Source organism: Cryptomeria japonica, chromosome 2 (genome assembly GCF_030272615.1).
Source record: "Cryptomeria japonica chromosome 2, Sugi_1.0, whole genome shotgun sequence".
Taxonomy (NCBI): domain Eukaryota; kingdom Viridiplantae; phylum Streptophyta; class Pinopsida; order Cupressales; family Cupressaceae; genus Cryptomeria; species Cryptomeria japonica.
Window position 1 is genome coordinate 422,416,381 of NC_081406.1, and position 72,089 is coordinate 422,488,469.

Sequence of the window (72,089 nt, forward strand, 5' to 3'; positions counted from 1 at the left end):
GTGACTCGTGGGTTTTTAATCAAATAAATAGAAAATGCTCATTTAATTAAAATGGACAGATTTATGTGACTACATTTGCCCCTTTTTGAGACGGTGCGGTTTATCGCATCGTTTCAAAGAAAGAAAAATAGGTGTGAAGAAATATGCCCCATAAAATGTTAATTTTGTGGGTGGTATGCCCCCTTGAGAGATGGGCCAAAAATTTCAAAAAATCAGGCGATCTCTCGAAAAAGAATGAAAATTGGAGTGGTAGAACAAAAGAATTTATCAATATCGGTGAAAAAATAGAAGAAACCGGAGATAAAATGGAGAAATGGGAGGCTTTGAAAGTTCACGGGGACCACGGCGGTGAGCAGGGAAAATTAGGTTTACGACGGAGGGTATATATGGGGGTGAAGGGGTAAAAACAGGGCATTTGCATTCATCTCCATAGTGATTTCAAATCTCTGAGAGTGACCTTTTTGAAATAGCAAGCAGCAGTCAGGATGTCGGTACCCATAGAAGATCATCGGCTAGAGCGAGTTTGTCGATTCCAGCGGCAAGATGACTATGGACCAGTGGTATGTGAATTTGAAATTTTATTTTTCATACATTTTTTATACATTTTTAACTTGTCCAAGTTGAGTCAAAACAATAGCGCTAAAATTGTGTTTTGGAGTTGTTGTCAATTTAATTAGCGCTATTGTGCTGCTATAGCGCTTATGCATAGTGGTTTTAGTGCTTTTGAAAAGTGTAGCGCTATTGCATAGTTGATTTACCGCTTTTGCAGGTTTAGCACTATTGAGTCCTTCTTGTAGCGTTGTTGTTTTTAAATGGCACTTTTGCATAGTGTTTGTAGCGCTATTGTGTAGTTGGTTTAGCGCGATTGTCAAAATATTAGCGCTATTATTTGTAGAGTAGCGCTATTGTTAGGAAAATAGATGCCCCAGTATTTTGAAAAAGAATCTCTTGATGCCAATGATAGATGGATGGAGAGGTGAGTTGTTTTGAACCATAGCAGCCCTGTTGAGACTTAGGCCATTAGGATAAATGTCTTTTGTAGTCTAGGTGTGCCATGATTTCTTACTTGTTGAGACCCGAAGATATTGGATCAAAGTATCTGTTGATAGTCTAGGTTTAAACTAAAGAAAGTTGAAACAAAACAACTGATGATGATGGTTGATGCACGTGTGTAGGAGGAGTTTTGCGTCTTACAAATGCGGGAGAGGCATCCAGCCACATGGGTGTTGCATGATCGATTGATAGAGGTTGAGGTTGATTGCATTGCAGCAACAGACTTGTATGATGTTATGTATATGCCCATGATTCGGATGAATCACGGTTTGATTATAGCATTGGCAAAGAGGTGGCACAGTGAGACGTGTACGTTTCACTTAGCACAGGGGGAGATGATGATTACACTGGAGGATGTATGGCGCATCCTACACATTCCTATTCAAGGAGAGTTGGTGACGTATGATCGATCTTGGGGGACAACAGCAGTGCAGATATTTGTGTTCATTGACGATGGCTTAGTAGCATGGGAGGATAAAGCTGCCTTGTATGAGCCACTACCGGTTGTGTTATCAGGGATTGTTGGGGGATTTTTATGCCCAGATCAACGATCGCATGGACTGGCCATTGGTTGGGGCCAGGTTGTAGAGCAGATGATGACTGAGGGGACCCACTTTGCATGGGGACCATGTGTTCTGTCGCACTTATATCGGGAGCTGCATGAGGTAGTATACCGAGAGGTGAGCTCACTAGGAGTGGGGATCACTCTTCTTCATATTTGGGCATGGGAGCACCTACCTGTGACTCGACTAGTGAGTCTGAGATTTAGGGTAGTAGACTAGCCCTATGTATATATGTATGGCGGTATGATGAGTCAACCCCACCTGGGGAAGTTAGAGTGGTGGCGGCGGGCACTTGACGATTTAGATACAGTGATCTAAAGGCCATATATTGAGTCCGAGCCTTGGGAGGATGATGCAGAGGCCTTTTCGTATGTGTTTATGACATGATACCTCATTGGTAGGATAGCCTACAATGTGGAGAGACAGGTACCTAGGAGAGTGCTGAGACAGTTTGGACGGAGGCAGGGACTGCCGAGTGGTTCTGGAGAGTATGCACGGGTGGTCCGAGAGAGGTTCCAGTGGGGCCATTATTACCCTATGATCAGGCTTTTGCAGAGTTTTGGACTCTACAGGAGAGACCATGGCAGATGAGGTCAGGGGTTGTAGATGCAGGTGTTACTAATGAGTATACACAGTATATTGCAGCACATCCGATTCCGCAGATATCAGATCCAGTAGAGCCTATTCCATCCTTTGAGGAGGAGAGGAGATAGAGATGGAGGAGGAGAGGAGGTCATGGAGTGGTAGTAGGTGGGCAAGGGAGAGGGGATGGAGGTGGTGGCAATGGAGGAGGAGGAGGTGATGGAGGAGGTGGAGGAGGGGATGGTGGTTTTTGAGGGTGTGGTCAATTCGGAGGTGGAGGTGGGGGTGGTGGACGGTTACAGTAGAGAGGGAGAGGTGGTCAGCCGTTGCGGCTATCACAAGGACCTTTGATGCAGGGAGGCATGATATTAGGTGGCAGGGATGCGGGGGAGGGAGAGGCACCTATGGATATGGGAGAGGGAGCCACTGGAGGAGGAGCTACATGTGGAGGAGATCTGCGGGATCATATGATATTATTTTTGCAGACGTGGCTAGAGGATATGGAGGTGGTGGTTGCAGCTAGAGATGTGCAGTTGTTTGCACGAGAGTCAGAGTTGATTGTAGTGTTGCGAGAGAGAGATGATGTGGTGGAGAGATTGACGGAGCTGCAGGAGAGAGTATGTGTGGGGGTAGGAGCATAGGGTCTTACTGGGGAGGTGATGAGGGAGATTTGGCGAGCACAGGCGGAGATAGATTATTGGTGGGGTTTATATGAGCAAGTGGTGCCAACCAGTCAGCGAGTACTGAGGTATTCACAGATGCATTGGGTGAGATCAGAGTGGTCTTAGAGGATGCATAGTAGTGGTGGTGTGATGGGTCCTCCACAGCAAGATAGTGCAGGCGGTGCAAGGGGTAGTGGGGGAGCAGGTGGCGATGGTGGTGCCGGTGGTGATGGTGGTGTAGCATCTAGTCAGAGTGGCATTTGAGATAGCATTTATGTATTTTATTACATTGTCATTTTTGGACTATCTTGGATGGCTCTTGGTAGCCAATATTTTGGACTTCATTATACTCTGATACATGTATGTTTTTGCGATATGATATGATATATGAGGAGATCCAATATTTTGTGATGATATGCATGGTGAGGATATGTATGGATTTTATGCAGGATGATGATCTATGATTTATACTTAGATGGATATTTGTACTTGATATATGTAGGTGTTGATGAGATGATTCCTATTCCTATATGCATGTTATGTTTGATTTATATGATGTCTATATGCATGTTTTATGAATGTGATGCTAACATGTGGATGCAGGTTTATATGTATGCATGATGTGTTGGTGTTATGCTTGATGTATGTAATGCCTATGATGATGATGTATGCATAATGAAATGATACTAACGATGATATAGTTAGTATGTTTGCTTCATGTCAATGAGATGATGAGATGAAGATATGTCGTGATGTTTGATGCAATGTATGAATGATTTATGTAAATGTATTTAGATGGTTAAAATGAATGCAATATGGATAAATAAATGTAAAGTACAAATGTTTATATGATGATTTCTAAATGAAGGCATATGTAAAATGTATAAACCAATGCTGAGACAAATGGTTTTGTTTTTTATGATCTAATTTGAAAAAATATGATTTGAGTGAAATGTTAATGTAAAGATAATGCAACTCATGGGTAATGAATAACTGCACCTTAATGCAATTTAAAAAGGATAACGAATGCATTCTAATGAATCCTAAATGAAATTTGTTGTAAGATGAAATGAATGCACTTAACTCGTGGATAGATAAATAAATGCATGCAACTATGGAAATCTAAACAAATGTATGGTAAACAAGTTTAAATGATGATAAATGATGAGTGTAAATGATACTAAATGAATGCACAATAATGGCTAATAATGGTAATAAATGCAATGATGAGAATTTTTCATATAAATGTATCTAAATGTCATGAGTTTGCAATGATGAAATGATGTAATGATACTAATGCAAGTACATGATAATGAACTATATGTATTTAAATGAGACTAAATGATATGAAATGCACTCTAATGAATGGCTAAAAATAAAGTGAATAAACCTATATGCAAGCATATGATAATGAACTAGATTTATTTAAATGCAACTAAATGTAATGAAATGATGAGTTCATGATAGATGAATGCAAGGTTGTTTAGACTTTGCATGATGCACAGATGATGTATCAGAGAACTCTGTCGTGATTGTATCCAAGACCAATTCATTTTGCAAATAACTTCTCATATTAATCTTGTTCACACTTGCATACAAAACCATGCATATGAATAATGAATGATTAAATGGATGGGTGATATGAAACGGAATGCAATATAAACAGATGAGATGGAATGATGATCCATAGTGCTTTATTTTCATCATTGAGAATGGTAGTATCAATCTTGGAAGGTAGGAGGAACCAAGGATGGAGCATTGTACCTGCAAACAAATAGCATAAATAAAGAATAAAGAATAAAGAAAATGGACCCTCCATAATGGTTCATTCTCATATGGTCGAGGTATACACTGTAGTCAGCAAGCCATAGTGATCCATGACTATATTTTGCATAAGATCACGTAGCTTAGTGAACTTCCCATGTAGACACCATTAGTACATGCCCCAGAACTTCATTGAAATAATTCATGGAAGACATACAAACAAAAATGATACTTAGGAACCATCCCAGCCACTCTAATCACTTGTGGATATCCCGGAGTAGCATAGGAACCTGATATAAATGAATAAATAACCTACAAACCAACCAAGTACTTGATAGCTTAAATAGAATTTTCTTGTCAAAGAAAAAAATGTCATCTTGTCTTTGTTTTGGTAAGGAAGGATGCATCCTTGTTTAGACAGTCTGTGTGTCGATGTTGATTGTTTGGTTGATGTGATAAGTGGTCATCATTTGAGTATTTCATAATGATTTTTTGGTATCTACTTGGATGCATATGTACAAAGGTGGTTCCATGTTTTTGTTTGATTTTTTTATGTTTTATCATGTTTTTGGATTTTGTGAGTGTTTTTTAATGTTTTTAGTATTTTGTGGGATAGTTTTCCGAATGAAGAACCCAATGAATCACAAGTAATGCAGAATCCACTTCCATCAATAGGTTAAGGGTATTCCCCCAGTTTTAGACATGACTATGAAAAAGCAGGATGCAAGACGCATGAAGTACTATCCTTGATTGCAGATCAATAACAAGCCATGGTTTTGACTAATGGATGTGTGGATGCAATGAATGTGAGTGCAACAAGTCTGAAAGACAATGGAGCCATAGCCTTTACGAGTGGCACCTATTTACCAGGTTTTCAACATCGCACTTACCCAAGGTGCCACCGGAGTGGTTGTTCACCATTTGGATGTATGATTTTTCTTTACTATTTTGATGTGTTTGTACTTTCTTCAGGACATTTATCTAAATTTATTTGGTGTTTTTCCAGTATGTATGGGAGCCTGATGCTCTGTACAACTTATGTATAAAACCGTTTGAGGTGCATGTTGTTGATAGGATCTGCTAGCGGTTCTCCTTCTGAAGTAGCCAACTGATATGCCTCGGACCCAAATACAGCAGTGATAACATATGGACCCAGCCAGTTTGATTCAAACTTTCCTTGTTGTTCTTTGTTTGGTTGGTTACGAGGATTCTCTTGAAGAACAATATCACCTACCTCAAATATACGAGGTCTAACTCGATGATTATAACTTATGCTCATGTGTTGCTGATAGGCTTTGAGGTGATTGTATGCAACTTGTCGTTTCTCATCAAGTAGCTCTAAATCTTGGAGATGTGAGACTCTATATGCATCATCATCTATGATATTATGCAAGGAAACCCATAGAGATCATATCTCGACCTCGATAGGTAAGATAGCTTCTGCTCCATAGAATGGTGAGTAGGTAATTGCACCTGTAGGGGTTCGAATGCTAGTTCAATATGCCCATAGTGCTGGATTTAATTGAACGTGCCAATCACAGTCGGCATCATTGACTATCTTCTTGAGGATTCTCAATATGTTCTTGTTTGATGCTTCAGCCTAACCATTTCCTTGTGGGTAATACGGAGTGGAAAAGTGATGTTGGATGTGAAACTTCTCACAGAGTTCATGGACATCATGATTTTTGAAAGGAAGCCCATTATCTATGATGATGGACATGGGTACACCATACCAGAAGATGATGTAATTAAGGATGACCGAGGCGATCTGCTTGTCGGTGACTTGGGTAAGTGGAACACCTTCGATCCACTTTGTGAAGTATTTAGTAGTGGTAATGATGAACTTATGGTCGTTGGATGAAGATGGATGAATTTTACCCACAAGGTAAAGTCCCCATTGACAAAAGGGCCATGGTATTGTGATTGGTTGCAATTCCTGTGCTGGTGCATGTATTAGGTCTCCATGAACTTGGCATTTCTTGCATTTTCTGACAAAATAATAGGAGTCTTTTTCCATGGACGGCCAATAGTATCCAGTGCATATGATTTTCTTTGCTAGGGACGGGCCGCTTGTGTGAGTTCCACAAATTCCTTCATGTACCTCTTCCAAGGCCTTTGTTATCTCATACTGTTCCAAACATCGAAGGAGAGTACCATCAAGATTGCTTCGGTATAGGGTTTCAGCAATAATGGTATATTGAGCAGTTTGTCGAATGAAGGTTTTACGTTGGTTATTCGATTGGTTAGGAGGAAGTGTGTGATCGCGTATATAGGTGTAGAACTCACCATACCATGGGGATTCAGAACTGACAAGGTGACATATGATCTCAAACTTGGGGATATCATAAGAAGGAAACCAAAGTTGTTCTACCAAGAACTCATAGCGTGCTGAATTTTGTGGAAGATCTAGGAGAGATGCAATGGTAGCCATAGCGTTAGCAACTCGATTCTGACCTCTGGGTATCTTCTCAAAGGTGATAGTAGTAAATGATGCCTTTAAATTGTCCACCATTTGTTTTTACAACATGAGTTTGTCATCCTTGGTCTGATATTCATCTGTTACTTGTCGGATGACCAGTTGGGAGTCGCCATATATCTATAACTCTTTCAATTTCCATTGTATGGCTAGTCTAAGTCCTATGATTAAGGCCTCATATTCTGCTATTTTGTTTGTGCATGGAAAAGTGATCCTATAAGACTTCGGGATGCTATCACCTTAAGGTGTGATAAACAGAATGCCTGCCCCTGAGCCATGCCTAGTGTATGAACCATAAAAGTATAGTTTCCATGGTTACGTTGTTGTGATTATGAATATCTCTTCATCTAGAAAATTGGAAATGAGAGGATGATTCACTATGAGGGGTGCATCAGCCAACTGATCTGCAATAACTTGGCCCTTGATAGCCTTACAGTCCACATACTTGATGTCAAACTCACTTAGAATCATCACCCATTTGGCTAAGTGGCCAATCAATGTTGCTTTGCTGAGAAAGTACTTTAGTGGATCAATATTTGTAATGAGTTGTACTTTATGTGTTAACAGATAGTGCCTCAGTTTAGTGGCTGCCAAGATTACTGCTAGGCAAGCTTCCTCAATAGGGGTGTAATTCAGTTCATAGCCGACTAGTGTACGAGAGATGCAGTAAACAGCACACTCTTTCCCTTCTGCATTGTGTTGTGCCAGAAGTACACCCAATGTTGTACTTGTTGCTGAAATATAGAGCAATAGAGGTCTGCTCAAATTTGGTCGGATCAGCAATGGTGTATTCATGAGATAGTCTTTAAGCATCTAGAATGCTTGTTGGCATTTGGTATCTCATTGAAAGCAGATGTTCTTATGTAATAACTATGTAAAGGGGTGACACTTATCTGCCAGTTGTGCAATGAATCTTCGGATGGATTGTAGCCGTCCTTGTGATGTCCTTAGCTGACTAATGTTTCGTGGAGGTGGCATGTCCATGATTGCTTTGACTTTGTCTGGGTCAACCTCAATGCCTTTGCTTGAGACAATGTATCCTAGAAGTTTCCCTAAGGTTACTCCAAAGACACATTTCTTTGGGTTGAGTCGAACACGATATTATTCCAGTCTATCAAAGATTTTATCTAATATTTCCAGATGACCTTCTCTTGTTAGTGATTTTTTTAGTAAGTCATCAACATAATCTTCCATTATGGTATGCATCATATCATGAAAGATGGTGGTCATTTCTCTTTGATAGGTTGCTCTTGCATTCTTTAGACCGAAAGGCATTACATTCCAGTAGTATGTTCCCCATGGACATGTGAAGGTTGTCTTATGTTGATCCTCTAGTGCGATCTTTATCTAGTTGTACCCTAAAAAGACATCCATGAGAGAAAGCATGGCATGTCCTGTTGTTAGCTCTATGATTATGTCAATGTTTGGTAGGGGGAAGTCATCTTTAGGACATGCCTTGTTCAGATCTCTAAAGTCAGTACAAATACAGATGCCCCCATTTGGTTTGCGGACAGTCACAATGTTGCATATCCAATCTGTATAATCAATTGGTCTAATAAAACCAACGTCCAGGAGTTTCTTAAGTTCTGCTTTGACTAGTACTGCAATTTGGGGATGCATCTTGTGAATCTCCTGCTTGACAGGCTTGGCTCCTTCTGCGACGGTGAGGTGATGCATGACTAAATCCAGATCAAGACCAGGCATGTCTGCATATGACCATGCAAAGTTTATCTGACACTTCTGGAAGAATTATAGAAACTTAGGTTGTTCCTCTAGAGTTAAAAGAGATGCCAGATGTATGTGGTGAGGAGTTTCAGGAGTCCCCACATTATATTTTTTTGTCTCTTCAATAAGGATTGTTGATCGTTCTTGCTGTGTACTAGAAGGGAGGATGTCAAACCTTTCATCCTCTAGTACCCCAGAGAGGTTTTCACCATTGGATACACTCTTGTTTTTAAGTTTTCTGGGATCAAACAGTGCCACAGTGTGGTTTTCACTAGAAGATCCATGTTTTATTGTTATATTTTTGCAGCTGAAAGGTTTGGCATCCGCCCGAAAGTATATTGCCCTATTAAGTTCAATGGTGAATCCAACTTTGTGATCCCCACTTGGTATGTTATCCCGTAGGTCCAAAAATTCAATAATCGCCTCATCATTTTGGAAGTGGTCAAGGAATGTGGGATTATATTGGTTCCATTCGATGAGTTCGGGATGGATAATGGGCATTACCTCATCGATCAGGTTAAGTTCATAAGAGGTGTCTATGAGGGTTAAGACGTTGTGGTGAAATTCATTGATGGTACTCTCCCTGTCAGAATCAGGCGTAGGATGTGACGTAGGGTCTATGGAAGATGTTTCCAATTCAGGAACCCAAGAAGTCTTTATTTGTGCTTCTCCGTAAACAAGGATGTCTTTGCGAGGTGGAGGTAGTGATGTGTCTTCCTCATCTATAGTATTAAGTTGGACGGAATCAAATTCCCACTCATGTGAGTCAGTCTTTGAGTCGCTTTCCAGTATCTGATTACTATACCATACTGGGATGCCCTTTGAGTTAAACACTGCAGGTGTGATCGGTTGATGTACCCTTGTAGATGAAATGATTGGTGTTGCAGGAAGGATTATGGGGATTAGTGAATCTGATACAGGTAGCATCGGTGTTGTTGAATCTATTGCTTCTACTGGAATTGTCGGTGTTGTCAATACTGTTGGGGGTTCTGATACTGCTACTAGTGTCATTGATGCGGTTGATGTTGTTCATGGAGTTGTTATTGTGATTGGTGGGATGATTAGTGCTATGGATGATATTGTTGGGATCTTTAGCCTTAGTGGGGCAGTTGGTATGGTGCTTGGTGTTGCTGATATAATCAAAGGTGGCCTCTTTAGATTTTCAGGCTGATATAGAGGTTTGTTGGGTTTTCCTTTGAATCGGAGCTTAGGAAGAGTCTCCTTTTGAAAGCCTAATCCAGTGTTATCTTTAGGCTTTAATTTTGGCTGCAACAACTCATGTCATCCTTGTTTACAAGGTCCCAATGCACTCTGACCATCATAACCCATTCTTTGCATAATGAGAAGGCCTTTTCCATATTGATCTATGGGAAGCTTAGCTTGTGGGATGTTTGTGGTGATAGGATCTTTATAGATCAATTCTGCTAAGTCCTCATCTCTGGTCTCTTCTTCTTGACTCTTTCCAAGAATAAAAGGCATCAAAGTGCATGTTCACTTGACTAGTGGCATTTGAAGTAACCTTTGAGGTTTACCATGAGTTCTAGGAGAAGTGGGTAGTTGCCCAACACAAAAGAGTTGGCTGAGATTGTACTGTCCAAGACCTTCCTCTGCCATTTTCATCTTGAGCTTCTCTTGCTTGGGCATAGTGGTGTTTGAAATGGAAAGAGAGGTTGGACTTATATATGATTTGGATGGGATAGCTTCTCTGTTGTTGGGAATGGTAATCTCTTATTGATGGTTGATATTGTTACAATATGCAAATGGATTTGCATCACCCAGGATTATAATTTTTACACCATTATGAGGAAACTTTAGACATTGGTGGTAGGTGAATGGAATGGCTTGCATGGTGTGTATCCAAGGTGTTCCTAAAAACAAATTATATGGCAGAGCAAGGTCTATAACTTGACATATGATATGCTTCACCATTGGGCCCACTTGGTTTGGTAACACAACTGCTCCTTTGGATGAACACTCTGCATCATCATAGGCTTTTATGGTTATCTTTTTGTGGGGATCCACTGATTCAACTGCATACCTCAATGTTGTGACCAATTGTAGTGTACAGATATTTAGGCCTGCTCCATTGTCGATCAAGACTCGCTTGATCCTATGTTGGTTGATAAATCCTTCAATATGGAGTCAGGCATTATGAGGTTGCTGGAAGGATGTATTGTCACTTTCTAAGAAAGTGAAACATGGTGATGACCTTAGATTTCCAACCATAGCTTGGAATTGATCTGTATTTAGATTTGCAGGGACTGGCGCCTCTTGGAGAGCTTGATCCAAGATTGTTTTATGTGATGGGGATAGGAGCAAAATCTCTAAGATGAAGATAGTGTGGGCATCTTATCAAACTATTCCACAAGGTTATACTACTTTGGGATGGAAGGTGTGCCTTATGGAGCTGCTTTAATGGTGATCGTGTTGTGACATGTAACAAAATTGTAGGTAGAGCTTGGATTTTTCATGGTAATGGTTGCAATTTGTTCATTTTAATCATATAGGTGATTTAGATTGTAATTATAGGCAGCTCACGTATAATCAGTGATATCTGTGTTTCACCCTGAAGTGGAAGGACCCCTTTGATCTTGTGATGGAAGTGGATTTTTAAACATAAGATGATCATTGTTTTTTGTTTTTGGGTCATGTCCTTCAATTTCAATCTCACCTTGGTCAATAAGATCCTAAATAAAATCTTTCAATCTGTGAAAATTGCTTTTTTATGCCCTTTCCCTTGATGGAATTCGTAATGTTCATTGTCCCTCCACAATGAAGGTTTAACCTAAGGTTCATAATTGGACGTCTATAGTAAAGTCACTAGATTGGAAGAGACCAACTAACATAACATCATTTTAATAGGTTCCCCTAAGGGAGTGTATGTTTGTTTTTGTTTATAATTTTATTGGTGTTGTCTTGTTTCTTCTTGCAGTAAATTGCATCCTTGATTTGGTGGGGGAGGAATTGTGTTGGTCTTAGGAGGGAGGTTTTGCCCTGCAAATCGGACCACAGGTTGTGCACTTTTGATAGTTCTTGCATCTACAACCCCATCATTGATGATATTTTTTTTTATTCCAAAAGTTAGGTTTATCACTGTTGAATCGTAGGCGAGGTGCATCTTTGGGTTCATCATATATTTTGATAAGTTCCTTTTTGATGAGGGCTCGTTCACATTTTAAACCCTAGGTGATCATTTCATTAAAGGACTCTGTGCCTTTAATGTCCAAATGAAATTCCATTTCTTTGTTCAAGTTGGAAATAAATATTTCCACTAGTTCTCTTTCAGGTAGCTAAAGGGAACATCTACTAGACATTTGCCGCCATTGTTGTAGGAAAGCTAAAAATGGCTCCCTTGGTTTTTGCTTGGTGTTACACAGATCGGCCATGGTGATATCACATTCAATTTTATGTGAGTAATGTGCAATGAATTTCTGGACCAGTTCTTTGAATGTCCTAATGCCGCCTACTAGCCGGTAAAACCATGATGTGGTTGTCCCTCCCAATCTTTGGGGAAAGAGTCGCATTAGGTATGTGTCTTCATATGCCACTTCTAGGCAAGTTGAATGAAATTCTCTAACATGATCACGAGGGTCTCCTTTTCCTCGATACTTTTCGAACTTAGGTGTTTCAAACCCTCATGGAAAATGTGGCATATGTAGATTCCTATCAAAGGGATGGACAAATATCATTAAGTGAAAACTGGTTTGTTTTCGCACCACTATTGAGTTGTTGGGCGAGAGTTTTGACATGTTGCCTCAACATGTCTTCATCATTTGGAGGAGGAGGAGGAGGCGGGGGATTTCCTTGATGAAGGTTGTATCTGATGTGATCTCAACCTCTTTCATCCTCATTACAACTTTGGCATTTCGATGCTTGCCTTAGTTGTGCAATATCAACATTAGAGGGTAGTTTGGCTCCCTCTTGGGCAAGTCTTAAAAAGTGAGCATCAGTGTTGCTCCTGAGTATTTCATCAAAAAGTTGATTAAAGAGAGGGTTGTGTTGTGCCCTTTCTATTGCTGCAGGAGTAGGAGTACTTGGATTTTCATCATTTGCATTTCTTCCAAGGGCTTCTTGGAATTTATTGAGATTTTCCTCCTCTTCCTCTTCAATTTCTAGTTGTCTAGACCTTGATCTGGTTTGAGCCATTTTGTTTCTAAGTTTTTGTTGAAGTTTGGTGAAAATGATGATGAGTTGGTGATGGAATGAGATATATATGTTTGGTGAAGTGTTTTGCATATGGATCTCTAACACTAAAGGTAGATGTTACCAAAGTCCTTTCTTGAATTGCCTGTTGTGTTTTGTTGACAATGTTTGATATGATAAGGTAGATGTTGTTTGTGCATGGAAAAGTGATCCTGTAAGACTTCAAGATGCTATCACCTTAGGGTGTGATAAACAGAATGCCTGCCCCTGAGCCATGCCTAGTGTATGACCCATAAAATTATAGTTTCCATGGTTGTGCTATTGTGATCATGAATATCTCTTCATCTAGAAAATTGGAAATGAGAGGATGATTCCCTATGAGGGGTGCATCGGCCAACTGATCTGCAATAACTTGGCCCTTGATAGCCTTATAGTCCACATACTCGATGTCAAACTCACTTAGAATCATCACCCATTTGGCCAAGCAGTCAGTCAATGCTACTTTGCTAAGTACTTTAGTGGATCAATATTTGCAATGAGTTGTACTTTATGTGTTAATAGATAGTGCCTCAGTTTAGTGGCTGCCAAGATTACTGCTAGGAAAGCTCACTCAATAGGGGTGTAATTCAGTTCATAGCTGACTAGTGTGCGAGAGATGTAGTAAACAGCACACTCTTTCCCTTCTGCATTTTGTTGTGCCAGTAGTACACCCAATGTTGTACTTGTTGCTGAAATATAGAGCAATAGAGGTCTACTCAGATCTGGTGGGATCAACAATGATGTATTCATGAGATAGTCTTTAACCATCTGGAATGCTTGCCGGCATTTGGTATCCCATTGAAAGCGGATGTTCTTGTGTAATAAGTGTGTAAAGAGGTGACACTTATCTACCAGTTGTGCAATGAATCTTCGGATGGATTGTAGTTGTCCTTGTAATGTCCTTAGATGACTAATGTTCCATGGATGTGGCATGTCCATGATTGCTTTGACTTTGGTTGGGTCAACCTCAATGCCTTTGCTTGAGACAATGTATCCTAGAAGCTTCCCTCAGGTTACTCCAAAGACACATTTCTTTGCATTGAGTTGAACATGATATTGTTCTAGTCTATCAAAGATTTTATCTAATATATCTAGATGACCTTCTCTTGTTAGTGATTTTTCCAGTAAGTCATCAACATAATCTTCCATTATGGTATGCATCATATCATGAAAGATGTTGGTCATTTCTCTTTGATAGGTTGCTCTTGCATTCTTTAGACCGAAAGGCATTACATTCAAGTAGTATGTTCCCCATGGACATGTGAAGGTTGTCTTATGTTGATCCTCTGGTGCGATCTTTATCTGGTTGTACCCTGAAAAGCCATCCATGAGAGAAAGCATGGCATGGCCTGCTGTTCGGTCTATGATTATGTCGATGTTTGGTAGGGGGAAGTCATCTTTAGGACATGCCTTGTTCAGATCTCTAAAGTCAGTACAAATACAGATGCCCCCATTTGGTTTTCCGATAGGCACAATGTTGGATATCCAATCTCCATAATCAATTAGTCTAATAAAACCAACATCGAGGAGTTTCTTAAGTTTTGCTTTGACTAGTACTGCAATCTGGGGATGCATCTTTTGAATCTTTTGCTTGACAGGCTTGGCTCCTTCTGCGACAGTGAGGTGATGCATAACTAAATCTGGATCAAAACCAAGCATGTCTGCATATGACCATGCAAAGTTTATCTGACGCTTCTGGAAGAATTCGAGAAACTTAGGTTGTTCCTCTAGAGTTAAAAGAGATGCCAGATGTATGTGGTGAGGAGTTTCAGGAGTCCCCGCATTATATTTTTTTGTTTCTTCAATAAGGATTGTTGATCGTTCTTGCTGTGTACTAGAAGGGAGGATGTCAAACCTTTCATCCTCCAGTGCCCCAGAGAGGTTTTCACCATTGGATACGCTCTTCTTTTTTACTTTTGTGGCATCAAACAGTGCCACAGTGTGGTTTTCACTGGAAGATCCATGTTTTATTGTTATATTTTTACAGCTAAAAGGTTTGGCATCCACCCGAAAGTATGTTGCGCTATTAAGTTCAATGGCAAATCTAGCTTTATGATCCCTGCTTGGTATGTTATCTCATAGGTCCAAAAATTCAATAATCGCCTCATCATTTTGGAAGTGGTCAAGGAATGTGGGATTATATTGGTTCCATTCGATGAGTTCGGGATGGATAATGGGAATTACCTCATCAACCAGGTTAAGTTCATAAGAGGTGTATGTGAGGGTTAAGATGTTGTGGTGAAGGTCGTTGATGGTACTCTCCCTGTCAAAATTAGGCATAGGATGTGACGTAGGGTCTGTGGAAGATGTTTCCAGTTTAGGAACCCAAGAAGTCTTTATCTGTGCTTCTTCATAAACAAGGATGTATTTGCGAGGTGGAGGTAGTAATGTGTCTTCCTCATCTGAAGTATTAAGCTGGATGAAATCAAATTCTCACTCATGTGAGTCATTCTCTGAGTCACTTTCCAATATCTGATTACTATACCATACTGGGATGCCCTTTGAGTTAAACATTGCAGGTGTGATCGGTTGATGTACCCTTGTAGATGAAATGATTGGTGTTGCAGGAAGGATTATGGGGATTAGTGAATCCGATACAGGTAGCATCAATGTTGTTGAATCTACTGCTTTTGCTGGAATTGTCGGTGTTGTCAATACTATTGGGGGTTTCGATGTTGCTACTAGTGTTGTTGATGCGGTTGCTGCTATTGATGGAGTTGTTGTTGTGATTGGTGGGATGATTGGTGCTATGGATGATATTGTTGGGATCCTTAGCCTCAGTGGGGCAGTTGGTATGGTGCTTGGTGTTGCTGATATATCAAAGGCGGCCTCTTTAGAGTTTCAGGCTGCTATAGAGGTTTGTTGGGTTTTCCTTTGAATCGGAGCTTAGGAAGAGTCTCCTTTTGAAAGCTAATCCAATGTTATCTTTAGGCTTTAATTTTGGCTACAACAGCTCATTTCATCCTTGCTTGCAAGGTCCCAATGCACTCTGACCATCATAACCCATTATTTTCATAATGAGAAGGCCTTTTCCATATTGATCTATGGGAAGCTTAGCTTGTGTGATGTTTGTGGTGATAGGATCTTTATAGATCCATTCTGTTAAGTCCTCATCTCTGGTCTCTTCTTCTTGACTCTTTCCAAGGATAAAAGGCATCAAAGTGCATGTTGGCTTGACCAGTGGCATTTGAAGTAACCTTTGAGGTTTACCATGAGCTCTAGGAGAAGTGGGTAGTTTCCCAACACAAAAGAGTTGGTTGAGATTGTACTCTCCAAGACCTTCCTCTACCATTTTCATCTTGAGCTTCTCTTGCTTGGGCATAGTGGTTTTTGAACTGGAAAGAGAGGTTGGACTTACATATGATGTGGATGGGATAGCTTCTCTGTTGTTAGGAATGGTAATCTCTGGTTGATGGTTGATATTGTTACAATATGCAAATGGATTTGCATCACCCAAGATTATAATTTATACACCATTATGAGGAAACTTTAGACATTGGTGGTAGGTGGATGGAAGGGCTTGCATGGCATGTATCCAAGGTCTTCCTAACAACAAATTATCTGGCAGAGGAAGGTCTAGAACTTGACATATGATATGCTTCACCACTGGGCCTACTCGGATTGGTAACACAACTACTCCTTTGGATGAATGCTCTGCATCATCATAGGCTTTTATGGTTATCTTTTTGTGGGGATCCAGTGATTCAACTGTATACCCCAATGTTGTGACCAATTGTATTGTACAGATATTTAGGCTTGCTCCATTTTCGATCAAGACTTGCTTGATCCTATGTTGGTTGATAAATCCTTCAATATAGAGTGAGGCATTATGAGGTTGTTGGAAGGATGTATTGTCACTTTCTGATAAAGTGAGATATGGTGATGACCTTAGATTTCCAACCATAGCTTGGAATTGATTTGTATTTAGATTTGTAGGGACTAGCGCCTCTTGGAGAGCTTGATCCAAGATTGTTTTATGAGATGGGGATAGGAGAAAAATCTCTAAGATGGACATAAGTGCGAGCATCTTATCTAACTGTTCCACAAGGTTATACTGCTTTGGGATGGAAGGTGTGCCTTGTGGAGCTTCTTTAATGGTGATCTTGTTGTGATGCGTAACAACATTGCAGGTAGAGCCTTGATTTTTCATGGTAATGGTTGCAATTTGTTCATTGGCATCATATAGGTGATTCACAGTGTAATTATAGGTGGCTCACGTATAATCAGTGGTATCTATGTTTTGCCCTGAAGTGGAAGGACCCCTTTGATCTTGTGATGGAAGTGGAATTTTAAACATAAGATGATCATTGTTTTGTTTTTTTGGGTCGTATCCTTCAATTTCAATCTCGCCTTGGTCAATAAGATCCTGAATAAAATCTTTCAATCTGTGACAATTGCTTTTTTTATGCCCTTTCCCTTGATGGAATTCGCAATGTTCATTGTCCCTCCACCATGAAGGTTTAACCTGAGGTTCGTAATTGGATGTCTATGGTAAAGTCACCAAATTGGAAGAGACTAACTAACGTAACACCATTTTAATAGGTTCCCCTAAGGGAGTGTACGTTTGTTTTTGTCTATAATTTTATTGGTGTTGTTTTTGTTCTTCTTGTGGTAAATTGTGTCCTTGATTTGGTGGGGGAGGAACCGTGTTGGTCTTAGGAGGGGGGTTTTGCCCTGCAAATGAGACCACAGGTTGTGCACTTTTGATAGTTCTTGCATCTACAACCCCATCATTGACGATGTTTTTTTTTTAATTCCAAAAGTTAGGTTTATCACTGTTGAATCATGGGCGAGGCGCATCTTTGGGTTCATTGTATATTTTGATAAGTCCCTTTTTGATGAGGGCTCGTTCACATTTTAAACCCTAGGTGATCATTTCATTAAAGGACTATGTGCCTTTCATGTCCAAATGAAATTCCATTTCTTCATTCAAGTTGGAAATAAATATTTCCACTAGTTCTCTTTCAGGTAGCTGAAGGGAACATCTGCTAGACATTTGTCACCATCGTTGTAGGAAAGCTGAAAATAGCTCCCTTGGTTTTTGCTTGGTGTTACACAGATCGGCCATGTTGATATCACGTTCAATGTTATGTGAGTAATATCCAATGAATTTTTGGACTAGTTCTTCGAATGTCCTAATGCCGCCTACTAGTCGGTAAAACCATGATGTGGTTGTCCCTCCCAAACTTTGGGGAAAGAGTCACATTAGGTATGTGTCTTCATATGCCACTTCTAGGCAAGCTGAATGAAATTTTCTAACATGATCATGAGGTTCTCCTTTTCCTTGATACTTTTCAAACTTAGGTGTTTCAAACCCTCATGGAAAAGGTGGCATATGTAGATTCCTATCAAAGGGATAGGGACAAATATCATTAAGTGAAAACTGGTTTGTTTTCGCACCACTATGGAGTTGTTGGGTGAGATTCTTGACATGTTGCCTCAACATGTCTATGTCATTTGGAGGAGGAGGAGGTGGGGGATTTCCTTGATGAAGGTTGTATCTGATGTGATCTCGACCTTTTTCATCCTCATTATGACTTTGGCATTTTGATGCTTGCCTTAGTTGTGCAATATCAAAATCAAAGGGTAGTTTGGCTCCCTCTTGGGCAAGTCTTAAAAAGTGAGCATCAGCGTTGCTCCTGAGTATTTCGTCAAAAAGTTGATTAAAGAGAGGGTTGTGTTGTGCCCTTTCTATTGCTGCAGGAGTAGGAGTACTTGGATTTTCATCATTTGCATTTCCTCCAAGGGCTTCTTGGAATTCATTGAGATTTTCCTCCTCTTCCTCTTCAATTTCTAGTTGTCTAGACCTTGATCTAGTTTGAGCCATTTTGTTTATAAGTTTTTGTTGAAGTTTGGTGAAAATGATGATGAGTTTGTGATGGAATGAGAGATATATGTTTGGTCAAGTGTTTTGCATATGGATCTCTAACACTAAAGGTAGATGTTACCAAAGTCCTTTCTTGAATTGCTTGTTGTGTTTTGTTGACAATGTTTGATATGATAAGGTTTAGAGAGATCTGAGATGTGTTACAGACCCAACTACCTAGTAATGAAAGGATTCACTCATAGACTAGTTTTAACCTGCATAGAAATGTCTCTTAGGATGAGTTTATCCTGGATTTAGAGACACTCTAAAAAGTGATGTATTTGTGTTTGTGTTTGATTCAAGCAATATCTAAGAAGAACTTAGGACAGGATCTCTTTATGTTTTGAGAGTTGGAATGGATTGATGATGTGTGAATGTGAGAATGGATGAAATGTTAACTTCAATAGAAACTCTATGTCACAAAAGGAACAAACTCTTCCTCTTCTCTTTTAGGGGTTGGTGGTTCTTCCCTAGCTAAGTTATATGTGATACAAATGTCTGGAAAGAAGGCAAGATTGATTTTGCCTCCCTTGTTTTTATGATAACTCAAAGCTCTATATTGATTAAAATCTCTGCGGTTTAAAGACTCTTGATCAAACTCGTTGGATTTTCCTTGAAGATATAGATGCATGTGACGTAAGAAGGTTCTATGTGAGACAAATATTTGTCTATTCAGATAGAAGAATTTCCTTCTTTTGATTAAAGCCTTTGAGCTCAATGGTCTTTTCTTCAAGTTGATATGTTGATGAAGATTCTTCTTTCTCAAAATGTGAAGAATGGTCATATAGTATACTTTGTTTTTTATCTTTGTTGGTATTTGAAAATGTTTGTGTTGGATGAATACTTGTTTTGGAATTGATTTTTTATTTTTCTTTGACAAGAAAATAAAGAAAGCACACAAACACAAGAATGTAGCCTCAAAAGGCACAAATAAGTGTGGGTCTAGATCAACCCAATCTTTGGACTTTTTATGACCCTTTATTTCCAAATGTTTTTGAGTATGTTTTTCCAAAAAAAAAAAATCCTGAAGTCGGCTCAGTTTATCACTGGTCTTGACACAAAACAAAGACACTTCAAACACACTTTATCCCTAAGGTCAAATGGCCAGTTGCGATAATTTCAGCCCACATCTTGATATTTCTTCAACTTTGGTACTACATACCTTATGAATCTTGTCGTGGCAGGTAATGATGTGATATACTAAGTCTTGCACGAGTATAACAAATAGATGATCCCTATGATGGGGGAGTCACCACTTTTATCAGGCGACAAGTAACCTTTCAAAAATCTATGTTTCTACTCAAGGAAATATGTATGGTGAGTATCTTGGGAGCAAAACCTTCTATGCTCTTGCACTGAACTTATCACAAATATCCTCAATCAATAGAATGGGTGGGCTACTACATAAAGGTGTTTAGTAATTTTTTATGTCTTTGGACATAAGTTCATTCTGCAGTGACTCACTTAAGAGCCTTGTAACTTATGGTGGGGCCCACTTGTCCTTTCAGGAAGTTACACTGTAGGAATAACTATACCCAAGACTACTGCTTTCGCTCACACCTGATTTCTATAGTGGCTCGAAGGATTTACCGTGCAAGCTCATTCCCAAGAGTGATGTGTCTCTTGGCAGGCCTCTCTTAAAAAGATAAAATTTGAGTGTTACTAACACTTTTCTCTTGCACCTAGGACCACGAAAGCCAAGGGAGAGGATAGTGTATGTTAGAAGTAGGACCACTCGACAACTTTTGCACAAGAATGCCAAACACAAAAGACACTTGTTCTTTTTAACTTATCATTGCAATGTGATCTAACTATTTGGAGATGTTGCTCCAACAGTCATGGTGTCTTTTTATCCTTCAAAGGCAATATGTTGAGTAAACTAGGAATTTGAAATCCTGGTCAACTAAATGAAAAGCATGTTTACTTTGAAGTAAATCGCTTCAAGCTTTGAAGGAAAAGTGGCTTGTTCTTTTTATTTTGCCAAAAACAAAGTGTGGATTGTGAATTTTAGTTTGAGATGATGCAAGAAAATCAAAATTTGTCTTGTTTAGTTTTAAACACCAAAATGAAGTTTTTGAGTTGCCTAACTTGCAAGAAAATCAAAGTTTGTTTTGTTGAGTTTTAAAGCACCAAAATGAAGTTTTTGAAGTTCCCTAACTTGCAAGAAAATCAAAGTTTGTTTTGTTGAGTTTTAAACACCAAAATAAAGTTTGAGGTTGATTTTTAACTTGCAATAAAAGACGTGAAGTTCTAAAATCCTAAGAAAAATGGGGTTAGTTCATACCTGCACAAAAAGAAAAAAGTTAGCGAAATCCGCATACATGGTGGGCCTTTACAACCCTAAAAAAATTTGATTTGTCGGTTACAAGGTATTTTTTACAACTCTCTATTACAATAGTGCTACTCTGTGTGAGAACAAAAGCGCTATTTAACACGAAAGTGCAAGAGTAAGTACAACAGCACTAAAATAAATGTTGTCGAACAGAGTTACCTCTGTTAGACAGAAAACCAAAAGCTCTAATTCTAGAACAATAGCGCTACTTAAGGGTCAATAGCGCTAGACTATCAACAAAAGTGCTAATTTGGGGACAATAGCGCTATTGGGGGAACAATAGCATTAAAATACCAAATTGCAATAGCGCTAAAGCGTGAACAAAAGTGCAAGAGCGCGACCTGTGTGTCAATTAAAACAGTCAAAAATTAGTGATTTAAAAATAGTTGCTCTTCGATTCAGGTTCGGTTCACCAAATGATGCTCTGCAAAATGGGAGATGTTAGACAAAACCTGTGGTGATATAACACATATGAGAAACAACCAAAAATAAAGAGTTGTTAGTGTTAATAAACCAAAGACTATTCTAAGTAGGCATACCAAGAGAGACACTAAAAACATAATAAAGCATTTGACAATGAAAGCAAATACAATAAGGCATCTCCAAATGCCTTTCACCATGCTTGTAGCTCCTCCTCCCTTGTTCCTCTCCTCTCCAAGTTCCAAATTAGTGTAGCTCTCAGCAGATTTTTGCACTATGGATGCCTTATGGAGGTTCAAGATTGAAAAATGATTAATCTAATGCTATGCAAGTGTGAACAAAAGCTAAAATAAGAGATTATCTAATTAGCTAGTGTTGATTTTAAACCAAAAGAGTGAATATGATTATTTATACTAAATTCTCTCTAAAAATGACTATAATGTAAATGCATACAAGTTTTCAGGATCTGGATTATGAAGAAATGGGCTTTATTTATAGGAAAAATGGAGCAATGGATGAAGGGTCAGGATTGAATGGTTTATGATCTATGTGAGGACTTTCAACCCAATCCCAGGATGACAAGTGTCAACATGAGATGGGTTGAGAGGAGAGGGAATAAGCATTAAATGCTTGACATGACCTGAGGGTTAACTTGGGAGGTAAGGTTAAGGTTGAGTTGAATAGATAAATTCATTATTCAAAGAATAATGCTTTTATCCAATGGATAAACTCTTGTGCAAGAGTTAGTGAGGATAACCATGGTCAAAGCAATAAATGCTTGAGGAGACACAGGGGTTACATGAAGGTTGAGTTAAGGGTCAAAGTCCCTAACCATGGGTGCAAGTGGATTTAACCATAAATGGTCATGTAAGAGCCATTAGTGGTTTGGAAGACTTTAGAGGTTAAATTGTTGAGCACATCAAGCCTTAAATGTTTTTCAAGGACTTTGAGGGCTTTGAGAAGTGACTCCAAGTTGCTTAGGAATGTGACAATAATTAGGGGATAGATTAGGCTAATTAGGAAGGGGTTAGAAGAATCTATAAGGGGTTTAGGATTGCAAGTGGGTTTGGTGGGTGAGGGAAAATAGGATTTTTATTAAAATAAAATTCATTTATTTCAACAAATAGGTGCAAGTTGCATTTTTAGGAGAATGCAAGTGGGGGGGTTTAATGATTAAAATAAATGTTTTATTTAATTTATTTAAAAGAGGAAAGGGGTTTACATTGAATAAATAGGATTTATTCATTTAATTGATTGTGAATTTGGTTTAATGAATTAATTAAAATAAATTCAATAATTTATTTAATTAATAGGAGAATGATTTGAAGATGAATTAATTAAATGTTAATTTAATTAACTGGTGGCTAGTGGGTTTTTAATCAAATAAATAGAAAATATTCATTTAATTAAAATGGACAGATTTATGTGACTACAAATACTATTGAAAGGTGTTCCTACATGCCAATATTCAAATAAAATAGATTACACAAATCGAAGTGAACCAAAAATCAAATATCAACATTTAGTTGGGAAAAATCCACGTGAAAATGTTTTCATATACGAGCCTATACTAGATCTCAAGTTGCATAAGTGTCCAAAATGGAAAATGGTTTATTTCCAATTTCTAAATAATTTTATAATTACTATTTTTTTATATAATAACCAATAAAATATAAAATATTTTCGACTAAATATTTTATTGATCGATTTATAAATATGTAATGTTTATTATATATGTAATATTTCTACTTATTTCAATATATTACTCAATAATTTCTCACACAAATCATATATCTATATTGATTACTTTAATATAAATAGGCTTATTATTGACACAATAGGTGCTAAAGTTGTTGGATAATTTGGATTACAGGGGTTCTATTATTAATTTTGCCAGATTTATGACAATGTGATGATTTTTTTCATTGCTATTAGCTAATGAAGTGAGGTCTCATGTTTATCATATTGACTAAATAATTAAATTGTGTTCCAATTCAAAACCCTATCACTTCTTATTATGAAGTGTTGGCATATAAAATTAGTTGCAAAGAAAAATAAACCCTAATATTATATTTGATTGCTTTATTTCATTTTCATTTCATAAGATTTGAAATACTAACATATGTTTCTTATAATTACTATTTGTAGTAGGATTTAATGAAAATTAAGAGAGGAGCTCAAACAACCAAATATCATGAGGTCTAGATTCAGTTTGGAGAACTCAAAGTATAAATAAAGACCCTCTATAAGAGTTACTTTAGTTGCTTAAGAGAATGCTAGAAGCAAGATGGATTGACACTTCTCACGTGTTCATGCATTTTGTGAGTAGGATGTGAGGCCCAAATAATATTTATTAATTTTTTATTTTCATTCTTCTTAAGATGTGAATAAAGATAATGTTAAAAATAATTATTGAGATACACATGTATGTAGATACAAAATTATAGAATACATGTGTTTATATTTAAAATATGTAGGATAAACTTATATACGCATGCATATATGTTATGAATTTGAACCTCCCAATACATTTGTCATATTGTTCAACTAATTATAATATACTCCAATTCAATAGATTATATATAATATACCACACTTTCATATGAAAAATATGTACTAAGATGAATTCAATGGTTGTCCAATATGATACATGTAGGTTTAGAATGTTGGTGAATTTAAATAATCTTAATAGTAGGAATGTACTTTGTAGCATGATTTGACACATTGTACAGAGTTTTTAATTATTTATTATTTTAATAGTTACATTTTTCCACCAAGAACACTTGTCTCTTCAATGCTTGGAAATATAATACTTATTGTACATTAAATAGTTTTCAATTATTGATGTCTAAGGACAAGCCATTACACTTTCTACTACTTCAAACATGTTTTATGACACTGTTTACTATTTATACATGGAAAATACAAAATGGAGAATAACATAATAGCCACTCAATTTTTTGGATATGTAACGATTGTACATGAGCAAGAATCAAAGGTTGGGGTATTCTTAGAGTAAACAAGATAACACAATCATTCACTTTTCAAGAGGTTAAGGAAGGTATTAAGAAGTTGGGTGTAGGAAATGACTTGACATGGTTGATCTTTGAGATGCATGATTAAAATAAAGGATTCAAATTATTCCTATCATATTATGAAAATTTTCAATAGCATTCAACATGGACATCCAAGATATAAGATTAAAAACTTAGCAATATTCTTGTTTAAGAGAGGGGATGTTAATAATCCTTCAAACTATCAAACCATCATGATCTATCCTTTTTCTTGAAAAGTTATTTAGAGACATGGTTGAACACAAAATCATCAAGTAGGTAGAAGCAAAAGAAAAGAGAGAAAAAAGGAAAGCAGGTTTCATACCAAAAAATCAATACTAAGAAAGAGGAAGCTTATTGTTATTTTGTTAATATTAAGAAGGCTTTTGACATAATTACTAGGAATAAGTTAAGATATATAATGAATGATCTTTGTATCCCAATGAAATTTAGAGTGACTATCCATAGAATTTACCTAGAGGTTTGCATAAAATTCAAAAATCAAGCAAGTTCTTCAAAAGAATTTAAGATTGAAATTGGAATTTACCAAGTTTTCCATTATCTCCTACAATTTTTGTCTTGCATATCAACAAACTTAAAGTATGGTTGAATTTGAAAGGTGGGGATCCAGTGTTCTTCTAGTTTAATATGTAATTGAGCTTCCTTTATATGCTTATGGTATTATTTTTAATTGGTAGGTTCATTGAAGGATTACAAGAGCACATAAAGATATGAGTATGCAATTTAACACTAACAAGACTAAGATCATATACAATATAAAAAGAGAATAATTTATTCTTTTATTTTGAGGGAAATATATTAGAGAAAGAAAAATATAAATACCTTGGATTGAATTCAACAATAAAATTATTTTGTGATGTTGGAGAAGGAAGAGAACTTTGAGAGGAACGAGAATGTTTTTTTCCCTTCAAAATAGATGTAGAGGGGTGGAGTCATGGGATTATAAAATTATCTAGATTATTTTGGGCTATTAGTAACTTTGTTGGTGCTTTATGGGTGCGATATAGGCTAACAATGGTCTAGAAACTTAATGTATGCAAATAGAGAGAATCCAAAAATTAAGATCAAAAGAAATCTGAAATTAAATATTTTAGTCCCCTATGATATCCTTCTTGCTAGAATAGGTAAATATCTTATTGAAGCCATTGTCATCACACATATTTCAATATATCTAAAAAATTGAGTAGATGGAGGAAAACCAATGACCAAGGATGAAGCCAAATTGTAGGTGGATGAGTAAATCACACATTCATTTAAATGATTGCACTAAATATAAAAAACATTAAAGACATTTATTGTAGATAAGTTTCAAAACTCTATATGAAAAAAGGTGTGAGGGAGAAAGAAAAATTATTATGTTGAAGAATTTAACCCCACTTTTGACCATCAACAAAATACCTATTTAGAGGCCAATATCCTTAGAGAGAAAGGGTTCTCATATGTTAGCTAAGAACTAACTCGTGTCATATTTAGTGTGAAACATGTACATGAAAAAAGCCAAAAGAGGTATGAAAAGAGAATTGTACGTTTTACACAATTAGGATAATAGAATAGGAAAACCATTTATTTTGAAATATAAAGTTTATAGTGACATTTGGGTCAAGTACATGTTAATATTATTTTGTGATTGTTTGTAGGCAGCTTTTTGGTATAGTGGTAGCACCTTCTTTTGATTTTCGGCCTGCTTTCTTGTTCATCAACACGAGTGCCAAGTGGTGTCTTGGCACTTCTCTGAGTGGCTCGCTTTTCTCACCTAGTATCAAGAGAATGCAGAGCTTCCACATGGCTCAAGTCTTTTCTTTGGTGTGTGCTTTTCGGCCCCACCATCCCCCGTGTATAAGCAGCGACACTTGGTGCCCCCATGTTGCACATTCTAGTCCTCTTTTTGCACTCAACTTCAGGTCTCCCCCAAGTCGCCATGTGTCTTCCATGGTGGTTCATGAACTAGAATGTGGTTTGTATCGCAATTTTCTTGTTTGGCAGGTGCAGGGGTCGCCATGATGCGGTTGAGGTAACAACTTTGAAGGCCATTTTTGTTGGGTAGCGTCTCGCAGAGTGCCACACTAGGAGATTCCTATCAGAAGTGGTTGCTAGGATTTTGTTGATGCTATGTGATGTTTGTTAAGAGCCCGGGGCTCTATATATGCCTTCTTTTTTTGGTTTTGAAGGGGTTAAGACTTTAGAGAGATTTTTTAGACTTTGGCTCATTGAAGAAGCCTTTATGTTAATTAAATTTGGTGAATGATAGACATATCATATTATGCCTATGGCCTTTGTGATTATTTTATTTGAAGCTTAATAGACTGACTTCTGTGTTGTTTTCAAATCTGATAACTTCTACGATATATGTTGTGAGACTCCATGGATTAAACTATGTTATAAGACTTGTTATCTGTTGGATGAATGGTGAATGCCATATTATGTTGAATGAGTTTTGTTAAATTATCCTCTCAAATAGTTCTGGGCATGTAGATACTTGAATGAGCTTTAAAACCGCATGTATCTGGGTTTTATATGTTGTTAATATTTTTCAAAATATTTTGTCGTATCGCCTAAGTAGTGTAGCTTGTTTTTAAGTTTTCTTCTTCCCCTTTTCTCCCCCAATTGTATGAAGAGTCGGCTTCTCAAACCTAGAGCTCATTCGGTGAGTTTCACGCAAAAGGTCCCCCATCACTGAATTTCCGATAAGGCTATTAGCATTTAATGCAAAATTAAGGGTCAACAGTTCTTTTTTTGGCACGTCCGGTGGGATCGTAATTTTGAACAAGCCTAAGAAATTTTATAAGTCATAGACCTATTACTAGGAGCCAAACAACTTTAAATCCCAGTTTGCTTCTCCCATCCCTAGTAAGCATCCATTCGCCCACAGCTACTTCTTCTCAGAATCCACCTATTTTCCCTATGGTCGTTCCCGTAGTAATGTCTCAGATTCCTCATAGAAACTTTGTGACTTGGAATAGCAGTATCCCTCTCATTTCTCTTGTTCCACCTGCAATATGGGGGCCAATTCCTACCTTTGCACTGTCCATAACATTACAAAGCAAAATGTAGCTTTGAGATTTCTTGTGGCTTCATTCAAAGGGAAAGCTTTAGATTGGTACAAATCTCTTGGTCCAAACTCTATAGCTGATTGGGACCAGCTGGGTGACCACTTCTTTTAGAGATTTTCTAAGAAGGCTGATAGATCATCCATAATGCAGCAATTGATCACCATAAAAAGAGTTCCTCAACAAGCGATGACAAAATTCAATATGATATTTCAGAGGACCTAGCAAAGAATATTGTTGTCTGCTTGTCCACCTATGGATATGGCATTTGTTTTTTATCTGAAAGCCTTCAATTCAGATATATTTGTGATGATCCAATCTCTCAGAGGAAATACTCTCTCGGATGTGTATGATTTGGTAGTCTGAGCATAAAATAATTTAATTGATGTTGGAAAACTTGTGCAACGACCGCTCATGTCGATCTTTCCTGAGTTATCAAATCAAGTTCATGAGTCGATCATGCCTAGCACATCTGCACCCCAATCTATGTATGTGTATCCTGGATCCCAACAAGCAAGTATACCTTCCCCCTTGTCTCTGGTTGCGGAAGTCAATGATATGAAAAAATTGTTGAGATCTTTCTCAAATGAAATTGTTAATTTGAAAAGGTCTCAAATTCCACCTGCTAGACCTCCCTTCCAACAAAATTTCCAAGGGAATAGATCCGCATAGAAAAACCAATATTCAAATAACCGAGCTTCCTCAAGTCAATCGAATGGACAGATAGTTCCAGTGCCCAATCCTTTGCAAACTATCTATCCCAGCACCAGTAAAGAGTTGACCGTAGGACAGAATAATCTAGCTGATGATACCAATTCTTGGTGTTTTCCATGTAACAACGACCACTCCCCAAGAAACTACCCGAAAGGAAATTTGCAACAAAAAATTATAGATAAATAGAGCCAAGGTGTTTCTTTAGATGATTTGATTTATGCATCCCCTAACATGGACAATGTGGCTCTCATCAAACAGATGCAATGTATGTCAATAGAGATGGAAACGGAGATAGCTCCGGACCATGCATTATTCTCTTGGATTGAGAATGAGGATGTCATGCTCATAAATGGTGTGACCGCATCAGGCTCAGGGGCTTGTCAATTGCAGTCAAATTACAACCTCATGTCAAAAAGACATTTCACGTGAGAGAATGTAGGCGCACAAGGGAGGTTCACCTTGGATAAAGTTCTTGAACAACCTGTGGTTGCTACTACATATCCGAGAAAGGAGTTTATCCCCTATAAGCCGAGAGAGGCAAAAACATCAGTGCCATCAGTGTTGGACCTAGTGGAGAAGCTAAAGAAAGCCCCAGCTAATGTCTCCTTATGGGATCTCCTTAGCATCCAAGAGCAGAAGAATCGGTTGAAAGAAGCTTTGTTAGAGGTGGAGAAACATGTTGGCAGGAATGTTGCTAGTTCTTCGTGAGCTAGCGAAGAAATATTTCAACACCTCGCAGAACAATCACACCCACCGACGGTGTTGCCAAATGAGGTCGTACCTCCTAGATCCCAAGTGGAAGGTAAGCCTAAACCAAACCCTTTCTATTTGACCCTCATAGTAGGAGACAAGATTTTACACAGTTCTATGATAGATTTTGGTGCTAGCACCACCGTCATGCCTAAGCAAATTGCTGAGGTTTTGAACATTAAATATGGTCCTTTAAGTAGGGGTGTTATGCAACTAGATGGACATAAAGCCCAGACTATGGGTCTTATTAAAAGCCTTTCGCTGATATTGTTTGTGTGTCCTAGTGTCATCGTGTCTCAAGAAGTAGTAGTTATTAACATACCACCTATTTTCGGCCTCTACCTCAATCGATATTTCATTGCCAAAATAGGAGGTTACCTATCTTTAGATTAGTCCCACCTCATCCCCCAGACCCAGCATGGTGCTAAGCTCAAAATTCTTTCAGAGCCCCTACACACTGAGCATATAGATGATTAGTATATGCTCAACTTCGAGCCTACTCATACCTCCATCTCTAATGAGGAGAGAAAAATGGTAGAACTTCTAGAGGATAAAGAAGTGATCGGGGATATTACACCAGAGCAAGAAGTTTTTCTCAACGAATTCATAAATTTTGATCCATATTCCAATTACCACACCACAGGTACCTACTATATTTTTTATGTGGATCAAGTTATCTCAAAACTAACTAAGGGTCCCCTAACCAAGGAAGAGTTGTCTTTTGTGCTCTGGACCTTGCACTTTGATGGTGCAAGATGCAAGGTAGGTTCAGGCGCTGGAATTTGCCTTACTTCACCTTCGGGTGAACAAATCCTAAGATCTTTCCACTTGCAGTTTGTTTGCTCCAACAATGAAGTAGAATATGTGTTGGCATATGCACACTCCAATGAGACATTGTATGTGATTGAAGGTTTTGTCATTGATGGCAACCTTGCAATCCTATGATACCAGCAAAGGCATTATACCGGCATCAAGCAGATCACACTCTACACTGGCACTTAGGACACCGGCATCGGCACAAAGAAAAGAAGTATACCGGCACAAAGGCCAACAAGATTATGTTATATTATATTTTGTTTATTATTGTAAAAACTTTGTAAGCCGACTTGGCAAATTGTAAAATGACTCTTATATATAAAAGAGATCATTGTAGACATTTTGAAATGAGTAAGGAGTGAGGAAAAATATTAGGTAGACCTATTATGCGAAATATAGGCTAAGGGTTTATGTAAGAAGAAGAGCAGCAACCGGTACTGGATCAGACATTACAGATGCTATTGTAAAGCAGTACAAGATATTGGATTTGTATAATCCTCATTGTAAGTCAGTGAGACTTCCCATTCAGCAATGAGCTCTAGGCAGTTGGCCTTCCTGCATGTGCAGGCTCCTATTGTAAGTAATATTCTCTTACTGGCCAGTGAGTGAATATTGTGGGTCACAAATCCCACCGAGGTTTTTCCCACACCGGGTTTCCTCATGAAAACCTTGTGTTATGGTGTGCTTTTCATGTGGATGTTCTTAATTTTGTTTATTGCATTATTTCTTGCATACCGGTACACTATTATAATATGTTTTGCATGTTTTAATTTAAGAAATATTAAATACTGGTTAGATACTGATTCACCCCCCCTCTCAGTATCTGTGGGATTCCTAACAATATGAAGGGTTGATTCAAGGCCTAAGTTTAGCAAAAAGGATGGGCATAAAGCAGCTAAAAGTTTTGGGTGATTATGAGCGGATTGTGCACCAGGTCCAAGGAATCTCAAATGCCAAGCATGTTCGCATGAGGTCTTACGGTCATAGGACATGGGACCTAATTGAGAGATTTATTGCCTTCGACATACAAAGGATTCCTTGAAAGACAAATGCATTCACTGATCGGATGGCCACTATTGGGTAGCAATTTAACCCTATTGTGGACCTGCTCGCCAACCCCCAAGTGGTTTGTGTGATAGTTCAATCAGCTATTCTAGACAATGACACCCACTGGCAAGTTTTTGAGAGTGATGAGAAAATTTCTTTGTTCATTCAAAACTTCTAAGAGTCTATTGATCAATTGGAGCCTAAATTAAAGGAGGCTTACAGGGATCAAATCATCCAATTTAAATCCAATAAGCTCCCAAATGGATTGATCACCCTAGACAATTTATTTGACCATGATGATGCTAAAAATGATAAGTGAAAACTCATGACCAATAAAGGTGACTACGTTGAGATGTCAGTAGGGAATGGGAGAATACTTAAGGTCGGAAAGGAGGTTCCCCCAGAAGACCAGGAGAGATTGGCTCGATATTGTGATGAATACATGAGCATTCTAGCATGGTCCTATGAGGATTTGAAATGTTACAATTCTAGCATCATTCAGCAGACAATTGAGCTTTTTGATGGGGCCAAGCCAGTTCGACAAAAGCAAAGACCAGTCAATCCAAAGATTGAGTTTCTTATGGCACAAGAATTAAATAAATTGATAGAGTCCAAGATCATCTACCCCATCAAGCATAGTACATGGGTATCAAATTTGGTACCAGTCAGAAAGAAGAATGGTGATATACGGCTTTGTGTAGACTTCTGTGACTTGAATCAAGCCTCTCTAAAAGACCATTACCCTTTGCCACTCATGGAACAGTTGTTAAGCACTGTGGCAGGGTCGGAGATGTTTTCAATGCTGGATGGGTTCTCAAGTTATAACTAAGTGCTGGTAAAGCCAAAAGACCAACATAAGACAACCTTCACAAACAAAAGGGGAACATTTGCTTATCAGAAAATGTCATTTGGGTTGTCAAACGTCGGAGCCACTTTCCAGAGAGCTATGGATCTGGCTTTTAAAGAGCTGATTAATAAAATCATCCTCATCTAATTAGATGACTTGATGGTGTTTTCAAAGCGTAAAGAAGATCATTTTGATCATCTCGAGCTAGTTTTCTAGAAGTGTTTGGAATTTGGCACCTCATTAAACGCAAAGAAATGACTCTTTGGGGTCCTGCAAGGGAAATTATTGGGACACGTAGTGTCAAAAGAAGGAGTCTCCATCGATCTAGATCGAGTGAAGCCAATAAAGGACCTTCCTCTTCCTATCAACAAGAAGGGTGTTTAATCCTTCCTAGGTAAAGTCAATTTTGTTAGTCATTTTATCTCAGACTTTGCTGGAATGGTGAGGTCTATCACTCTAATGCTAAAAAGGGAAATACATTTTAAATGGATACCTAAAGCTAAAGAGGTGTTTGAGAGGATCAAATATGCCATCTCCTTAGCTTGTGTACTCTCCAACCCTAATATGTCCAAGGATTTAATAATTTATGTTTTCTCTAGCAATTATAGCATTGTCGTGGTACTAACCTAGAAAGATGTAGACAAAAGAAGTAAGCATCCAATAGCTTTCTATTCCAAAACTCTAAAAGAGTATGAGGCTAAATATAACTTTGTTGAAAATAAATCATTGGCCATTGTCAAAGGGCTTAAAAAGTTCAAGCATTTTATTGCCTATAATAAGACTACTGTGTATGTCATCCACCCTTCACTCAGGGAATATATAATGGAAGGCAACATTACAGAGAAAAGAGAAAACTGGATTACCAAAATCCTAGAGTATGACATTGATGTCAAGCCCACCAAGGTAATCTGTGGTAAAGACTTGTGCGAGTATAATGCTCGAGTCCGGCCCTCAAGAGGCCAAGACTACTACAGAAGAATTTGTAATGGTTACCTCTAAGCAAACAGAATAATGTTGGATTGAGATTCGAAGACATTTCATGAAGAGTGAAATTTTCCCTACTGACCTCCCGCCTAAAAAGAAGAGATTCTATAAGATGCAGAATAGCGGTTTCTGCTTGGTTGAAGGAGTGCTTTTTAAGAGAAATTTTCATGGAATCCTAGTCCGTTACGTGGACCAAGGCCAAGCTAGTAAGATTTTATATGAATTTCATTTAGACTATTGGGAGGCCACTATTCAGTGCAAACCACCATCATTAAGATTACTCGCGCTAGGTATTTCTAGCCCACGATGTTTTAATATGCACATACTCTGGTAAGAGAATACCAATACTACAATGGTAGGTGCAGAAAGGCAGCAAAGTCACTCAGGTCCATAATGGTGGAAGAACCCTTTGCTCAATGGGGTCTTGATTTCATAGGAATGATTAACCCTCCAAGCTCAGTCGGACATAAGTGCATCCTGACTACTACTGACTACTTCACCAGATGATCTGAGGTTGTCCCCTTGAGGAATTCATCAAAGGCAGAGATACTAGCATTTCTAGAGGACTTAGTGTGTCGGTATGGTCCGTCAAAGACCATAATATCGAACAATGAAGTAGCATTTATGGTCCATCAAAGACCATAATATCGGACAATGCATGAGCATTTATAGGCTCATAAGTCACTCAGTTTGCTCTTAGTCAAGGTATCTACTTGAAGACCTCCTACAAATTATTATACATAGGGAAATGGTCTAGCCGAGTCCACCAACAAGAATCTCATAAGACTCATTAAAAGGATGGGGTCTGAGCATAAGAGGGAATGGCATCACCACTTGAGAAGTGTATTATGTGCAAAATGGATCATGCCCAATCAGATTTTAAAGAACTCCCCATACAAGCTAGTCTATGGCAAGGATGCCTTATTCCCCATGTCTTTGGAGATTCCTGCCTTACAACTACTCAAATCTATCAAGGTGGTCAAAAAATGATCCCATGGAGGTAAGGTTGGCAGAGCTTATGGATCTAGAGGAAGCAAGGGAAGCGGAATTTCCATCCCTTCAAAACCACCAACAAATCGTCAAGAGGTGGTTTGATAATAAGAAGAGTTCTGACCCGGGACTCAAATAGGGTGACCTTATTTTGAAATATAATAAGAGGGCAGCCAAGCCTGGTCAGCATGCTAAATTTGATGGTTTATGGGAGGGACCCTTCCACATCATGAATTGTAAGGGGTTCAATGCTTTTGATCTCGAGAATATGCAGGGAGAATCTCTCAGAATCCCGGTTAATGGGTTTCATCTTAAACCCTTTCACTAAAGTAGCGAATTTCCTAATGTAAATATTGTATTTTTAGTGTGCCTTATTTATTTAATTATGTTTCCTCATGCATTCTAAGAAGCAAAGAGTGAACCATAAGATACGCCCTAAGAAAACAAAAGGAAATCATTATATTATATAAGTATCTTGGTGCAATACATACAGAAGGCCTGTGGCCTACATTCGAAAAATAAAGGGAAAAACTTTTGAAACACGGTGGCAGTATTTTAGGGGTATTCATCATCATCCTCCTCATCCATCCAAAATTTAGAATCATCATCTTCATCTTCATCATCATCTCCTTCTGACCACTCATGGTGAGAGTCGTCATTCAGTTCCTGAGCTATCGACACAAGCACCAAGTTAGGAACAACATGCAGTGTCAGGACCCATGGGAAGATGTAATCTCTAAATCTAGTGTACCAATCTATGCCAGCCAAAACAGGCACTATCAGATGAACCCGAAGGAGGAACTCTGCGGCAAGCTCAGCTCAGAAGCGATGAGATGACAATGACATGGTCTTAAGGCCACCTATAAGTGGATACCAAGTCACCTCCTCTCCAAGGGTGATGAAAAATTATAGATCCAAATCCAAGGGTAAACCTCTAAAAGGAACGTAATATGCCACAATTTCCTCCAAGCCACCTAGATATTCTAGAGGGAAGAGTGGCTAAGCTAGCTCTGAGGTCAGATAACCAGTCATCCCAATATCCAGTAATGAGGCCACAAAATGTGAATAGATATCCGTGTTGACACGATATCTATCCACATCGTCAATAAAGTCTTCCCCAAGAACCCATTTGATGGCAGCAATGATAAGAGGATTTTACATCGCGTCATTCCCTACAACCTCTAGTCTAAGATGTTGCCTAAGAAAGTGACTTGAGCCTTACTACTGGTAAGTTTGATGGGAGTATCCATATTTCAAACAACTCTGTCATTGAGCTAGATATTGTGCAAAAGAATGTCTAAAAAGACATATTTATATCGGATTTCCAACTCCAGGTAATAAATAAAGTGGAAAGCTAGTGCTCTCGATCTTCAATGCAGCTTTCTTTTCTCATAAAATTGTGCAAGTAAATAGAGTTGAGCCTGAAGGTTGAGTGCTTTTCGTCCACAACCTCAAAAAGTGAAGCAGTGTCCTCAAACACCACGTGTATATCCAAGTACATCGTGCCTAAGTCCAATAACCCGCGGGTCTATTATGGCTCGTGTGAACCTCGCTGGCTGCAGATACTCTCCTTAATGAGGAGATTTGTTCGGACAAATAGATCGTCTCAAGTGCTTCGAAGTAACGGTGGGCTGAACAGGCATCTTTTTGGGAAACGCAGATGGTGGCTCTTATCCCTTTTTTAGAATTAAATGCAACTTGGAAAATGAAGTGGCATATATGCGGACATGTGCTTATCATTAAATGCCCTCTTTTGCACAAATCTAAGCATGTGATGCATTTAAGGAAGAAGGCCTCCAAAAGTGCATGTCCTATTGTTCATTTTGCATCCCAAGCGCCAAAACTCTTCAAAGGTGTTAGAAGGAAAGGCTTACTTGTACAAGATGGAGATGAAAGAAGCCTCCTCAGATTCTTTCCAAGTGAAAATGTGAGTGGATGTATTCAGGGAATTTTCATATTCCTCCCATGTCGTGCCCCCAAAGTCATAATATCAAAGAAACAAACCTAAATCGAAGTCGCTCACCGGCAATCCTGCGGTGGTGATCGATTCTTTGGAGAATGTCATTGAACCTGAACTACACAGGTAGCCAAAGAACCTTAGGGAATTTGCTTGTGCAAGAATGGTAAATCATAGGAATGAGCCGCAGTCCAGGACATTAAAGTTCTGGAATAGCGGTGTTCCTTAGTTCGTGGTTCCCATGGTTCTGCATTGTCCAAAATTTGTAGCTGCATGTGCCAACAAGTTCAAGCCAGATTCTTCTTCAATTTAGTGCTCCCTTCTGAGAGTCATTATAACTCCAAAAGATATTCGGGACATGTTATGTTGTCCCATAATTGGCGGCACAGAGGTGTTCGATGAAGCCTCCATCGAGGAATACTGGGACACTAGGAGGGATATTGTCTCATTTTGTCACAGTGCACTCAATCGGAGTCCAACAGTTGGGCCTCCAAGGTTCCCTCTATCCTATAGTGATTTGAAGCATGATGATCTCAAAGATATCTCCTCAACCTTTGCATTGCTATGCGGTCATGATAATGACCGAGAGATCACCGCCCCTATGATGGGTTTCTTGTTCAAATGCTAGAAGCAGAAGGGGCCATTCCATCTCAACTTATCTATCTTGCTAGCTAGATAAATGGTGAAGCAGTTAGCTGAGTTCCAACATTTTTTATGGTTCAGGTTTCCCTCATTCCTAGTTCACCTTTTTGTACACCAAAATGATGCTTTCTTCAGTCAATTCATGTGGTTGGCTACTCATGATGAGCTAGGAAACAAAATGTCTATGTCTACCTGGATGCCCATCCTATTAGCTGCCTATGATGCCTACCAGTTTTCAGATTGTTTCTTGACCCTTGTCCTTTGTGATTTTGGTTTTATCCCTGAAGAGCCTCTTTCTCATTTTTCCCAAATACAAATGAATTGGATGTATAATGAGCTCCCCCCTTGCGAATAGTTTTAGGGTAGTGATTTTTCTTTTGTCCAAGTGCATGGCTTCTCTGAAGAACCCTTCTTCCTACCTACCTATGTCACAAAGAGAACCCTCGCCCTTGAAATTTTCTAGGAGTTGGTAGAGGTTGAGAGAGCTATAGGGGTGGGAAAAAATAATACCTCCATAATAGAAGACCACAAGGCTATTGGCCCCATTACTCTTGTACGGAGGAGCATTGCTAAGAATGTCCTAACCTCCAAGTTGGTGCAACTCAGCTTGGTATCAATTGATGATGTGTGGAGCTATGACCCCAACAAATGCTTGTCTAAAAGAAAAAATGTAGTTAAGCATAAACCGTGGAGTTCGTAGGAAGGACGCACCAACCCACCAGTGAACGACCCAAATATTATTGTGGGTCCCAGTGATTTTCCTGTTTTGAAACATCCCTCATGGTTGAATTTTTACCCTATCCTTCAAAAGTACAATCCAATGAAGCCCATTCCCTAGAGCATGCCGGAAGCCATGAGAGTTGATTTGTGGCCTAAGAAAAAGGGAAGATTTATGGATCTACCATCAGGAAGTAAATCAGCCCAAGGCTAATGTCTGGAATGCTCCTTTCGATGAGAATTTTGAGGTTGAATAGCAATGGAACATCAAATCAAATGAAGAGATAGTCGATGAGTCCCCACATGATGACTCATCCCCCAAGGAGGCTCAACATCAGGAGGTAGAAGTTATAAATGTAGAAGAGCAAGAGACTGAGTCCAGTATTCCTCTTCCTCTCACTAGTTCGAGTCGGAGACCCTGTTCACAAACCATCAAAAGATCGGTTGAAAAGCAGGTGCCTGATTCCCCTTCTAGTAAGAAGAAATATCTAGGTTCTACCAAGAAGGGTTCATCTTCTCGAGTCCTCGTGGTTCCTCCAGCCTCTCAGCGATCGATGACTTCTACAGCTCAGGTACAACCTTCTCTTCTCTTTCTCTCTACTCAATCTGTGTCTTTCGTAGCGTCCCAAGTTGCATCTATGCCTACCCAAGTCCCAACTACCCTCTCATAAGCACCCATTGGAACATTGGTTGAACCCCAAGTTGTGTCATCGTAGGTCTATATTTTGCTCCATGCCCCTGATTTTCTTCCTACAGCATTTTTTCCACGGATGCCTGCTGCAGCCGCTATCTCATGTAGGCTTGGTTTCAAAGAGTCCACTCCTCCCCCAAACGTCGAGGTAGCATCCGCTGATCCAATTTTTTTAGGAGCCTCTACCTTCATCTTGTTGTTGTCCCCAACCACGCTTGTACAACCCATTCAAGCCTCTTTCGGTGGCCCTATTTCCTATTTCCCCTTTGTAATTCCTCCTAGTGCAGCATTTGTAGGCCAAGCTATTGCAAACCCATATGCTTATCAACAACATGTTACCTACTCCAAGACTGCACATATTGGCAAGACCAGTAAGAGAAAGGAGAAAGATGGTGCCAAGCCAGCCCAACCGCATGTGCAAATGCATTTCAACAAGGAAAAGGATAGTATTTTCTTTGAGACCATGTTCCCAAAGGTCAACAAGTCAAAGGCCCAAATGAGACCCAGTGATTACACCCTACATATTGTCATGGTCAATCTCTTGAATGCTACGGTATCTGATAAAGTAGAAATGATGGAAGAAACCTCGAAGGCTGTGTCTTCATATTTCATCAAAAAGAGTCGTCGTCTAGAGAAAATGCAAGCCAAAAATGTGAACCTCAGAGAATCTTTGGACAACATACAAAACAAGACAAAGCTTGAAATATTGAAATCAACCACTTGTAGGGTTTGTTAACCCAAGCCAACTCTGAAAAAGGGAAGTTGCAATCTGCCCTGAACAACGTGAGCTCTCAATTGAAAGGACAAGAAGTGATGAGGAATGTGGCGTTGAATGAATTGCAGGAGAGGGAGCAAGAAATACAACAACTGAAAGTAGCTTCTAGAGATGCCACCCAAATTCATACCCAGTTGCATGAGGAGATCTGCCTGAAAGAAGAATACGCTTGGTAGCTGAGTGAGACACAAGTCACGCTTTCGAAGGAAAGAGAAAGGTTTGAAATAGATGCACATGAGAAACAAAGTAGCTTGGAGCAAGCTGAAAATAAATTCTTGGATGTGGGAAGTTTGCTACAGCAAGAACGAGATTGCATGTCACGACTTCAACAAGCTTTACAAGATGGAGGTACCAAGATCTTCGCTTTGGAGAATCAGGTTTCCCATGAACAAGATAGGTGCAAGGAGCTGCAAAATAAAATAAGAGAAAAGGATGAGGAAGTCATGCAGTTATCGAGCCTTCCCCCCCTCTGGAGGTTCTTCAAGATTTATTTCTGGTTATAGTAGAATTGTATGTTTCTCATTGGGAGAGAATTAAGCAGTATTACCCTTTGTTGCAACCCGTACTGAGATTCCTAGGAGAAACACAATCTCTTTGTGTTGAAGCGGGTGCTCTCATTAACAGCACTATGCTTTTCATTGGTACTAAGCTTACCATACCCCAGAGCTTAATTCAGTTACTGTATGCTACTCCAAATGAAGAATTTAGAGCAAACGTAATTACAAACCGCAAGCAATTAATCAGGAAGACTAACATTTTCATTAACCAGCACAGGGTAATCATGCATGTATCAGCAGCACTTCAGGCTTTGAATATTTTGATTCTAGACATCAAGCAGCGTGTAGAGAGGTTTGTTTTCCTAGATTTGCCTTCTCCTTTTCCTGCAGATGGCTCTGTGCTAGGGATTGAACAAGCGATGATCCAAATAGAATAATTACAGCAAGATCAGACCTTCCTACAATGCTTGAGCAGCTCTATTTCGACGAAGGAAGTCAAACGTCTCTTGCACCCCCTGGCCCAACTCTACGTGCTCTTGAAGCTAGTCCATGATGAACCAACAACCTTGTCATTTGATGAAGTGATCTATTTAGACCAAAACTACCAGAATCTGGAAGCTTAGGTGCTACCCTCAAAGGATGAGTGGTTTTTGTTGTAGCAGGTCTTTGATCTACTTTTCCCCATTTAGGCATGAAGTTTGGTCTCCAAACCAGCAATTTTTTCGGTTCTAGCATTCTGCAGGCAGAATTCCCCATTGAGTCGCCAAGAAATGTTAATATTATTTCATGATTGTTCGTAGGCGACATTTTGGTATAGTGGCAACGCCTTCTTTTTCTTTTTGGCCCACTTTCTTGTTCATCAGCATGAGTGCCAAGTGGTGTCTCGACGTTAGTCTAAGCAGCTCACTTTTCTCACCCAGCATCGAGAGAACACAAAGTTGTTGCGTGGCTCAAGTCTTTTCTTTGGTGTGTGCTTCTCGGCCCCACCATCCCCCATGTAAAGGTAGCAACACTTGGTGCCCCCACGTTACACGTTCCAGTCCTCTTTTCGCACTTGACTTCGAGTCTCCCCTGAGTCACCGTGTGTCTTCCATGGTGGATCATGAACTAGAATGCGGTTTGCATCGCGATTTTCTTGTTTGGCAGGTGCAGGGGTTGCCATGATGCGGTTGAGGTAACAACTTTGAAGGCCATTTTTTCTAGGTGGCATCTCATGGAGTGCCACACTAGACGATTCATGTCAAAAATGGTTGCTAGGATTTTGTTGATGCTACATTTTGTTTGTTAAAAGTCGGGACTCTATATATGCCTTCTTTTTCTGATTTTGAAGGGGTTCAGACTTTAGAGATATTTTTAGACTTTGTCTCATTGAAGAAGCCTTTATATTAATTAAATTTGGTGAATGGTAGACATGTTAGATTGTACCTATGGCCTTTGTGATTGTTTTATTTGAAGCTTAATAGACTAACTTTTGTGTTGTTTTCAAATCTGATAACTTCTACGATATATGTTGTGAGACTCCATGAATTAAACTATGTTTTAAGACTTGTTATTTGTTGGATGAATGGTGAATGTCATATTATGTTGAATGAGTTTTGTTGAGTTATCCTCTCAAATAATTTTGGGCATGTTGATGTTAGCATTCTACACTCTTATGAGAATGATGGTGTTGTCATTGATGGCAACTTGCTAGCATCCATCTAGCAACCTTCTGGCACTCATCTGGTAAAGCCACCGGTAGGCACCGACACTAGCATAGATATCTACATACACTGGCAGACACTTCACAAGCAGCAGCTACAATGCATACCGGCACCCCAGCCGATAGGGAATAAACTTTTGTTTATTGTATTTAATTGTAATTATCTGTTGTAAAGTCGACTAGGCATATTGTAAAAGACACATATATATGTATGAGATCTTATAGGTCATTTGTATAAGGTATGAATAAGAGTTGTGAATTATGTATAAGGTGATATAAGTGAGAGTGAAGGTTTTTGGTTATTGTATGAGCTTAAACCGGTACTGAACCTGGCATAGTTGATGCTAATTTGAAGCAGTACATTGCATTGGATTTCATAATCCACCTTTGTAGTCAGTGTGACTCTTATTGAGCAGTGAGCTCTAGGCAGTTGGCCTTCCTACATGTGCAGGCCCCTCATTGTAAGTAATATTTATTCATTGGCCAGTGAGTGAATATTGTGGGTCACAAATCCCACCGAGGTTTTTCCCACACTGGGTTTCCTCGTTAAACATCTTGTGTTATGGTGTGGTTTCTATGTTGTCTTTATTGTTCTTGTTTATTGCATTAATTCTTATTTACCGATACATTGTTTTGGAATGCAAATTTATTAATAAGATTAAATATTTTTCTAACCGGTTAGATACTGATTCACCCCCCCTCTTAGTATCTTTGGGACTATCATTAATCCTAACAATTGGTATCAGAGTCTGGTCCTCTATTTTCAAAAGCCTAATAGCTTGAGGAAGATTCTAACACCGGTACAGATGGAGAACTTAAGAAAACAATTGGAAGGAGCTCTTGTAGACTATGATTCAAAGAAGTTGAAGAATATCAAACTTGAAGATGATCTAAGGACTGCACATGAATTCATTCAAGGACTTCAGGAGAATCTTACTATAGCTAGAAATAAAAGAAAAGAACTTCGTGAGAAGATGCAGAATGATAATGATGAAAAGGAAACTCTTAATGAACTTGTGAACAAGTTGAGACAAGAAAATAGTACTATGAGGAATGAAATGCAAGATATGACTATGAGGTTTTGTAAAGACATTGAAGATAGAAAGAAGAATGAAGATAACTTGACTAGGAGACTCAGTGGTGCTGGACATGAAAATCTAAGACTCAGTCATGAAAATGATATGTTGAAGACAGATCTGATTCACATGCAACATGATAAAACTGAACTTATGAGACAAATGGGAATTTTGGAAAATGAGTTGGCTACTGCAAATCAACACAAAGAGAAATTCACCAAAAGTTCAAAGGAACTTGATAACATGCTGAAAAATCAAAAACCTAATGGAGATACTAATGGACTTGGATTTGAAGTTGGAGAAAGTTTCGGTACTGTAAACAATCATGATCATAGTAAACCGGTAAGACAACCTAATACTTACAAGTTTAATGGGAAATGCTTTAACTGTAACAAGTATGGTCATAGAGAAAATCAGCGTAGATTCAGAAACAATCAGAACAACAATGCACCCACTGGTCAATGTTCCAAATGTAACAAAGTTGGTCATAATTCAGAAAACTACAAAATGAATGTGAAATGTTATATTTGTGGAAGATTTGGGCACTTACCTAATCAATGCAGAACACAAACCGGCATAGGATATGGAAAGGCTATTCAAAAGAATAATGTGACTTGTTATGCTTGTAACCAAATTGGACATATTGCAAAATTTTGTAGAAGCAAGACTTCACCGGCAAATAATAAAGGACCCAGTTTGAAAGGCAAAGAAAAGGTAGATGAGGTGAAGAAAGAATTTTCAAAACAATGGATTAGGAAGACAGATCAGAATGTTGATGAGACTATTTCTTCACCGATAGAACAGAGTATTACTCCACCGGCAAGAGATTCTTCATCCCAGTGAGAAGTAACCCTTTGGGGGTATTGCGGTTGTTGAAGGAAAAGTCATTATAAATCATTGGTTTTCCCTCATTTTTTATTCATCAAGCATTCAAATTAGCAGATAGCGCGAAATCCGAGCAAAGGCATTCAAGGCAAAGGTGTGAAGCGATTTCTTTCAAGCATTCAAACATTGTCATGCAGCTAAAGGTATTTTTCAAATGGCTTCTTCTTCTACTCCCAAATTTATTGCAAACCCTACTGTCGTGAAAAACATAAAATGCCCTAGGCTCGTATTCAAAATAATTCCCGAAATAGCTAAGCAAGATGATTCCATAGGCGCATTTTCAAAAATTCCTAAAGGTGTAGCTTATGCTGAAGACCCTAGGATTTATATTCACTGCAATATTGAGGAATTAGGTTTTGAGGAGTTGTTAAAAATTTTTAGAACCGTAACCTGTGATGAAAATGGCATTGTCAAACCTGAGCACAAGATTATTGAGACTTTAGGTTTTATGGAAATTTTGAACATCCCTAAATTTCCGGAGGAAGTTGTGAGAATTGTCCTAAGTAGGGCACATGGAGAATTTCTTTGGTTAGATTCAGTCTTTAAATTCACCTAGCAATCAATTAGGGAAGTAACAGGTTTACCCTCAACCGGCAGTAGACTAGACAAAACTAAGAAGGTTCCTAACAACAAAGTCATGACCTTAACCAGAGCAACATCTGATAGTAGATCTCTAAGTGTAAATGACATCAAGGACATCAATGTGAGATTCATAAGTATGATTTTAGGTTACAAGACCACATGCAAACAGAATTAACTTAGTTTCTAGTCTTTGCATTAATAGCGTTTATGAAATGGTAAACAATAATACAAAAATTGATGTGTGTGAATGGTTGAAGGATGAACTAATAGATAATTTGAAAAAGATAAAAGGAGACAAGAAAGGAACATTTCATTTTGGTAATCTCTTAGTATGCCTTATGTTGTATTTCACAAAAGAGATCCCCGATATTGGACAAAAATACTTTGGATATGACATACCGGTAGGCAAACAATTGCAAGAAGCTTTCATCGACATGGGAACTGCTAAGGAAAACAACATCACTGAATACTTCAAAGCTTTCCAAACCAAGATGAAAACAAGAGAAAGACTACCACAGAGTGTAGTAGATAAATATGATAAAGAAATCTATTTTGTAATTAAGAAGGATGAAACATGGATGGAAGTTGAATTACCTAGGACTGTATGGGTAACAGAAATGGGTTATGAAGTAGATCTGAACATTGTTGAAACTTATGCAAAAGCCTTATTAGATGCACCTAGAGAACCATCAGAAGAAGTTTTTGGTAGTGCAGAAACAATTTAAAGTGGTGTACAAACAATGAAGCAAAGGAAGAAAAGAGAAAAATGCATAAGAGATGCTTCTAAGCAAGTAAAAGAAATTAAAAAAAATGTTATGAACATTACTGGTATAAAGGCTAGTGAACTGGAAGGACTGCAACAGGAGGCACACATCTCACCGGTTGGCACATCATCTGATAGTGAAATACCTATGAAACTCAAAAGAGTTGAAAGGAAGAGAAAACCTTCACCGGTACCCTCTCCTCCACCCAAGAAAACAAGAACCTTGAGAAAGAAAAAACAAGCAGTAAGGCAACCGACAAAGAAACTAACACCCAAGAAGAAATAGAAACAGGTTATTCCTCCATTGGATAATTTGCTGAATGAAATAACTGATGATGGCAATTTGGCTAATGTGAGAAAATTGTATAACACGTTCAGAGACTCAGAAAAGGAAAGTATTGAAAACAATATAATTATACATCTGGACATATACAAGAAAGTGTTAATTGAAGTTGGGAATGACTTGCCAAATGAATTATACAGAAGGTTAGATGCAAAGAGGATTGTAGTAATGGAATTAGACAAGAAACTTAAGGTTGAAAAAATTCTAGTTGTACATCCAGTTAACTCTAAAGAAGAAATTGATGATCTAATTTGTGAAGCTAGTAGATCAGTTTTTGCTAGTGGTTACCGGCAAGTAAGTTTGATGGCTAGTAGAGTTAATGAGATTGCAGAGGAAACGACTGATAAATGGGATATCTTTTTTGTTGAAAAAGAAAAACAAAAAGAATTGAATAGGCCGAAGAAAACATTCAAAGTCTATCAGAAGGATAAGGACAAAGGGAAAAGTAAAGTTGGTAGAATACCAAACATAAAGATAACTGACAATTTACCACCACCCTTGGATATTGCACTGGTACATTCTGATGATCCACCGGTTACTGACAGTATAGGTATAACACATGATGACACCAATCCTGATTCTGAAATTTTATTCACCATGAATGTGGATACTCGGGAAGTGAACATTGTTGTGGATAAGGATAATATAGAGGTCAAGGATAACATTGTCGACAGTGGTAACATTTATGAGCAACCAACAGAGAATGTTGAGGTTGAGATCTAAATAGAGCAAACAGAGAAAACACTACAAATTGAGCAACCATTGGATACTGGAATAAATACTGATAGTATAGATGCTGGCACTGAAAAACCTACTAAGACAAAGATACCGACAGCTGAGCACACAGAGAAACTGACAGAGACACCAATAGAAGCACAGGTACATATTGAGGTAGTGAAACCGGTAATCACTGAGAAACCCAAACCATTGCTAGTTGAAATGCAAACTTAGACTGATCCATCAGAGGATAATTCAAGCAAAATAGTTACAAATGTTGGAAGCACTAAGGTAATTAAGGTAGTTGGTCAAACATTTGGTACTTCACTAAGTGAATTAAGGCCTACCAATGTGACAGAGGTACTCCTGGACTCTATCAAGAAGATAACTAACTGTAATGCATTGGCCTACAAGGTGATTGGTGATACAATACCAATTCTTAAGATGATTGCACCAAAATGTAATATAGATCATGTAAAGGATTCTTTAGGTCAGTTGGACACATTGTCCAAATTCATTACCGACAATGTAATAATAGTTGATAAGGTGAATGAGGACACCTTCAAAGAGAAAATTGAAAAGGAAAAGGAAAAATTCTTTGAGGATACAATAAAAAAGTGCACATTAACACACTTTTACCAGCACTTAATACTACAATTTTGGAATATAAGGAGTTGTATAGAGAAACATGCAAGCCACATCTGTTGACAAAGGACATTGAAAAGGAAATAAGCATAGTACAAAAGGAAATAGATGATATAGCTGATAACATAATTGGTTCCTCCAAACCTATATCAGTTATTGAGCAGGAAATAGTAGGATTTGAGGAAAAGTTGGAGAAATTTGAGAAAGAAAAAGCAAGGATCAAGGAAAATGCCAGAGAGCTTAAGTACAAACTTGGTCCCAAGCTGGAAAATCTTATCTCTCTAAGAAATGAGATCTCTAAGGCATTACTTCAAGGAGAAAGATCACCGGAAGAGCATATGCATCATCTCACCGGCATGATCCAACAAACTCGGGCAACCTTGAATGATAGCAACAGATTCATGCAGAGTTTAGATTTGATTTTGGTAGACATATTTCAGATTGTAACCAACCGGTTACAAACTTTGAGGTGAAATTTTGTACCCGTTTGACAATTTTGACAATCTTTGTCATTGATGTCAAAGGGGGAGTAGTGGACAGAGAAAAATGTTTAATCAAAGGAGATCATCTGCTCAGGGGGAGCACATATTTTTGGTAACTTTTTGGACTTCACTTTTTGGAAATAGTTTTTGGATTTTTCTCATGAGTGTTGCCATCAATGCCAAAGGGGGAGATTGTTGGCATTCTACACTCTTATGAGAATGATGGTGTTGTCATTGATGGCAACCTACTGGCAACCATCTAGCAACCTTATGGCACTCATCTAGTAAATCCATTGGCAGACACCAACACTGGCATAGACATCTACATACATCGGCAAGCACTTCACCGACAGCGGCTACAATGCATACTGGCACCCCAGTCGACAAGGAATAAACTTTTGTTTATTGTATTTAATTGTAATTATCTTTTGTAAAGTCGACTAGGCATATTGTAAAATACTCATATATATGTATGAGATCTTATAGGTCATTTGTATAAGGTATGAATAAGAGTTGTGAATTATGTATAAGGTGATATAAGTGACAGCAAAGGTTTTTGGTTATTGTATGAGCTTAAACCAGTACCGAACCTGGCATAGTTGATGTTGATTTGAAGACGTACATTGTATTGGATTTCATAATCCACCTTTGTAGTCAATGTGACTCTTATTGAGAAGTGAGATCTAGGTAGTTGGCCTTCCTGCATGTGCAAGCCCCTCATTGTCAGTAATATTTATTCATTGGCCAGTGAGTGAATATTGTGGGTCATAAATCCCACTAAGGTTTTTCCCACACTGGGTTTCTTCGTTAAACATCTTGTGTTATGGTGTGTTTTAGAATGCATTAATTCTTATTTACCAGTACACTGTTTTAGAATGCAAAGTTCTTAATAAGATTAAATATTCTGCTAACCGATTAGATACTGATTCACCCCCCCCCCTCTCAGTATCTTTCAGACTATCATTAATCCTAACAATTGATTGTTGAATGAGCTTTAAAACCGCATGTATCTGGGTTTTACATGTTGTTAATGTTTTCAAAATATTTTGGTGTATCGCCTAAGTAGTGTAGCTTATTTTTGAGTTTTCTTCTTCCCCTTTTCTCCCTTAATTGTATGAAGAGACAACTTCTCAAACCCAAAGGTCATTCAGTGAGCTTCATGCAAAAATTCCCCCATCATTAAATTTCCCATAAGGTTGTTAGCGTTTAATGCAAAATTAAGAGTCAACAGTACACAAATATTTTAATATTAGATTCATTTCAAGATTTATTCAATGAGGAGACATCTGAGAGAATGAGAGAGTTCATTGTCAAGATGGACTATCAAAAGATCAATATAGCAAAAAGGAAAAAAATGGTGAGATTTGTTGTTAGGGTCTTTGGCCTTGTGAAAACTAAAAATACCCTTCTTGTTTTTCGATATACACTAGTACTAAGATAGTCCCATATCTATCATTTTGGTTGTTCATAATATTTGGAATATATACAATAGACATGACATTTAACATTAGATGCTAGAGGTAATGCTTTCATTCTTGGGCCTCTTTGCTTTATTATTTTTACTTCTTTTGTAGTGTCCCTCCCTGATTCATCTTTTGATTTAGGCATTGATAGAATTATCTAGACTCTTATGTGATGTTTTGGTTGATACTTATGACTTTACCTATATCTCAAATGCTTATTGATGATGTTAGAAATTTTATATGGACATTGATATATGGTGATTTATATTGGATGATGATATATCTTTGGTTATTACAATGGATGGATTTACATTTGATGATTGATATGCACTGATTGTTCGTGGATGGATTATATTGATATGAGTTTATGATGAAATTTTGATTATGCTACCCCTATTTCATGATTATATTGGATGAGATGATGCTATGTTGATTGTGGTTGTCTTATTACTGTATTCATGATAGAGATGATGTCATATCATTGACTGTGAGCATGATACGATGTTGTGACTCTCTCACTTTTCTGATTATTTATGATAAATGCTATTGTATATGTTGTCTCCTAGTTGTGGTGGTTGCGAGATTGCAGGTGCTAAACAATTGACTCCACTTGGTCTCACAGGTCTAAGCATGTCTCTATCCCAATGGCAAGTTGATCGAAGATGGCATGAGTTCTCTCTACACACTCGAGGCTTAAGTTGATATCCTTGTTAGTCTAGTGTCTTGTAATGAGTCAGCATGTTAGTATCTTGTGATGAGATGTTTGGCCCTTTATCGAGTTGCCTTGTGGAGCTATGATTAATTAATTAATTAATTAAAAATTGATTAATATAGCTTATTAATATTTAAACTAATTTAATGTATAGTTTTATATTTAATAATTAATTGGTTTGTATAGTGTTTATTATTTAATGTTTAATTATTTATTATTTGAGCATTTTGGATTTATTATTCATTTATATTGTTTGTGGCTTTAATATTTATTTGGGGTATTTCTTTATATTTCTCTTGGTTTATTTTATTATTGGGATTTTATATTTTATTGTGCCCATGACTCATTTAATTATTGGTTATTTATATTGTTATTCTTTTCTCTTTTTTACTATTTGGGTTAATTAAATATTATATACTCTACCTACCCTATTATTCTATTGGTTGAGAGAACTGGGTAAGTAAATAATATTATTTTATATTTTCTTACCTCGAATTGGGCAAAGGGTTGGTATGAAATATAGTATTTTGGATTATTTTGATTGGCTGGTTTTATTGTATAGTTTTTTAATGAAATGTTATTTATCGAGCTACTAAGATTTTGCCCGGGTTGGGTTTTGGGAGCAATTTTCTGCATATTGAGGATTTTGGTTTGCTTGCTTGGATCTTGATTGGATTTGGCTGGAAGCTTGCTTGGTTTGGATTGCTATTCATCGATTTCATTTTGCCATCAAATCTATTATCCGGGTTGGTTGAATTCTCTCCTTCTTGCAATTTGGTTTTTCAAAAAGATTGTCCTCTCCATGTCTGAGAAAAGATTGATTACAGGATGGTTTTGGTATAGTATGAAAGTATTATTATGAAGCTTATATTACAATATAGGGGTATTATATTTCTATGAAATTATTATTGAAATATTGTCATTTTAATTTATCTATGCTTGTCGTGTTCGACTCTGTATTTTGTATTGTGTTGGAGTCACGTATCAAATGTCTGAATGGCCAATCTATTTTGGGTGTAAGCCCTTGTTATTTAAGCTTTTAGTATAGTTTTAGTTGGTGGGAATTATTTATGTGTATATCTAGTATCCTTGTGTGCATCAAGCTAGTAATAGAGTTGTATATATACTCATTGGCTACTATTCATTATTTTGCTTAGTTCCTTGGTTTGTAATTATCATTGTGTCTCTACTTATTGTGTTTTTAGTATTATTTGTTAAAATTATGATCTTTCTAGACATTGCATTTTTGTTTCCCCATACGCCAAGTCTAAAGACAAATGTGTTAAATCTCCTATTGAATGCGTTGGAACTATGAATGCATTAATTTGTGTTGTATATGCATTGGTCTTTTAGGTATATGTGTCATTAGGTTATGTGTATGCGTTATTGTTTTAAGTGTATGTGCTATTTTGACAAATGAGGGCGATGTTATATTTATCGTAAGTGCTAATTTATTAAACAAAGGCATTGGTCTGTTGTCAGAAGTGCTACTCTGTTGGACAGAAGTGCTAAACACGGGGGCTTCACTGGCTAGGCAATATTATATCATGTGCATTCATATTGTGAGGTTTAATATCCCAAAAATGAGGGTACAATATATTGCCTATCAGTGAAAATAGGGGACTTTTTAATTGAGGCTATGAAAAAATACAATATATGGTGAAAATAGGGGGGCTTTAAATTTAGGTTGTGTACTGAGAAGGAGTGGCAAAAAAGGAGTTTCTAGACAATTTTTTTTGCAAAATAGGGGGATTCTTTACTATGCTATGAAAGCACGTGCTATAACCCAAGTTCACTAAGTGAAGGCCCCTGTGGTGCTAAAATGCTTATCAAATGTGATATATTGTTTAATAAATGTGTTATTATGCTCTGTTGATTATTCTGGGTTTATTTTGGAGTTCTAAGCCATATTTTTGAGTTTTAATTTTTGTACCAGAGGCTGTGTTTTTATCAGAGAAATGGGGCATCGTAGAATTCAAACATGGAAATTTTCTATACAATAATATTTTTTCTATATTTCACACTTCACTCAATAAACTATTATATATTTATAGGATTGTAATATCCTATTTTGTAGGGAACAACTCCTTAACATATTGAGTTGTTTCAACAACTCAACAAACATACAAACAACCACTCCTTAAATAAATATTTTTATCACCTAGAAGAGTTTCGTCAGTTGTTACTACAATTCACTTTCATTTTTGCTTCAAACACAATATTAGACTTACTAATGTGAACACTAACATGATTTACCAACATTCCCCCCCTTAGTGTGAACATGGCGTTAACTCGCACCCTACATCTATAGTATACACACCCATGTGGCATGTCCAACTGACTCATGACCTTGATCCAAAGAAAGGTTCTCTCCTCCCATGGTTTTTTAAATAGGCTTACCACAAACCTTGATGTGAATAAGAACCTCTACCATCTATCCACCTCATGTGGTTTTTTGGATCCTCCCACAAACTCTTTCAAGATCCATAAACTAACTTGCACTGGTGCTTATATTTCTCCAACTCACAAAAAACCAGGAAATGATTTCACATTACATCTATGAGAAACGGTTGTCAATCATTGCCACTTGATCTCAAAAAGTATAGGAAACTACCACTACCACTAGAAGTTGTCCTTAACTTTAGCCGATTTAGCTCAAAATGGAAATGGAACAATTATGTTATGTCTCCCCCCCCCCCCCCCCACAATGTGAAATTTTCACTTATTCACACCACACAACAGCATTGAAAAGAAAACAAATCACATAAAATTATTGTAGTGTCATAAAATTGTGACCCTAGAAATTTTTGACTATATTAGGGTCCTCACGCATGCGAGTTCAAATCCTCTAGCCTAATCAGAGACCGAAGATTGCTCAACCCTTAGAATAGCTTCTTCCTTAGCCTCTACATCACCCCATCCACACTCTACCCTACAAAAAGGGGTAGGATAGAGGCGTGGTGCCACTATCCCCCCTTGGATAGGGGTGTGACACTCTTGTCCTCCCAGGATAGGGTCATGGCACCCCTGTCCCTACCCTATTTTGGGGCAGGACCCTTCCTAGGGTTGCATTGTTGGTTGTGCATCGGGCGGGAAACTCCCCCAATGTCAGCTCATGACAAAAATCAAATCCACTAACATGTATTTAAGGGGCATTTGTCCTCTCATTTGCATAAGTTGGATAAGTTAAAGTTGGATAAGATTGGAGTGTGCACAAGTGATCAAGCATTCAAGAGCATTCAAGCATTCGTTTCCAACATTGAGCATTCTCAAGTCTCCCTTCAAGGCTAGGTGTTGCATTCAAGTCAAGGATTCAACCATTGAGAGGATATTTATTCCACCATACAATTCCATACAAGCATTTCTATCAACATTGCTATCACAACCTCCCTTGAGGTGATTTACAATTCAGTCTTTCATTTATAGCTACTTGCAAGTACTTTCTTTCATTACTTGGTTAATTCAAAAACTAGGGTTTGACCTAAAGGAAAACCCCCAATCCCAACCCATTTTCCTCTCTTTTTTGTGTGTAGGTTGCAGGTGCGCAGGTGTACTTTCAGATTCGGGCTCCATTTGCAGAGGTGGAAAAACCTTAAGGACCATGTACATTTCCGCCATGGTACGAGCAAATTTTCCTCAAATTCGTAGGGTGACTTCATCTCGACATATCACTACCAGTTCCAGGTGCACAGCTTCATCCCATATTCCAATCTCAAGTTATCAGTTCTTTGTCACTTTTGCACTACATAATTCAATCAATTCCTTTCCATTTCAAACAAGGAAGAGGGGATCAACTTATCATTCCCATTTCATTCAGAATTCAATCTACCATCTTCATGTGGAGAGATTGAATCTACTGAATTATCCTCTCCTCTTCCTAAAGTAACATGGTGAAAAGTGTTTCAAGGGTAATCAATAGTGAAACTCTCATCTCTCTTTGAGGGAAAGGGTAATTTTCCGCTTGATCTATCATTCACCATTTTCTCACCATTACATTTTGGTGAACCCGATGTCTTGCATGCTTTCCTTTGAACAATATTGCATATTTTTCATTTACAAGTTTGAAATTTCTGCAAACTTAGTGGTTAAATCATTAAAAATCCTAGTTTTTAAAATTAAAATTGAACTTGTGATTTGTAAAAATTGCTAGTGGTTCTCTTAGATCTGAAAATTGTTTTGTTTGTCAAATTCAATTTCCTCGTTGTCTTGTTAAATTTGCAAATAAAATTTACAAAATTAAGAGGTTACTTGTTAAAACCCTAATTTTCAAAAATCATCTTGAACTTGTGCAAAAATTGGATTTCCATTTAATTTTCAGATTTCTAATTGTTCTCAGATTTGTCTATAATCCTACAATTCAATTTTTTAATTTCCCCCATTTTTCCCAAAATTCAAATTTCAAAATTAAGTGGTTAGGTCATCAAGCCCTAATTAATTGGATTTTGTGCAAATTTCAAAACAATTTCATTCCAATTCAGATTTCTAAACATTTTCAAAGGTGTCCCTATCCATTAGGTTTGACCTTTTTGAAATTTGAAATTTAATTCCTCTTTTTCTTCAAAACCCTAATAGGGTCCTATTTTCACATTTGTGCCTTCATTTCACTTATCTAGAGATCGTAAAATTCACCAATTTTTGGGGGATTAGCTTTGAAATCATCGTAATATCCGTCCCTAGAAATTTCAGAAAAAGTTGGTCAGACCATGTGCGTTCCCACCATGGTCCTCGGCTTTTTCCCTGAAATTTCAGGAGATTGTTATAACTGTATTTACTAGCCTAAATCTGGAAGATTGGCTGATTTTATCGATTTTTTATCCCTCTAGAATCAGAAATACCTTCAAAATTCAACATTTCAATTTTTAGGTAAAATTTTTAAATTAAGAGGTTAATTATAGTCTACCCTGATTTTAAAATTAAGTGGTCTTCGCTTGGCCCTATTTTCAAATTTCAATTTCCTTTCATTTTTGGAAATTGTGTCATCCTCTTCCTCCAACAGAGTTCAAATGTGTAATCATTATTTTCTTATATTGTTCATTACTCAATTTTGTAAGCTTTGTTCCACAATTTAATATTCAAATTTTCCCTCTAGTGCATGAGTTTTACCACTATTAGTCCTACCTATCCTATCCCCGTTAGACGAAGCATTAGAATTAAGGCTTCCCAAGGTTTAATTACCAAGGAGATGGAGCCTAATTTGGGTGACTTCTTTAATCAAGATCATGCTTCCCGTCCTAATCATGTGCCTATCCACCCCATTGATGGATCCCATGATGAAGAAGAAGCTTTAACTAGGGTTTTTATAGATCAACTTTCCACATTGGACAATCAATTTGATAGCTTTCAACAATGGATGTCACACGAATACCCTAATAGTGAAGCTCTTCCATTAATTGAAGGCCTTAAATGCATGCTTCAAACTGATAAAAATGGAATTGATATATTGTGTGGCATTACACATATTGTTGATTCTAATTTCATGCCTATCAATAGTTGTGCTGAAACCCTAGGTTATTCACAACCTTCAACACAAGTCAATCCTTCAATTCCTTTGACTACTTCTATGACTAGTATTCCTATTTTCACATCCAACATCATGGCTACTTCAACTCACAATGTCATCCCTACAATAATTGGTCATGGGCGCAGTCCCTCTTCTTCATTTAATCCTCCATCATTACCTATGTCTTCCATGAGTGTTCCTACTATTCCTCAACCAATCAGTGTGACACAAGGGGGCAATTCCTTCAACAACTTTGTTCCTCCTTTAAGTGTCCCTTTTCCTACCCAATCATCACCTATGCTTGCTTATCATAATGTCCCACCACCTTATTCTCAGTCCATGCCTTCTTTCAATAACATCACACAACCTTCCCAATCACCTATGTCTAACATCAATTCTTCTACCGAAATGACAATTAAAAATCTTGTTGAAACCATGTCTTCCTTACAACAACAAATTGCTTCTATGAGTCAATTCAAGTTTAGTGTGCTCACCTTTGATGTTATGAGCCCACTTTCTCTTGATATTGTTAAAGTCCTGCCACCTAAACATGTTGAGATCCCTCAATTGGAACTCTTTAATGGAAAAGGTGATCCTCTTACGCATGCTAAACATTCCAAACCTTGTGCACTGATTTTTCTTATGATCAAAGATTGCTTGCAAAATTGTTTACAAGAACGTGAAGAGATAAGGTCGTACAATGGTATTGCTCCTTGCCTTCTTATTATATCACTTCCTTTCAACAATTGGCAAATGCTTTCATCCAACAATTTCAAAACAACATTGGTCCTAAAATCACTTTGACTGATTTAATGCATTGTAAACAAGGTGTTAAAGAAAAAGTGACTTATTTCATTGGTAGATATAAACATTTGTGTGCTAAAATTTCTTTTCATGTACCTGATAATGATATTCAAATAATTTTCATTCCTAATTTGCAAAAATATATCAAGGAAAAGCTTATTTTGTCTGAGTTTGCTTCCTTTCCGCAGTTATGCGCAACACTCCACAATTATCAACTGGTTGTGAGTCAAATGGAGAAATCCACTCCTATGGCTCCAAGTGATAAGGGGGAGAGTGTTCAACAACCATTTGTGAAGTTCAAACCAACAAAAAACTTTATCAAGTTTAATGATCCAATCAACAACAACCATGTGAATGCTACAACAGGTGTGCCTTCTATTTCTAAATTTTTCCAAAGAGAAAGACATTTTACTCCTTTGAATGAATCTTTACATAGAATTATGTCTCAGTTGTTGCACAAAAATGTTATCAAACTTCCTCCTATAAAACAAATTGATCCTTCTAAACTTGCATCCCTTTATTTTGATAACAATTCCTTTTGCCAATTTCTTTGTCAACCTGGTCATGATACTGAGAAATGTTTTGCATTGAAGAATAAGATTCAGGACTTGATTGATAATAATACTATATCTATGGCGGGTGTGAATGATAAAGGGAATAAATCAGTAGCTCCTCCGAATCAAAATATTAAGATTTTCACTGATCCCTTGCCATCTCATACCTCTAACGTTATTGAGTTTGTGCCCAATTCTCTCTTTTGAAGAATTCGCCTTTATGGCTCCAAACTTGGTTAATATGGTAGAAACACAAGATATGCCCAAGGATCCTTGTATTACATTTGACCCTAGAAAGACCATTAGAGCACCCAATGGCCCTTTATACATAGTTGCAAAGGTTAAGGATATCCCTTGTCGTGGTGCCCTTATTGATCCCTCTTTCATGGTTAATGTCATAACTGAAGAGTATCTTTTCACTTCAAGATTGTATAAACCAATATATGATGCTTCTAATATGGTTTTGAAGCTATTTGATGGCTTATCTTGTCCTACCATTGGCTCTATCACCCTTCCTATTGAAGTTCATGTTGAATCCATGGATGTTGAATTTGTTATCATACCAGCTTCTAAGCAATTTCGTGTGAAGTTGGGCTATCCTTGGCTATCTTCCATGAAGGCTATTGCTTCTCCAATCTACAAGTTTCTTAAATTTCCTCACATTGGAGAAATCATAACCATTATCCATAGCTTATTTGGTCCATCCAAAAGAATCCCCAGTGTTCCTATTGATTTCTTTTGGCCTAAACAATTTAAAACTCTTCCATTAAGGAGCGATGCTCTTTTTCAATCTCATAAAAAATGGAAGAACGATATGATTTTATCCTTAAGTCAACCTAGATCCCCAACACTTGACATTCCTATTATTCTTCAAGATAAGGTTCTTCCCCTCTTGGATAGAACTAATCTCCCTCCTAAGGAAGATCATCCATCTATACCTATGGATGTGACTTTACCTTCTCTTAAGGAGACCACCAATATTCTTCCTAAGGTTCGTCCTATACCTCCTCCTCATGATGGACCTGGTCTCCTTCCTACACCTAATATTCCTCCTTTCTATAACACAGTTCTACCTCCCTCCTCTTATCAAGAGAAGAGGTTTGCTTCTCCTCTTGTTCAACCTAAAAGACCTCAACCTAAACCTTCCACTATCAAGGAGAGAAATATTCCTACTTTTTCAAGTGTTCCTCCTCCTTCTTAGCCTTCCATTAAGACTCGATGAAATCATTGTGTGAGAGGGTCGATGAAGATGTCATGTTCGAGCTCGTGAATCTATCCCTCAAAATATTCAATCTCCTAAGACTTTGATAGTTGACATGATTCCCTTTTCTTCTAAGCAAGATGTTCAACCTACATCTCCAAATCATAAGTTGCATAAAAAATGTGATGGTTTTACTTGTATTCATGTTCTTGCTCCTCTTTCTCTAAACTTTGATGAAGAAACTAGTGAAAATGTTATTCATGATGGCAATACAACTCCTAATGCTTCGGATAGTGAGTATGAATATGTTGACATAGACAAGCATTTATCGGATGAGTTTTCACAAACCCTAATCCTAGCTCCTAGAATCAAACAAAGTGACTTAACACATGAGCATAGTCCTTGTTTGGATCTTGTGATAGCTCCATCTCCTCGGGCATGTTGCTCGCCTTCCCAAAATAGTGATTAGCAAGATTGGGAGGCAGATGTCATGCTAGATTAGTAATATTAGCACTGCAAATCTTTCTCTTTCTCCTTCCTTGCTCTTTTGTGACCATTCATCTATGTGTATCCCTGTTCTTCTATTGTTCCCTTAATTTCTACTTGGGGACGATGCAAAGCATTGAGATATTTTCTTGGTCTCTTTCATGTTGACTCAAAAGACATCCTCTCTTCCCTTTCTTCTAAGGCAATGTCCTTCTTTGGGGAATGACAAAATTTATATATGCATACATGATATACATGAGTTATCATACTGATAACTCAATGATGAACAATAAGTACCAAACCGGTACTGAGAGGGGGGGGTGAATCAATACAGTTACAAAATATTTTCTTGAACTGGTTTGACTGCAAACACTGCAAATGTCTGACAAACAGTAACACCGGTCTCAAACAAAATGCAACTGGTAAGGCTAGGAATGACTGTGACAAGCGTTAAATAGTTAATCACTTAGTTTTCCACTCAACTTAATATTATACTTCCATTTCACCCTTATGCATGAAAAGGTAATCTAAAATATAATAACAACTAGCTCAGCATCTTTTACCTTCAGACACAAATCACTTAAATCATCACATGAAAAATACTACACATGACACACAGATTTTTCACGTGGAAACCCAACTGGGAAAAACCATGGTGGGGATGAATACCCACAAGCTTCTTTTGAACTCTTTAGAAGTTCACTCTGTTAGGAGCCTAGTCCGATTAAAGATTGTTACAACAAGTTCTGCTACGAACCAATCCTGTTAGAGATCACCTGGTTAAGGGATGGCTAAATACTCGGTTAAGGGTTAAACCTTGTTAGAGGTTACCTTGTTAGAGGATTTCAAGAACTCAATTAGTTTGAGTCACCCTGTTAAAGGATTTACAGCAAGCTAATTAAAGCTACCCTGTTAATGGATTTTCCAACTATTGAAGTGGTTAAAGATCAACGGGTATTACAATGATCTGATAATAGCACTCAATGCCTAATGTAGATCTTCTTAAGTTCCTTCCTTCTGCACACACACAATGTAGGAATCAATCCTCTTATCTCATCTGGTTTGGCAAGAATCATGTATCTCTTCACTTAGATACACACACACCATTTGCCAACAATCTCAGCATGAAACACAACATCGACCTTATAGGAAATAGATAGGTTGATAGCATAAACCCTAAACCCTAAACATTTAGGTTAAGTGATTCAGGTGGTTCAATCCTGGCCATTGAACACTTTACATTTGAATACAACGGTCTTGAACAGATCTCGATACATTCTCCATCGCTCATTCTTCACCGCTTTATGGAAGCGATAACCCATCACGCGTTCTCCACCATTTACAGGGACTTCGCACATTCCCGAGGTAGAAAGGATCAATCTCCTTCATGCAAGATCCTTTACGCACACAAGGCTGACATGGCACCATGATCTGATCTTCATTACAATTCTAACTCATCATACGATGTCATCGGTTGAATCACACAGGCTTGGAACACTTCAACTAGAAACCCTTAAGCTAAGACTACTAACCGGTAGTCATATCATGTTAAGTCTTCATAGAGAACATTCCATATGCCGGTTCACATTTCATCATACCGGTTCTCTTGGACAAACATACCACTTCACCTATTGCTCAATATATCGGTTTATACCACTATATTGGTTCACTTTGCCAACTATTTAGCTTCAATATACCTGTTCACTTCTTTGCATATATACCGGTTCACCACATTGTACCGGTTCACATTTCAGCATATTGTCGGTTCACTCTCCAACATATTGACATCAATGACAACATAATATCATCATGTCAACATACTCAACACAAATGCCAACACATACAACATATTGACACTAAGGAAATTGACACTGCCTCTTGTTTTGTGTTCATTGTCCTTGGGTTTATACCTCGATTGGGGGCTAAATCCTTGCAATAATGTGTTCCCTCTCTTCTCTCTCTTGGGTGTATCCTACCTTAAATAAATCACTCCCAATAAGGCACATGCAATCGCTTTAACGTGGGGGCATACACTCTACTCATATTTTCCTTCTTTGATACTTAAAATTACTTAGTGAACTTTGTTTTGCTTTGTAATCTTTTGTATCCTTGCTTTCATGACTCATAGTGAAGGGAAATTTTCTACTTGTAGTCATGGTTCTCCCCTTCTCGATCTTCCCTTTTACTTTGTCAATCAAATTCATAAGATCCTAAGTCCACTGGGGGATTTGGTGCATCTTGCCTCCTTGACATAATAAAAGTCTTTCAATCTTGTTTCCTTATACTTTATCGGTAGTATTAGCATACGCTTATACTCCCACTAAAGTGGGGGCTAAATGTAGTGTCATAAAATTGTGACCCAAGCAATTTTTTACTGCATTAGGGTCCTCACACATGCGATTTTGAATCCTCTAGCCTAATCAGAGATAAGAGATTGCTCAACCCTCATAACAACTTCTTCCTTGGCCTCTACACCACCCCGTCTACACTCTTCCCTGGAGAAAGGGGTAGGAAAGGGGCATGGCACCACTATCCCCCCTTGGATAGGGGTGTGGTGCCCTTTTCCTCCTAGGATAGGGGCGTGGCACCCCTTTCCCTGCCCTATTTTGGGGCAAGACCCTTCCTAGGGTTGCATTGTTGGTTGTGCATCGGGCAGGAAACTCCCCCGATGTCAGCCCATCATGAAAATCAAATCCACTAACATGTATTTAAGGGTAATTCATCCTCTCATTTCATAAGTTGGATAAGTTGAAGTTAGATAAGATTGGAGTGTGCATAAGCGATCAAGCATTATTTTCCAACATTGAGCATTCTCAAGTCTCCCTTCAAGGCTAGGTGTTGCATTCAAGTCAAGGATTCAACCATTGAAGAGGAGATTTATTCAAACATACAATTCCACACAAGAATTTCTATCAACATTGCTATCACAACCTCCCTTGAGGTGATTTACAATTCAGTCTTTCATTTACAGCTACTTGCAAGTACTTTCTTTCATTACTTGGTTAATTCAAAAACTGGGGTTTGACCTAAAGGCAAACCCCCCAATCCCAACCCATTTTCCTCTCCTTTTTGTGTGTAGGTTGTAGGTGCACAGGTGTACTTTCAGATTCGGGCTCCATTTGCAAAGGTGGAAAAACCCTTTTCGTTTCGTGGATTTTTCGGAGGACCGTGTACATTCCCACCACGGTACGAGCAAATTTTCCTCAAATTTGTAGGGTGATTTCATCTTGACATATTACTACCAGTTCCAAGTGCACAGCTTCATCCCATATTCTGATCTCAAGTTATAATCAGTTCTTTGTCACTTTTGCGCTACATAATTCAATAAATTCTTTTCCATTTGAAACAAGGAAGAAGGGACCAACTTATCATTCCCATTTCATTCAGAATTCAATCTACCATCTTCATGTGGAGAGATTGAATCTACTGAATTATCCTCTCCTCTTCCTAATGTAACATGGTGAAATTTTTTTGAAGGGTAATCAATAGTGAAACTCTCATCTCTCTTTGAGGGAAAGGGTAGTTTTCCTCTTGATCTATCATTCACCATTTTCCCACCATTACAACTGCATACCAATGTCTGGATCTTTCTATCTAGATCTTGCTACACATGATCATAATTGCTAGTGAACATATTCACTAGTTTATCATCTTTTGATGAAGTATGGCAGTCAAAGGATCTTCGTAGTCAAAGGATCACTAACATTATCTGATTTCCTATGCAATTTCCCTTCCAGCATCCAACACACTACATAATGTAGAAAACCAAAAATCTGAAGCACACCACACCATTCGCAATTGGAAGCAAATATACAACTGAAAAACAATGTCATGACACCTAATGCACAACCTCATTTTTAGTGACTGATGAGAGGTCTCTAATTTAGGTCCATCCTTTGTCACCTCTTGCCTCCAATAGATTTGTTACTTTCTTAGCAAATTTGCCTTTTGAGGCTCATTTTGCCAATTATGAGAAAAGAATATATCCTCCATTTTATTATTATTATATATAATAAATATATACATGTAGCTCAACATTATATAAAAATATTGCAAAGCTTTAAGGAAGGACTTGTTGGTTACTCATTTAATATGTCAGTCAAAGAGGAGAGTGTGAGAGTTGTTCTAATTCTGCCCCTCAACTTCTATGTGGACTAACAAGTTGTTGATGCTTCACCAACACGTTTAATGCCTTCCAAGTAAATATGTATCAAGGAAAATGGAGCAATTTGTTGTTATGATTCCATGTGATGTTACAACCATCATTTATATAATCACTTGCAGCTTTTGGTGTACTCCATGTCTACCACACACTACCAAATTTGAATATTCTTGCCCAAAATAATGTGATTTTCTATACCACAGTGCCCAGATCAAGCTCGACCAGTTATGTGATTCCAAGCCAACAATCCAAATCAAAATGAATTTGCCTTGCAAATATGACTTGATATCCCAGCAAGATATTGTCCAACACCAATACTCAGAACTTTTCCAAACCAAGGATGAGCCAAGACATGTGGTACTAAATCATTCCAATTCTCGTTTGACCTGCTCTTCCTTCAGTGATGGTTGCTAGAAAGGAGATCTGAAACTAACTCGACATATTCAATCCTTCAATGAAATCTATGCTAAAGTGAAATGGTGGTCATCAACTACAAATGGTATCCCCCCTACTATCTTAAGCATACATGCCCACCTCATATAAATGTTGCGATCACCAATTCTTCCAATCATAGAAAATTGAGATCCCTCTCACACAAGTTTGCGCTTAATATAACTCGGGCCTCTGAAATTATAGATACAAGGAAAGACAACCAATACCAAAGTGATCCAAATGTGGAATAGAAGGAGGTCAGATGATCAAAACCAAGTGCACCAGTTAAACAAAAACTGTTCACCACGATCTGCATAAAAGACTCTAATCACAATTCTTTTGACACATAGATCAATGTCAAGTTTGCCTACCTTTATCTTCTATATGATCTACACATGAATGAATATGCATCAAATAATTCTAGTTGTGATATCAACATTAAACAAACCTCTCCTGCCAATGGCTCTTGTTCGCTCCCCTGCTGCAAAAGAGGGATCTGCGGGGGCTTCTATCTGTGCCAAGGCAGGTGGTTCGGGGGGTTATGGTTCTTCTACTTCGGATGCTCGACTGCCACCTTTTGTGCGGGCTATTCCCTCTTCAGGGGAGGGTGTTGTGTCTACTCCGCCTCCTGGGGGAACCAATGTTGGGATGAAGAAGAAGTTTGCCCCTATGGCTGAACCTTTTTCTGCCTGCAGGTCCATTGCCATTTCCCTAGAGGAGGATACTGAGGCTGAGATTGATCATGATGCCTCTATTTTTGTTGCTCGTGGTATTATTTGCAAATTAAGGGGTTTTTGGCCCAACCTCCCTGATTGTCATGCATGGATATCCAAGCACTGGGAGCCCATTTTTTCTGCTACAATTCATATTTTTCCTTTGGCTAAAGGGTTTTTTATAGAAAAAATTGAGAATGAGGTGGACAGAAACTGTATTCTGTGTGATTACTTCTTCAGCTGGGATGATCATTTTATGTTAATGGTTAAGCCTTGGCACAAATATTTCAATCCCTCTTCTAAAACTTTCAACAAGATACCTATTTGGGTTAGGCTCCCTAAACTTCCACTTCATCTTTGGGTGCATTCACTTCTGGAGGAAGTGGGTGAGGCTCTTGGGGACTTTCTAATGTTCGACACAGATTCTTTTAATATTCATCATTCTACCTATGCTCGCATTTTGGTGCACATTGATGTGTCTAAGGGTTTTCCTGCAGAGATCAAGCTTAAGTCTTCTAAGGACCATTGGATTCAGCCTTTGGACAATAAAGGGATTCCCTTCAGGTGCAGAAAGTGCTTTAAAATGGGTTGTGTGGCTGCTAAATGTGACCTTGGTGGAATGGTTCTTCAGATCAGCATTATGTTGTTGTGAATAACTCTTCACAATGAAGTTTCTCCCAGGTGGTTGCTCAAGCTAGCTTGGCTGCTACTGTGGCTCCTCTGGCGGACGAGGTGGCTTCCTCTAGGGAGGGTGGCTCTGATTACTCACGGCCTTTGGTGGATACTGAGGCTTGTGGATTGTAGGCTGGTGGTTCTTCGTATGAGGTTGTCCTTCCCGTTGTTGATAGGGAGGAAGTTGATACTGTTGGCTCTTTGGGCTTGGACAACTCTTTCTTGGGTCCTTTACACCTGACTTCTTGGATGGATTCCACTGTGAAGGTGGAAGAACGGTGGATATCGGTGAAAAGGAAAAAATATAAATCTGCGATTGCTTTTGATATGACCCTTCGTTCCCATAAATGGGAGAAGTAATGTGTTTGTTATTTTCTGGTTGAGGGAGCCAGCTAAAACCCTCGTCTCCCCTGGTTCAAGGTGCATGTATTTGGGATAGTATCTTGCTATCCTTTTTCTTGTGTTGGTCAAGGTTACTAGTGTTTTATTTCTATCTATTTGGGTAGCCTTATTTGTTGGGTTCCAGTCCCTGGTTCTCTTTTGTAAGGGGTTTCGGGTCCCCTCAAAACCTATTTTTACCTTAATCAAAAACATTAAACAAACCTCGTATATTTGATCAATGCACTAAAAATAGAATTGTATCCTCATCACAAAATAATAGGCATAGAAAATGAACCCACTTTGATACCATATCAGACAAATGGGGAATCATAAAAGTTAAACATGGAAATTTTTTATACAGTAATATTGTTTCTATATTCTACACTTCATTCAATAGACTATTATTGATGCAGTCAAGGTAGGGAGATCCAGTGAAAGACAGTACATCCTTGTTGTTGGCAATTCAGAGGAATTGATTATGTGTTGCATTGATGTTTATCATTGATAGCAACACCAGCTACACTAGATACTTTGGTTGTTTACTGGTATCTGGTTGGTCCCGGTAGGTTGTTTGGTTTTTGGTTGGATTAGATCATGTTGATCCGGTATAGTCTAGTATGCCTTGGGCTGAGGAATTTGTTTGGATTGGTCATTCATGTGTTCCTAATTTGTATCACATTCAATTGGTATTGATCTGGTGATCGGATGCTATCTTATATGCTGGTAAGTCTAGTTTGTTGAACCGGTGAGGGTTTCACCGGTACGGCTTTGATGAAGATCTTTGATGTTATGCATGAGTGGTATTGGTGCAGCTTCTTGTAGAGATTCAGGATGCTGATGGTGATCATGTTTGAGACTTGGCTGATTGGGATCATTGCTTTAGCGAATGTGGACCTAAATTGTGTATGGTACTATCTAGGTTATGGACCGGCTTAATGTAACATGTTGTTTGGACTTCGCAATGTGTTTTCGGGATGACTTATGGGTTGGATATTATTTGTTTGGTCTTAGACCAACATGTTTTGTAATTATGTAATTGCTTTATTATCTGGTGGTCAACCTTATTGTTTATGTTCAAGGGTTTGTATATATATGATGTAAGATCTCATTGTAGATCATATAAGGGATATGATAAGGATGTATGGGAGTGAATAATGTAATAATCATTCATGTAGAAGATTTGGTCGATCATAGGTGATCGAATTGGGTTTGTGGAAGAGGTTTAAGGCCTCTGGTATTGAGCTTAACCGGAATTGTACTCAGGCATGGGAGATGTTATACTTGTAGTTCAATCTTCATTCTGGATTGTTGTTCGATGTTTTATGTAATCAGTGAGACTCCTTTTGTGATGAGCAGTGTGCTCTAAGTTGTAGGCCTTCCTACATGTGCAGGCCCCTTATTGTAATATTTATTCATTTGATCAGTGGATAGATATTGTGGGTCTCCAATCCCACCGTGGTTTTTCCTCTTTGAGGTTTTCCATGTATAAATATATGGTGTTGTGGTGTTCATCTTTGTGATTACATTATTCCTTATTGTTATATGCGTTTATGTTTATCGGTTGATTAGTTGTTGTATTAATAAGGTTAAATTTCTCCATTCCGGTAGAACATTGATTCACCCCCCACCCCCCCCTCCCCTCTCAGTGTTCTTGAATCCCAACAATTGGTATCAGAGCCTAGTACCTTGGAGTAAGTCTAATAGCTTGAGGAAGATCCTATTTTTGGAATCTATGGAGATAAGTTTAAGGAAGGAACTTCAAGTAGCACGTGAAGACTATGATGCTGAAAGATTGAGGAAAATGAAGATGCAAGATGAGTTGAGATCTACGAAGGAATTCATTTTTACCCTGCACGAGAGGTTGTCAACTGCTCAAGCTAAAAGGAAGGAACTTTAATAAAATCAGGATGATGAACAGAAGGATGCCCTTAAGGAACAATGTCAGAAGCTGAGTCAGGAAAATATGGTCACAAAAAATGAAATGCAAGCCCTAACTATGAGGATGTCAAAGGAGATTGAAAACTAGAAGAAGAATGAAGAAATCTTGCTATATCTCTGAAAGACAGATCTGAGGAATGCATTAGGTTGGTTCATGAGAATGATATGTTGAGAACTGAACTAGTGCAATCACAAATCAATGAGCAAGAATTGGAAAGAATGGTAACAATCCTAAGAGATGATCAGACTATTGCAAATGAGTACAAAGATAAGTTCAAGGTTAGTTCTGCTAAGCTTGATGAATTATTGAAGGATTAAAGGGACACTGGAGACACTAGAGGTCTTGGATTTGAGCATGGAGAGAGCTTTGATACTGCAAATGAAGATCAGAAGGTCAACAGGAATCAGAAGTCACTGGTAAGGCAGCCCAATGCATATAAATTTGATGGTAGATTCTTTGTTTGCAATATATTTGGTCATATGGCTACGCATTATAGAAATAGAGCAAATTAGAATAATAACGCAGTTCCCGGTCAATGTTCAAATTGTAAGAAGTATGGTCATAAGATGGAAGATTGCAGAATGAATGTAAAATGTCATGCATGTGGAAAGTTTGGACATATGGATAATCAATGCAGGTCAAGGAATGGTCAAGGTTATAGTAAGGCAATTCAGAATAACAATGTCACATGTTATGCATGCAACAAAGTAGGACATATTGTTAAATTTTGTAGAAGAAAGGATCTACCAGCAGGAAGTGATAAATCTAATAATAAGGGAAAGCGGAAGGTCGATGACACTCGAAAGGAGCATGAGAACAAGTGGGTTATGAATTCTGAGGCTCAACCGGCAAAATCAATTTCCCCAAAAGTTTGGCTAAAGGATATACCCCGGTTACTCAACCGACAAAGAAGAATGTTCATGCACCGACAAGAAACTCATCTAGTAACTAAGGCATTCACCTTAGGGAGAGGCAAATTGATGACAAATCTTGCATTGCCCTTGGTAGTGGTCTGAAAGCCTATTTCAGATCTTTGGAAGTCAGTTTGGAGGTTAACTGACAAATATTTGTTGGATCTTGGATCTAGTTTGGTTCACCGGTAAGTCACTTTACGAGTTATGGTTTGGTCATACATCTACAGCTAATTATTTCAGTATCTTTGGTAGTAATTGTTATATCAAGAGAGATGATTTCATTGGAAAATTTGATCCTAAATGTGATAGAGGAATATTTCTTAGTTATTCTAATGAAAGCAAAGCATATAGATGTTATAACAAAAGATTGAAGAGAATTGTGAGAGTGCTAATGTCAAGGTGGATGAGCATAATAGAATCAAATCAGAATTTATGAGCAAGAACTGACAATGGAAATGGTCTTAACTGAACCGGTAACACATTTACTACAACAAAATGCAGAACCAAATAATCTGGCAGTGTCAGAAAATTCAACAATAACTAAAGATCAGGAAAGAGGAATAGAGAGTCAGAAGATTTCTAGGTATGAAAGGCTGAATCATTCAAAAGATCAGATATTTGGACAAGAAGAAGGTTGGCAGCTGATGAGGTATGCTTAATTTCTTTAATTCTACCGGCGTCAGTTATTGAAGCTTGTAAGGATGAACGTTAGATGAAAGCTATGGAAGAGGAATTGGATCAGTTACATAAGGACAACACATGGTCTTGGATGTTATTGGAACTTGGCTTGATTGGTTTGCAATGTATATTCTCAGAAGGAAGGAATTGATTATGTTGAATCCTTGCTCCAGTAGCTAGGATTTTTAGATGTTTTCAAGGATTTTCTGGTATGGTTTTTTATTTTATGATGACTTTACACTTTGAGCATGTTCATATGTGGATTGGGCTAGAGATACAGGTAACTGGATAAGCTCATCTGGTGAAGCTTTCTTTCTTAGAAAGAAACTTGTTCCATGGACCAGCAAGGAGCATACATGTACTTCTTTATCTACTGTTGAAGCTGAATATGTTGTTGTTGCTACTAACTGTACACAAGTTCTATGGAGGAAGCATATGATGAAGGATATAAAGTTGGATTGTAAAGTACCAATAGTTATTCACTGTGATAACTCTGTTGCTATAGACATATCAAAGAATCTAGTATTTCACTCTAAGACAAAGCACATATCTATCAAGTATAACTTTTTGAAGGAGTTGGTGGAAGAAAATGAAGTCAAATTGGTTTGAGGAATCATTTGAGTACCTCAGAGATAGATTGGAGTTTATGCCCTCCAGCAGAAAACTGATTTATGTTATTTGGCATCAGTCTGGTGTGCATTATCAAAGATATTATTCATTCCAAATTGATGCGGTGATGCTACTACTTAGGGGGAGTAGTTAGACTTGTGATCCAATGGTTTATGATTTTTCTTTGATGTTTATGTCAGATTCCTAGCATTGATGTCAAAGGGGGAGAGATATTCATGTGAAAAACATAAGGAGGTATATACATTAAGGGGAGAGATACTTATATGTAATATAGAGCTTAACAGAGATATCAGTCAAAGGGGGAGAAGTTATTGGCACAAGGAGAAGGAACATAATTTTAGATTGGTTGTATCCCATTGCGGGAGTTTAGTTTAGGTCTATGAATGGTTATTTGGTACAGAGACATTTCTGAATCTCATTGTCATATCATGTTGTGGGAGATTGTTGGATGTCTTTCATTGGGGGAGACTTGTTTGGCATTTCTCGGCACTTGGATGTTTTTCACATCTAGTGTTGCCATCAATGCCAAAGGGGGAGATTGTTGGCAATTTGGAGGAATTGATTATGTGTTGCATGGATGTTTGTCATTTATGGCAACACCGGCTACACTAGCCATTTTGGCTATTTACCGGTATCTGGTTGGTCTCGGTAGGTTGTTTGGTTTCTTGTTGGATTATATCATGTTGATCTAGTATGCCTTGGTCTAAGGAATTTGTTTGGATTGGCCATTCATGTGTTCCTGATGTGTATCACATTCATTTGGTATTGATCTAGTGATCGAATGTTATCTTATATGTTGGTAAGCCTGGTTTGTTGATCCATTGAGGGTTTCACTGACAGAGCTTTGATGAAGATCTTTGATGTTATGCATAAGTGGTGTTGGTTTGGCTTCTAGTAGAGATTCGGGATGCTGATGGTGATCATGTTCGAGACTTGGCTGATTGGGATCATTTCTTTAGCGGATGTGGACCTAAATTGGGTCTGGTACTACCTAGGTTATGGACCAGCTTAATGTAACGTGTTATTTGGACTTCTCGATGTGTTTTTGGGATGACTTATGGATTGGATATTATTTATTTGGTCTCAGGCCGACATGTTTTATAATTACATAATTGCTTTATTGTTTCATGGCCGACCTTATTGTTTATGGTCGAGGGTTTGTATATATATGATGTAAGATCTCATTGTAGATCATATAAGGGATATGATAAGGATGTATGCGAGCGAATAATGTAATAATCATTCATGCAGAAGATTTGGTCGATCATAGGTGATCGAATTGGGTTTGTGGAAGAGGTTTTAGGCCTCTGGTATTGAGCTTAACCGGAACTGTACTCAGGCATGGGAGATGCTATACTTGTAGTTCAATCTTCATTCCAGATTGTTGTCTGATGTTTTATGTACTCAGTGAGACTCCTTTTGTGATGAGCAGTGTGCTCTAGGCCATTGGCCTTCCTGCATGTGCAGGCCCCTTATTGTAATATTTATTCATCTGATCAGTGGATAGATATTGTGGGTCTCCAATCCCACCGTGGTTTTTCCTCTTTGAGGTTTTCCACGTATAAATCTATGGTGTTATGGTGTTCACCTTTGTGATTACATTGTTGCTTATTGTTATATGCTTTTATGTTTACCAGTTGATAAGTTGTTGTATTAATAAGGTTAAATTTCTCCATTTCGGTAGAACACTGATTCACCCCCCCCCACTCTCATTGTTCTTGAATCCCAACACTTGCAGCCTAGCACAAACACCATGCATAATATACCAGTAACCGATAACAAGATGCTAAAAACAACAAAAAGAACAATCGGTAACATAACAGAACACATAACTGGTAAACAATATGAACAATTCTTATTACATTTTAAAGAATTACAAATGCCACATGTTGGACCGTAGCCCAAGATTACAAAACAACTCTTACAACTTAGATCTATGATCCAAAAATCATCTTCTTAATAATTCATCATCCGCTAACAGCTTCCACTATTCTGCAATGATCTAGACCTCACCCATCCCGACTTCAATCTCCCCGAACCAGAATCTCTCTAAAAACTACATCTTCGCTCGATCTCAAACTTTAGTCTCGATATTATCACTTTTGTCCTCTCAAATGATTCATAAACTTTCATTTATATCGTCTGCAAATAATAACAACTTAATCAAGGCGGCTCAAAGACCAACCAGTTCATGAAACATGTAACGGTAATGATGAGAGCCAAATATGCTCTATTTTACACCATATTTTATGCCTTCCAATATTCCTCCATATCCATTTTTATATACCATTTCCATATGATTTTACCATTTTATGTTGCATATGGTTTCATATATATAAGTAATATTTAATCAAGTTTTTAGATAAAATAGTGAAAAAATAATATCAGATTGTGTTTACTAATATTTCTTCCATGTCAAGAATATATATCTTGCAACATGCTTCCTGTCATATTTTGTGCAGGAAGCTTCTTGTCATTTCCAAGTGGACTCTTCCTACATCGGTTTAGAGAATTATTTATTCCAATGATATGGACCAATGCATATTCAAGAGGTGTCAAATATACTTACATGGCTATACACATCAATGTTTAGTTAATATTTTAAATATTGATTCACCATTAATAGAAGAATGCCTCCAATCTTTATTTCATGATCTCCTATCCATAAATAATGTCACATGAAGTGAAATCTACATGAGATAACTAGAGGAGAGCTCATGATTTATGTGCCAGCTATCTAAGAGAAATCAAAAATCTGTCAGACAAAAATATGCCAGTCAATTTTGCATTGCAATTTGCAAGTAAATGAGGACGAATCTTAAAAATCCATGACATGGGTTTTGTCCAGAATGGGCCCAATTAAGTTGCATGCAATAGAATATCTAGAAAATGAACCATTTGAAAGTTACCAGTGGTTTTCTAAATGTAATAATTCCTCATTTACTGTTGCGGCCAGCCAAGACTCCACATTTTTCTACAATGAGTAATGGTTCTGTTGATGTGGAGAATAATTTGTGGAGGATTCACTTTGTTGAGGGAACCTGTGGTACAAGTGGTTGCATAGCTGGAGAAAAATGTAACCATTCCTATCTCTATTTTTGCTTGTTGTTACAACAGATTTGTTAATAATTTGTGGCCATTCCCAAAGGATTTATGTGAGCCTTTTAGCTCAGCAGTATGTTGAAACAAACTATTTAATATTTCTTTAGTTATCAGTTGTTATAAACTCAACATATACTTATATATATGCATATTCTATAAATAAGGGGGGAAGCAGATTTATAATAGAGATATTGGTGAGCAGTATATAAGATATCTACAAGCAGATTTTTGTATGCACACTTTGTAATATTTTTGGATGAATAAAATAATATTATTCTGATCAAAGTAGTGCAGAGAGTTGTTCGTTCTCCTTCACCAAATGTGTCGAGGAGGCAGGATCCACTTCTCAGAATGTCTGGTGATTACTATTATATTAGATGTGTGTTTTATTTATGTTATTTATAAAATATCATTTATATTTTGTTTACAATTGTAGGTCGTTGTTTATTTCTCATGAGATTATTTTCTAGACTAGTTATTTATGCTTCATATTGCTTTCTAAATTTTACATTAGTTTTCTTTGTAGTCATGAGTTTGATTTCTAGAATTATTATTGTTTATGTTTTAGAGTTTGTTGTGTGTGCAGATCTTGTCGCCAGGAAGTGACAGTTCCTGCCGCCAGTTCTATTCTAGTTTGTTGCAAGTTTATTTATGTGTATTCTAGATTCATTCATCTCCACTTGGCTTTCTATCTTCATCCCTTGAGCAGACAACCACTATACCTTTCATCAGTCTATGATCCCGGATTGACATTAGGAGCAAGCTGAATTGGCTATTAAATCTTATCAACTACTCTTAATATTAAAACCACAGTTTGTCTCTACAGGTAACATGTTGGATAAAATCATTAAGAACAACTTCCAAAATGCATAAGACAATGCGCGGTCCTCCAGGAATATCGGACACGGCACAAGAAATATAAATCCATGATCCGCAAGTCACGGAGATCAACCGTAACCCAATCCAACTTCACTCAACACATTGCCAGAATAACCGGTAAGAACATATCAACCGGGCCAATACCAGAATCGATAACTCACCGAGAATAAATCCAAATGTCATGAAAATCAAACATGACAAAGACTACGAACACAAGGGAATAAACCCAAAACCACAATGCTAAACACTCAAACAAGAAGAAATGCCATGATCTCAAGCAAATTCACTGCAAACTACCTCAACCAGTAAGAACTAGATTGGAGCTCCTGCATCAATTATATATTCATAGGATTTTAATATCCTATTTTGTAGGGAACAACTCCTTAATATATTGAGTTATTTCAACAACTTACCAAATGTACAAACAATCACTCCTTAAATAAATATTTTATCACCTAGAATAGTTTTGTGAGTTGTTACTACAACTCACTTTTATTTT